This window comes from Ammospiza caudacuta, chromosome 2 (genome assembly GCF_027887145.1).
Source record: "Ammospiza caudacuta isolate bAmmCau1 chromosome 2, bAmmCau1.pri, whole genome shotgun sequence".
NCBI lineage: Eukaryota > Metazoa > Chordata > Aves > Passeriformes > Passerellidae > Ammospiza > Ammospiza caudacuta.
The window spans coordinates 550,928-613,373 of record NC_080594.1 but is presented as its reverse complement, the minus strand read 5'-3'; the positions used below and the strand labels follow the sequence as shown (position 1 = coordinate 613,373).

At 49.5% G+C, this 62,446-nt stretch overlaps 3 protein-coding genes across 4 annotated transcripts; 1 reads left to right on the top strand and 2 right to left on the bottom strand.

The window, feature by feature from the left end:
- Positions 1–3,358: 3,358 nt before the first annotated feature.
- On the bottom strand, positions 3,359–7,390 carry MIS18A (MIS18 kinetochore protein A). Its single transcript, XM_058823907.1, has 5 exons — positions 7,028–7,390; positions 6,874–6,940; positions 6,033–6,155; positions 4,933–5,026; positions 3,359–3,640 (listed from the first exon to the last, which is right to left on the bottom strand). The coding sequence occupies exons 1-5, from the start codon at positions 7,332–7,334 to the stop codon at positions 3,560–3,562; spliced, it is 672 nt and encodes a 223-aa protein (XP_058679890.1). The 5' UTR covers positions 7,335–7,390; the 3' UTR covers positions 3,359–3,559.
- On the top strand, positions 7,346–16,594 carry MRAP (melanocortin 2 receptor accessory protein). Of its 2 annotated transcripts, none has more exons than XM_058823927.1 (4): positions 7,346–7,424; positions 8,154–8,400; positions 11,637–11,736; positions 16,358–16,594. In XM_058823927.1, the coding sequence occupies exons 2-4, from the start codon at positions 8,295–8,297 to the stop codon at positions 16,395–16,397; spliced, it is 246 nt and encodes an 81-aa protein (XP_058679910.1). In that variant the 5' UTR covers positions 7,346–7,424; positions 8,154–8,294; the 3' UTR covers positions 16,398–16,594. The 2 variants fall into 2 exon arrangements, with proteins under 2 accessions (XP_058679910.1, XP_058679902.1); XM_058823919.1 differs by lacking the exon at positions 16,358–16,594 and adding an exon at positions 15,036–15,289.
- On the bottom strand, positions 16,187–54,754 carry URB1 (URB1 ribosome biogenesis homolog). The gene is made up of 39 exons (XM_058823896.1): positions 54,616–54,754; positions 53,354–53,493; positions 52,015–52,166; positions 50,412–50,544; positions 48,410–48,506; positions 47,233–47,318; positions 45,986–46,111; positions 45,188–45,318; positions 44,681–44,876; positions 44,081–44,218; positions 43,517–43,690; positions 42,805–42,952; positions 41,174–41,296; positions 40,797–40,909; positions 39,821–39,940; positions 37,142–37,258; positions 36,357–36,495; positions 35,412–35,582; positions 34,285–34,481; positions 33,551–33,775; positions 32,790–32,969; positions 31,191–32,052; positions 30,105–30,306; positions 29,755–29,932; positions 29,129–29,187; positions 28,793–28,986; positions 27,403–27,513; positions 27,252–27,315; positions 26,347–26,518; positions 25,737–25,839; positions 23,480–23,640; positions 22,510–22,621; positions 22,143–22,249; positions 21,459–21,602; positions 20,748–20,857; positions 19,600–19,776; positions 19,034–19,275; positions 17,858–18,457; positions 16,187–17,273 (listed from the first exon to the last, which is right to left on the bottom strand). Exons 1-39 carry the CDS (start codon positions 54,752–54,754, stop codon positions 17,062–17,064), a joined length of 6,855 nt encoding a protein of 2,284 aa, XP_058679879.1. The 3' UTR covers positions 16,187–17,061.
- Between the last annotated feature and the right edge of the window lie 7,692 nt (positions 54,755–62,446).

Sequence of the window (62,446 nt, the reverse complement as noted above, 5' to 3'; positions counted from 1 at the left end):
CCCCTGAAGCTCCGCCCTGGCCCCGCCTCACGTAGCTCTGGCCCGCCTTCACGTAGCTCTGGCCCCGCCCCCAGCCCCGCCTCACGTAGCCCCTGCCCCGCCTTCACGTAGCTCTGGCCCCGCCCCGGGCCCCGCCCTCACGTAGCTCTGGCCCCGCCCTGGCTCCGCCTCACGCAACTCTGGCCCCGCCCCCAGCCCCGCCTTACGTAGCCCCGGCCCCGCCTTCACGGAGCTCTGGCCCCGCCCCCTAGCCCCGCCCTCACGTAGCTCTGGCCCCGCCCTGGCTCCGCCTCACGCAACTCTGGCCCCGCCCCCAGCCCCGCCTCACGGAGCCCCGGGCCCGCCCCGCCCTACCCGGGATGGGGGCGGGGTCATCGCTCGCGGTCCCGCCCGTGTCCCGCACACCGGCCCCGCCCCTGCCCCTCAGACCGGTCCCGCCCGTGTCCCCCAGACCGGCCCGGCCCGTGTCCCCTACACCGGTCCCGCCGTGTTCCTCACACCGGTCCCGCCCGTGTCCCCCACACCGGCCCCGCCCGTGTCCCTCACACCGGCCCCGCCCGTGTCCCCCAGACCGGCCCGGCCCGTGTCCCCTACACCGGCCCCGGCCCGTGTCCCCTACACCGGCCCCGCCCCTGCCCCTCAGACCGGCCCGGCCCGTGTCCCCCACACCGGCCCCGCCCGTGTCCCTCACACCGGCCCCGCCCGTGTCCCTCACACCGGCCCCGCCCGTGTCCCCCCACACCGGCCCGGCCCGTGTCCCTCACACCGGCCCCGCCCGTCGCACCGGGCCGAACCAGGGCTGCTCCCGGCGCTGCGCGGAGCCCCGAGCGCTGAGGCGGGGCCGGGATGGGCCGGGGTTCTGGCTCGGCTCCTGTCGCTGTCGGCTGCCGGGGGGTCCCGAGCGGTGCCGCCTCTCCCGCGGCGGGCGCGGTGTGGGGCGGGGATCGGAGCCGGGACGGCCGCGGGCGGCGGGAGCTCCAGAACGGAGAGGCTCCACACGGACGGAACCGGGAACCGGCCGGGGCGGGGGGAGTCCCCATGCCGGCCCTAGGACACTCAGACCCCGCCGCTCCCCCGGTGCCACGGAATCATTTCCCAGTGTAGGAACCATTTCCCGAGGAGTCTTTATGAGAAAACTCAAAACTCAAGGATACGGGATCTGAGGGGAGGGGAGACATTCTGGTATAAATTCAAAACACATTGTAAAAACTAAATCTATGGAGCAGCCCGTGTCCTCTCCCAGCCTGGTTTCTGTGTGCTCGTCTGTGATTCCAGCTGCTCCGATGGGATTTTCAGCCTGCGGGGCTGTAATGCCTTGCCCGGTGCTAAGCACGACAGGAAGCAATGGGAAAACCCTCGGGATCAGGCCGTGGAGCCTCTCAGTCACCGTGTCCCAAAAGGCTGCAGTGCCCAGCGCCTCTGGCTGCAGTTTGAGGGGTCCCAGCACAGGCCCCCGGCACAGGGCCCCTTGCTTCCCCAAGTTCCTTTAGCCAGGATGATTTTTGGGCTAGGAGCACCCAAAGCCAGCAGAACTTTTTGTGGGACCTCTCCTCTCTCTTCCTCACCAAATTCCCACTGTCAAAAGCCATTCCCTCAGTCTCTGCAAGGAATTGGGCTTGGATTTCCCAATCCAGCAGGGCAGAAATGCTGCTGCCCTTATTGTATATCCTAATTGCAGTAATCGCTTAAGAAATTATTGAAAGGAATTAAAGGAATGAAGAGAAAAATAAGAGCTGCCAGCTCCAACTAAGGGATGCTCAAACCCCTTATCAATAATTTGCTTTAATTAACCAACTCAAAGTCATTGACACCACATTGATACAGTATGACTCTTTTTACTGGAGTTACAGATAAATATTCCAGAATGTAAAAACCTTTAAAAAGCCAGAAACTCTTTTAAGAGTTTTTTAACAGTGTACAGCTGCAGAGAGTCTTGGGATTCAGGAGAAAAACGCCCAAGTTCTCAGTCTTCAGCATCTTCCACTCTGTGGTCACTGACAGCAAACGTGGCTTCAGCCTCAGGAAGGCACGGGGAGTCAGGGATGTCACGGATCCTGGTGTCACCTCAGCCTTTCAGCAGGCACAGTCTGCAGGGAGAGGGAACAAACGGGTCAGAATGGACAGCCTAGTTCCAGAAAATCATCCCAGTCCATACAGCACTGGGCAGAGCTGTAAGAACTTGCCAAAGGTTCATTTCCCTGAGGACTGAGGGCTCCAAGCTAAAGGCACAGGCTGGACCTGCCATGGACAGACTACGGGAAGCCCAGAAGGAAAAGCTCCTGGGACAATTCCATCAAACATTCCACAATCAGGCTCCTCACCTGGTGGTGGAAGCACATCTTCTCTCCTGTGGCTTTTTGGGATCTGCAGTGAACTGCAGGGGGAAAAACCAAAACCCAAGTATCTCCCACGACTGGAACAGAACAGTGGGGAAAAGGACGGAGGGGCAGCTCCTGGGGTGAATAACTGGGATCCAACCCCTCCACACCAATGGAAGCAGAGGCTGAGGGACAGAGCCCTTGGGCCCAGTTTGGGATTCACAGGAAAACTGCTGGGTTTGACTTTGGCAGCAAAGCCCAGCTGGTTATCACCTCACCACCAGGTACAGCAGCAGCACCCACAGGGGCCTGGCCAGGTGTGTGTGCCTGGCACAGGGCTCCCCAGTGCCTGGCAACCTCTGTGCCACAGGGCACTGGCCATTACAACAGCTCCTACCTGTCCTTTCACAAGGCAAGATGGTTTTTCCATACAGCAAATGTTTTTTGAATTAAGAAGACAACACTACACTCAACTGGAGAAGAAAAGAGTGAGATCTGTTAAATTTTCCTAAGGCAGGCAAAAAACCCCCAAATTTAAAAAAAAAAAAAACAAAACACAAAAAAACCCCACCAACAACAACAATGAAAAATCCCAACATATTAAGCATATTTCAAGAGAGTTTAAATCATAATGAGGCAACTTGGAAAGCTTGAAAAGCTGCAATGCTGCAAAAATTTAATGCTGCAAAAAAAGCCTTTTCTTACATCACATTTTAGCCCCGAACTTGCAAAAAACCCTGCCAAACTCACAATTCAGCACATATAGTTACTGAGCCATTCCTGTCTTTGAGCACGAGTCAAGCTAAAGCTATGGAGATAAGAAAAACTCAGTGCTGCTCCTTTGGAAATCACAGAACCACAGGGAGGTTTTTCTTTAGCTTAGGAAAATGCCCACCCAGTTCGGTAGATAGTGAATAGCAGGGAAGTCAGGAGATCAATGTTTTGCTTCCAGAGACAAAAACTTAAATAAGTATTTACACGAAACCAGCAGTCTGCAGATTGTCTGATCAGAAGTGTTTATTAAGAAAAAAACCCCTGGGGTTTGCTCCTGAGGGGCACAAGAGGAGCTCCTGGGCTGGGACACAGCCTCGGTCGGCCCTGCTCCCCCACGCACGCACAGGGCACCCACGCTCCCAGCTCCTCCACAGCCTGTGCAAAGCTCCCGGGATGCCAGGGGATGGCAGGGCTCCCCTGTGCCCTGCTTCACCTGTGCCCTGCTCCTGCAGCTCAGCAGGCTCCCGTCAGACCTGCCTGTGCAGGGCAGCCACACGCGACTCCACCGTGCCCAGCCTTGTCTCCAGAGCCTTGAGCAGCATGTCCACCTGCAAAAGGACCAGGTGTGGGCCACACACGCACACAGAGCACGTGTGGGTGTCAGATGTTGGAATCCATAAGGTTAGAAGATTTTTAAGAAATGGTTAAAATAAGTATGTAAGCCTCAGACTAAAGTTTTGTTAGCATTGCAAATACAGCAGTAAAGTTTCCCATGCAAGCAGAAAAGTTTTCCAAGCAGTAGACCTGACAAACTACAATAAGTCTCTGTAGAATTGGCTTTAGAATAGCAACAAAGTTATTTAATGTATATCTTTAGAAAGTTAGCATGAATAGAACTCTGTTCTTTGTCTCTTATGAATTAGTCTTTGTTTTAACTATCATTGCGTGTGCTTTGTGAGATTAGATAGAATGCTTATCAATATGTGTTTTCTGTGTCTAATTAACTGAATTCTAGTCTGAGATGATTTTATGTATTGCTGTATGAGCCCTGTTGGGAGAAACATTTTTAGTGTAGATCAGTGAGCTGTCATATCTCCATTTTGTATTTTGAGACTAATGTGCTAAAAATAAAAGCAAAAATCTCTTCACTAGTCTAGTTACAATGTTATCCATATTTAGATATTTTACCGCAGCCTAGTGAGTTCCTTTTTTAAAGCGTGAGTTCCTGACACCCTTAAACTTATACCTGTCCCGTCCCCCACATCAGAAAGGGCTCCAGTCTCATCTCACATCACCAATTCTCTTCATTTGACTCTTTCCCTGCTCATTTCCTCCTGCGAAAGCTCACCCAGCTCTAACACTCACTGTCCACTTTTTCCAGCCCTGGTGTCAGAGCCACACACTCAGCTTCTGCTGGATGCCCTTCAGTTTCCAACTTCCTTACACTATTTGCTCCCAGCTCTTCCTACCTGCAGTCACCAGATTTTAGTACAACAAAACATCAACCTGATTTATGATGTTATGTTTCAATGCAAAGCTACAGCAAAAGCATTCAGTCAATTTGCACAAAAGGCAGAAGAAACACGACTAAAAGTTAAGTGAAGATCTGGAGAAGTGAATCAGAACTAACTAGAAACAACACATCAAATTACTGAGACATAAACAGGAACCTAATGCTGTGCTTGATAGACAGAAAATGCTAATTACCATGAAAATTGAAGGAAAGTTACTGAAAATCTTGCATAACACAAGGTACCAATGACATGAAGCAGACCAGTACAAGCTACAATGCACTCAACTACTCTGGGTGAAATAAGCTGTTCTGCAGAAACTACTGAAGCACATTAAGGTTTCACAGAGGGGAATTAAACAAATTATTAATTATAAGGTTAAATCTCACCCTTTCCAGCACCTCTTCCAAGACAGCTTGACTTTCCAGAGTGAGTGGTTGCTCATGGATGACAGCTTGCTTTCCCGGGGTCCCTAGGATATAGCTGAGATGGCACAGGTCAGATCATGCACAGATTCCCACCCTGAAGCCAAAATCCAAACCCAGCACTCCTCCAGAGCCCTGAGAGACAGCCATGGATTCTGGGGCTGCAGTGAAAACTGCACAGGCACTGAGAGCAGTGCAGGGCTGGCTGGGAGGGAGAAGCAGCATTAGTCTCCAAGGAAAGTGCCATTCTGCAGCCAGGTCAGTGCTTTAGGGAATTTTACTGCCAAAAAATAAGGTATCATAGCTGTGGAATTAAGAAAAAAACCCAGAAGCACCATCCAGAGCATGAGGGTGAACATCCACAGCAAAATGAATGGGAACTTCAGAAAAAAACAGAGACATTGAAACTAGTTCAGGTGAACACTGTCCATCAGAACAATGCTTGCATAAAGGAACTCTGGCACAAAGCCTTGATTCACTCTATGGTTCTTGAACAATACCTTAAGACCACTTTTAAGTGCTATAAACCGACTAAGCCCAAGCACACTTTCATTTTCTAGACAGATTTTAAACGGCTGAGTGAGAGCCTCAGGCTCATCCTCAGCTGTCAGATTTGCCTTGCCCACCCTAGAGACAGAGCAGATGTGGCCAGCACAGGGCAGACCTGCCCCGAGTCCTGCCTGAGCCCCTCTGGCCACGCTGCCTGCTGGCAATGCTGACCCCAAAGGGGCTCCAGACAGGCCTGTCTGGTGCTTGGCTTGTCTACTCCTCAGAGAAAAGGAGAAGGAACCCTCCCGTGCCCTGCACCTGCTGGTATTTCCTTGGCAGGAATGTAATTTCTCATACCAAAGGCAGACCTGGCTGGTTTGGGGTGGTTTTTTCCCTAGAATTTGCCTTACACGGTGATGTTCCTCAGAACTGAGCACTGTGATGCCAACAGCAGCAATACAGAAAACCCCTCTGGGGCAGAGCAGCAGAAAAAGCCTCCTCTGCACTTCCCAGAGGTATAACAGGAGAGCCCTCAGTGCAATCCTGGGGCTGGCACACAAACATTCTGTACTCACCTTTCAATGGAGTCAATAGTGAAACAGAACAAATCTCTCTTGTAGTCCAGGCTCCTTGAGGTGCATCTGTAGATGCTGCCGAGGGTCTTTGAGCAGCCAGAGCAGAATAAGGTTTCTACTAAGCTGTAAGTGAGAAATAACATTGAATCAGAAAAAAATAAAAGGAAGCACCTCACCCCATCCCTTTCCTTAAAAAAAAAAAAAAAACAAAACAAAAAAAAAACAACAAAAAACCCAAACAATCATGCATTATAATTTTTTAAGCATTCATACTTGCTTTACACAGTGTAAATTATGACCACTCATCTTTCATCCTGAATTTGCAGCAGCTCCTCAGACTGACTGACCTCAGCAAGCCCAGATCAGAATCACTAAAGATCAGAATCACTACAGATCAGAATCACTAAATTGTGGAAGGGACCTCAAAGCCCATCCCATCCCACCCCTGCCATGGCAGGGACACTGCCACTGTCCCAGCTGCTCCCAGCCCCAGTGCCCAGCCTGGCCTTGGGCACTGCCAGGGATCCAGGGCAGCCACAGCTGTGCCAGGGCCTGCCCACCCTCACAGGGAAAACTTCTTCTGACACTGAATCTAAACCTGCCTTCCTTCATGCTGAGGCCATTCCCCTCGTCCAGCCCTGCCTGTCCCTGTGAGGAATCCCTGTCCCTCAGGCCACACAGCACACCCCACACAAATGAGAGTTCCAGGCCCACACCGGCACCGCGGGCCCGGCACCGGGGCTGTCCCGGGATCCCCCGACCTCCCCGGGCGTGTCCCCAGCACCTTCCCCGGGATCCCCCTTCCTCCCCGGGGCTGTGCCCAGCCACGGCCGGCCCTCACCATCCGCACTCGCCGGGCAGGTTGGAAATCTTCCGCTCCGGGTCCACGGCGACGCTGGCGGCCGCACCTGCAGCGGGAGGGAAGGAGGGCAGGAGGGAGGGATGGAGGGATGGCGGCCGTGAGGGGAGGCGCGGGGCGCGGGGCCGGCACTCACTGCGCAGCAGGATGCAGCCGCTCGCCTCGTCGTTGGACACCCAGCTGGACGTGTCGCCCACGGGCCGCCGGCAGCCGGCGCACAGGAACACCATGGGCATGGGCACCTCGTCCCGCTCCCGCTCCGCCTGGCTGGCGCCCGACTCCAGCAGCGACAGCGACTGCTCCAGCGCCGGGCACAGCGACAGCGGGTCCTGCTCGCCCGCCGAGGCACCGGTCCCCAGCATCGCCTTCGAATCGCCCGCCGAGGAAGCGGCAGTGACACCGAACATGGCCCCGGAACCGCTCCCGGGGAACCGCCTCAGCATCGAGGCTGCCCCGGAACTGCTCCCGGAGCCGCCTCAGCACCGCCCGGGGGCGTTTGGACCTCGTAAGGTCGTGGAACCAAAGCAAAGGATGTGGGTATTCCAGTACATGAAGCGTTTTATCAAGTCACTCCTAATTCAGAGAACTTCCCGAGCTGGAAGGGCCCCACAAGGATCATACAGTCCTGCCCTTGGCCCTGCACAGACCCCCAACAATCCCACCCTGAGTATCCCTGGAGCGCTCTCCAAACACTCCTGGATCTCTGTGGGGCTGTGCCCATTCCCTGGGGAGCCTGCGCAGCGCCCAGCACCCTGTGGGCGTGAACCGTTCCCTGAAATCCAGCCTAAACCCCTCCAGTGGGTCCGGAGCTCTGTGGGGCTGTGCCCATGCCCAGGGGAGCCTGGGCAGTGCGCAGCCCCTCTGGGGATGAACCTTTCCCTGAATCCAGCCTAAACCCCTCCAGACCCAGCTGCAGCCCTTCCCTGGGTGCTGTCCCTGGCCACGGGGAGCAGAGCCCGGAGCTGCCCTCAGCAGGAGCCGCAGCCCGGTGAGCCCTGACCTCGGCCCCCTCCAGGCTGAACAAGCCCTCGGCCACTGGTGGTGTGGCCCCTGCAGAGCCAGCCCTTCCCACCCGACACATTCGGGAATGTTTTCCAGCCCGGCCGTGCTCCGGAGCTCCCAGAACAGAGCACTGCTCTGAGGGAAGGGCCTGTGATCCAGCTGGCACCTGTCCACCCCGTCCCTCGGTTACAGGCACCCGCCTCAGTTTGAAACATCCCGAGGAATAACAACACGAGTTACTGTCTCACTGATGTTTCCAGTCCCCAGGCAGTCCTTGAGCCGCGGGACCCGAGCGATTGGCACAGGCGCCGGTTGTGCAATTCCCTTCCTGAGGGCAATGCAGCGCCATGAGGCAAAGCTCTGGGTCGGAGCTCTGGGCCGGCTGAAAAGGCGCCGCTGACATGGCCAACAGCACAAACTCCTCCGAGTACTTCTGGTCCTACGAGTATTACTGGGATTACATAGATCCAATTCCAGTAGATGGAAGCAAGCTGAAGGTTAACAAATGTAAGTATTGTGGAGTGGTAGGTGCTAATCTAGCACAGGGGAAGTGTTGCATTGCTTTGTCTCACTGACCTGGTTTTGTTTCCTTGCAGTAGAGTCCGTGCCAGTGCCTGGTTTGTGTAAATGGGTGTTTGCCTTCAGGCTGGATAGTTACTAACAAACACTCTGGGCTTTATTTTACAGTATCTGAAGCTCTAAGACTGCTGACACTAATTCTTGTTTACAAGGACAGATTACTTTATTTTTTAGCCATTTGCTAAGGGGAAATGTGATTACTTGTGAATCTGTAGTGTAGGGTGCTAGTTACCTGTGTGCTACTGCCACCCAAGTTCACTGAAGGAGCAGAGGTTTTCAGAAAAACACTGCGTTTTCATCTTGGGACAAGGCTGACAATGCAACTGGTAAGCATTCAGACTTTTACTAAAGGAAATATATGTTTCCACCAGCCAAGAACAGTAAGCTGCAAACATATTCTTTCACCTTTCCTCCCATCCCTGAGGATGGCTGAAACTGTTCAGATGTGGATTTAGAAACTAAAATTGTTTTTTCCCAAGGTTATTACAGTGCAATTATTATATATCCCAGGAAAATGTAATGGCCTTTCAGAATACCTTCATGTCTCTCTCACTAACAGTGCAAGAAACTGGCCTTCTGGTGGTGAAGGTTGAATTCTCTGCTAGGAGCTGCTTGTCCTTTGCTTGCTTGGACAGCAGTAGGGAAAAGGAGCAGAAACCTACCCTAGAAAAGCTTTTCTGTGCATTCAGGTCAGCCGAGGGTTCATTGCCTCCAAACTTAGAGCACCACACCTTAAAGAAAGTGGTGTGAATATCCCCATCCCTCCATACAGAAAATCTTGCTCTCTAATGCTGCAGAGCAACATTTGGTGCTGCTGGGACCAGGAGCAGCTCATCTAAAATTCCCTTAATTTTAAAGTTAGGGCAGATGATTACCCCCGGATTCCACCAGGGAAACCCCAAACTGCTGAGCTGAACTAGATCTAAGGCCCTGGCATGTGGCTGGTGTAGCAAAACCCAAAAATCAGGAATAAACCTTTCCCGTTTTCTCCTTAGTAACATTTTCCTCCCACTTGGATCACCTGGTGCACAGCAGAGGTGGCATTTGTTGTACAGCACTTCCCTCCCAGGCAATTCACAGGGCATTTTTCCTCAGCTGCCTCTGTCCTTGAAATCTGTAGAAACTGTGCTGCTGAGACAAGATGCTCGCCCTCAGTTAAATTTAATTTAAATTGGTTGACAGTTTTGTGGAGGAACAGAGAGTGCATCCTCTTGGAACTATTATCCTTCCTCCTCCAAATCCCAGTGGGTGAACAGTGGCTCACAAGTTCTAATGAAAACACCAAGGGAAACAATTCCACAAATCCCTGCTTGGGATTTTTCACTGTTTGGAGTAAAAGTACCAGTCAAGCAATGAATATTCTTTGCCTGTCCTTGCACAATATTTACATTCCTATACTGAGAGAAGCTGCTGCTGGGATTATTGGCTTTGTGTGCTCTCAGTTTTGCCTCCCAGGGTTTTTTAATTCTTTTAATGTGAAACAGAGACCTGAATCTCTGCGCTTCCTTCCTTCTGTTACGTGGCTGGTCCCTGAAACTTGTTGAGACTGAATTTGTCTCATAAAAATGAATCTAAACCCAGATAAAAATTCATGGTCTTGCTTTCTGTGTGTAGTGTTGTGCATCTCTCTCAATTTTGTACGAAAATAACGAAAAAATCTAAATTGGCCCGTGATCTAATAGGCTATTTAAAAGCACGCACACAGACATGCACAAAAGGTGATGGTAAAATTTGGCAACAGGAAAGCTTTTTATAGATTGGTAAAATATGAAAATATATTATTCCAGTTAAAAACCAAACCAATCAAACAAAAAAACCCACACCAAACAAACCAAGAAGACCAAACAAAAGCAAGCAAACAAACAAACAAACAAACAAAACCCAACTAACTGCAGAATTTAAACCCAGGAAATTTTGTTTCAAGCTTCACCTGAGCCCTGGAGCCAATTTATTTAGCTTCAGTGAATCCCATGAAATCTGTTAAAACTGTTTTTAAAAGATGAAGCCAGACTAGCTCTGACAGGGAATTCTGTAAATCCAAACTCTTAATTTCTGTCCCAGTGGTGTGGAACACTTCAAAGCTTTGGGCTTCTCAAAATGTCCCCGGGCAAGGGAAGAATAAAATAGGCTGCCTCTCCCCACTGATATCTCTCAGCAGCCCAGCCCAAACTCAGGTTTCTGATCAGGGCAGAGCTGGGCCAGCTCTGGTTTTGGGTTTAAAAGGAGCTGGGCTAATTCCCTTAATCTCTTTGTGCCTTTGATGCCAACACATCCTGAACTTTTTCACAAAGAAACGCTCAATCAAACATACAGGACCTGTTTCAGAGAACACACTGCTTTCTGTGCTTTCAGGGGGAAGATTTATTTTATCTCAGTCAATATTTGTCCCTGGAGCCAGTGACCCTTCTTCTTCCACCTCGTCTGCTGTGAATCCAGGGCAGGGCACCCAGACTTCCCAAGGCCACCGGCACGGTGGCCCCAGGAGGGAGCGTCTGTGGGACAGTGGCCAAAGGTGCCGTGGGGATGGGAGCAGATCCTCAGTGAGCCCAGGGCTCGGGCGATCAAACCGGCCCAGCACTGCAGCCTGCAGGAGGGAGCAGCTCCCTCTGCTCCCCCAGCCACCTCACCCTCCCACTGTGGGCACACCTGGCAATCTGTTCCTCAGATAAACCGTGTGCTCCTGGCACAGCAGGCGGCACCTCGCCCTCCTCCACGGAGGCTGCAGGGCAAGGGGCACCTTCCTTCCCTTCCCTTCCAGTGCCCTGATGTGCTGGGAGGGGCACAGGCCCTGTGCAACAAACCCCCCTTGCTATTTCTCCTGGTATAAAATGCTTCCAGGGCTGGGATTCCATCCCTGAGGGCCTCTCCTTAAAGACCCTGCAGGATTAGGCAGTGACCACTCAGGCTTGCTGCCCTGTGCTTGAGTAACAGGAGCCACGTTCAGTTATCTGCACAGGTCTGGGCACCAGGACACTCCAGAGGCTTTTCCCTCCCTCATGCCCACTGTCAGGAGGCCCCAAGACCTCGAACAAACTGGCACTCAGACCCCTCTCTCTGAAAGGAGAAATGAGACAGGTGACATACCTGCAGCAGGGAGGGCAAATCACCTTGCTGTGTTTAATTTCTGCCGTGCAAAATGACAGAAGCCTCTGCTGTGCCCACAGACGCCATCGTCATCGCCTTCTGGGTCGGCCTCGCCGCCTTTGTGATGTTCCTTTTCCTTGTTCTGCTCTGCATGTCCTGCTCGGGATCAACACCAGCCAAGTGAGTACAACCAGAGATAAAGCAAGTAGATACCAGTGTGAAAAAATAACCCGTGGGAAACACTCAGTGCCTCGAGTGATGCAGCAGTGACACAGAATGTTTGTAACTGCACAGAGGTGAAGCTTTTCCTGTCAGTGTTTGGCTGGAGCGTCTCTTGACCCACTGCTCCTCCTTTTCTGGTCAGGAAAACTCAGCTCAGCAGGCTGGGCAGAGATGCAGGATTAGGTCACAAGCAAGCAGAGGGAAGCAGCAGTCAGAGGGAGCACTAACATTCCCATTTATTGGCACCCAAGGGCCTCTGGCATGCTCACAAAAGGTAACAAAAACAATAAAAAAAAGGCAGTTTACCCAAATAAACCACAAAGCAGGATGTGGATTAACAACACAACAGACATGGAAATGGACATTAAATGGCAGGGTAACACAGGCATGTTACCAGCAATTTACTGTTCCTAAAAAACTGGCAAGAGAACTCTGTGTGCATGAAAATCTCAGAGCGTTTGCAAGACTTAAACAAAGTATTGATTTTTAAAGTTTTTTTTGCTTTTTCATCATGTTACTGAGCAAAATACTTGGCTCAAAAATACACACATTTATCCCTCATGCATTCCATTTTGGAAATCAAAGGAGCCATTGTGAACAAGGCAAGTCTAGAAATGTTTTCTGGAGTGCCCAGAAATCACGAATGAAAACCAGCATTCAATGAGATTTGTTTAGGCTTTGAAACCATCCCATGTTATCATTTTTCTAGGCTTGAAACACTGTGAGAAAACAGTTTTAGGACTGAAGAAACTATTAAACCCAGTCACACACAAAACTTGCCCTTTTGGGTCGAGTTCTGTTTGTTTTCTCAGCCCCACTTCAATTCCACTCCCTGCAATTCCAGCACCAAAACCCAGCGTGCTGCTGGAAAGATGCCACCAGTGTGAACCTGTCACCCCTGCCCTGTCACCCCCTCTGCTGTGTCACCCAGCCCTGCCCTTGGCGTGACAATCACCAGTGTCTGTCAGGAACCTCCTGTCCCTTTCCTGGTGATAATCCTGATATATTCACGCAGCAAACGCCCGCTCACGTCACTGCTCAAGGCTGGAGAGCTTTCACCTTCATCCCTTCTGTGCTCATCCATCTCTGCCAGCCCAGGGACACCAGGGCCCCTGTGCTCTCCCTGATCACCCACGTCCTCCCTCACCACCCTGCCAGGGAACATTCCTCATTCCCAATATCCCATTCATCCCTGCCCTCTGGCAGTGGGAGCCATTCCCTGTGTCCTGTCCCTCCATCCTTGTCCCCAGTCCCTCTGCAGCTCTCCTGGAGCCCCTTCAGGCCCTGCCAGGGCTCTGAGCTCTCCCTGGAGCTTCTCCTCTCCAGGGGAGCACCCCCAGCTCTGCCAGCCTGGCTCCAGCCCTGCAGCAGCTCTGGGGCCTCCTCTGTGTTTGTTCCAACAGCTCCACAGATTTCTTGTGCTGGAGCCCAGGGCTGGGGCAGCTCTGCAGGTGGGGTCTCACCTCAGTGGGGGAGAGGGGCAGAGTCCCCCCACCTCCTTTGATGCAGAGTTGATGCCATTTTGGCCGTGCAGGACACCCCTCTCCTGCCCCAGGGGGTAACACCAAGGGTGAGCTCCCTTGGCAAGGGCTCAGTGCTCTCCAGAGCTGAGTCCCTGGTTCTTACCTGCACATCTGCACAGAAACAATCACTGACAAGTGTCCCCTGAAGGCCTGTGCCACAGCTGAATCCTGAGACACAGAGAGCTCCTGGACTGGAACCCACGATCCAATTGCAGCACACACTTCCGTGCAGTCCCCAGTGACATGGTGCCAGTTTTCGTGGGTGGCTTTGGCAGAGTGGGGAGGGCTGATGCCTGTACAAGCCCTGCAGGGAGGGATCCACATCCCAGTCCCTTTAGTTAGCACTGCACCATCCCACAGAAATAAGACAAAAGGGACCACAGATCCCAAACCCATCTGCTGCCAAGGCAGCTGATGGTCACTCTGCTGGGACACAGAGCATTAACGTTTGCCTCAGTGATGTGTGTTAACATCCAGAATGAAAGGCTTTTTCAGGTGTATCTTATCTCAGCTTTAGTTCTGTGATTCTGCCTGGGCTGAGGTCAGTTCCCCAGCTGATTTTAAGATATGGATAGCTAGCTGGTGCTATTTGGCTGCTGGATAGACAGGAAACAAAACATCCTGTTTTGGTAAGAATTTTTCTGTGGTCTTCCTTCTGTCAAACAAAGAGGAACGATGTCTTGAATACACCTGCAGCATAGCAAAGAGAATTCCAACCCTGCCTCCCTGTGCCGGGCCTGCTGCCGAGACTTTGGGGCTTGTTTCTGCTTTTTGAATTACTCACCTCGGTTCGGCTGAGCTCGGCCAGGTTCGGCTGAACTCGGAGCCGCTCTGTGTGTTCGGCTGAGCTCGGCTCGGTTCGGCCGAACTCGGAGCCGCTCTGTGTGTTCGGCTGAGCTCGGCCAGGTTCGGCTGAACTCGGAGCCGCTCTGCGTGTTCGGCTGAGCTCGGCCAGGTTCGGCTGAACTCGGAGCCGCTCTGCGTGTTCGGCTGAGCTCGGCCAGGTTCGGCTGAACTCGGAGCCGCTCTGTGTGTTCGGCTGAGCTCGGCCAGGTTCGGCTGAGCTCGGCCAGGTTCGGCTGAACTCGGAGCCGCTCTGTGTGTTCGGCTGAGCTCGGCCAGGTTTCGGCCGAACTCGGAACCGTTCGCTCCGTCGGCTCGGCTTAGCTCGGCTCCCTGAGGGCGGGAAAGCGGCGCCCCCTCACGTTAAACACATAAACCTCGGGGCTCTCCTGCTGCCGCGTCTCGCGTGCGGTCCGGCCATCGCACTGTCAGGAAGATTAATCCACAAACACCGTAAGTTTATGTCCAAAAGGAGACATTGGAGTCCTGTAACTTTATTTGAATAAAGGGAGAGGCCATGGGCATTTCCCACGGGTGTCTCAAGTTACCGGAGGACGCAGCCTCCTTTTTATCCTAATTTCTCGGACGCATTTCCCTCTGTCTTCCCCATCCGCTGAGGTACTTGAGAGGTACAAACTTCCCCAAGTCGCCTAATACAGATCGCCTTCTGATGTGCATCTCCCCCTTCCTTTTCTTTGTGTCTGTGTTCTTTTTCTTCAAGTCCAGGAACAGCACGGGCTTGGGTGGGCAGCAGTCTCTGTCAATTAGCGGAATTCCTCTGGATTTTACGGTTCTGTTCATCACTTCTTTTACCTCTCAGTGTCTGGGTTTGCCTACCTGCAGCCCCGCAGTTTGTTTGTAAAGACAACACCTCCTTCTCGTTCCTTCCAGCACGGCCACGAACGGCAGCGCGGGCTCGGGCAGGAGCTCATTAGGCAGTGGCTGCGCTCGCGCTAATTAACGGGCACGAGAGCACCCGGGGCTGATCCTGGTGCAAGGACCGAGCGCTCGCCAGCGAAATGTGTTGGAATCCCTGTGCGATCCCAGTGGTTTGAAGTTTAGGAATGCCGCGGGACGTGCTCAAGGTGTCAGTAATGTTTGTTGTTTTTTTTTTTTAAAGAAAGCCGCCAAGGGGCGGTGGAAGAAAACAATAAATAATATAGCCTATTTACTGTCAGTGTATTTGCCTTTTGTGGTGTTGGCCGGCTCCACGGGGGTAAATTAACCTCAGGGGGAGCTTTTGCTGCTGTTCTTGCTCGTGTGTTGGAATACAGCAGAGTCCTTGTCATTTTACACATCGGGAAACACAAGTTCAGCGGAACTTCAGTTCGGCTGAGTTCGGCTCGGTTCGGCCGAACTCGGAGCCGCTCTGTGTGTTCGGCTGAGTTCGGCTCGGTTCGGCCGAACTCGGAGCCGCTCTGTGTGTTCGGCTGACCTCGGCTCGGTTCGGTCGAATTCGGAGCCGCTCGCTCCGTTCGGCTGAGCTCGGCTCGGTTCGGTCGAACTCGGAGCCGCTCGCTCCGTTCGGCTGAGCTCGGCTCGGTTCGGCTGAACTCGGAGCCGCTCTGTGTGTTCGGCTGAGCTCGGCCAGGTTCGGCTGAGCTCGGCTCGGTTCGGCTGAACTCGGAGCCGCTCAGTGCGCTCGGCTCGGCTCGGCTCCCTGAGGGCGGGCAAGCGGCGCCGCCTCACGTTAAACTCGCCCGCCTCGGGGCTCTCCCGCTGCCGCGTCCCGCGGGCGGCCCGGCCATCGCACGGACACGACCGGGAGCGCGGGGTGGCACCGGAGCTCATTGGGCTGTGACCGCACTCGCGCTAATTAGCGCGCACGAGAGCAGCGGGCTCGGTTCGGCCGAGCCCAGCCAGATTCGGCTCACAGATTTCCTGCTGGCAGCCCCTGGGAATTCTACATGACACAAACTGCAGCCTCCAAAAGGCTCGCGGGTTTGTTAAGAAATGTAATTGTAACTCGGGACAGAGCTGAGGGCTTCTTTAGGATAAGAATATTTACACGTACAAGCAATTCTGTCATTTGCATCTCGATTTTATTTAACCCCGCCAAAATTCCATCCATATCACAAGCAATGTGCAGTTCTGGTTTTTCCCCGTACACTATTTGTACAAAGGACCTGGGCACAGCACACAGCTGTGATTCAGTTGAATAAACCCTGGTTTACAATTCAAAGGTTCTCACTGTGGCACTGCTGTGTTTGCAGGTCTGAACTGGCTGCTCAACCACGCTCACAGCCACACTGAAGAACAAGATTTCCCTGAGAGTTCCCAATAAAACTCACGGATAATCACTGAGCTGAAAATCCTTTGGGGTTCAGTTCCATCTCTCACCTGTTCCAAGCAGAGGGAAGATGGGTTTGTGTCACACATGGCAGCAGCAGCCATGGATCAGGGCTTTATTTTTTAAAATTTGATTTTATTTTTAAAAAGGGTAATAAAAATAAACCACATCTGATATAAATGTCTTGAAGTGCCATTCAAGCTTTTTAAACCCAAGCAGACAGTCCTGATCCCTGAGTCCAGTCTGCCTCTGTCTCCTCATTCTTGGCCCTCACACCCCATTGTGGGAAGCTCTGCAGCCTTTTTTTCCTGCCCTGTTTTAGAGAGAGGATGGATACTAAGGGCACACACGTGCACAAACAGACTTTCTGCTTCTTCAAAAAGATAAAAATGCCTGTAATAAAAATTATATAATCAGTACTGTCTCTCAAACTGTTCAAGGAGAGGGAAACTGGAGCTTTAATGTCCCTCTGAGAGATGGTGAATAAAATCTTGCCCGAGTTTGCACCCAGTCATAAAATTCTGATTTTTGTGCCCAAACAAGGCAGGTCTGCATGAGAACAGCTCAGGAGGCTCGCAGGGCTCACGGTGATGAGGACAGGGCACAGAAGAACGTTACAGATCAGTGTCAGTCCCCTGCATTGTTGCCCTGATGGAGCCAAATCTTTTTGCAAAGAGACACAAGAGTTTCTTCTCCTTGTTTCCGAGTGTCCCGGTCACCCTGTAATTCCCAGTCTGCACTAGAGCAGACCAGTCTGGCGTGGGTGAGGAACAGATCCGGCTGCTGCGCTCCCAGCCACGTGTCCCCGACGTAAATGGAAGTCAGGAACACAGAAACAGCTGTGGGAGAAAGGGGAGAGCAAAATCAGAGCAGACATTCTTCTGTTTCCCCACAGCATCCCCAAGCCCAGCTGTTGGTGCCTCCAGGACCGTGCTGTGAAAGAGTTCCCAACTCTTTCCTGGCTGGAAAATCTGGAGGGGCTCTGCCCATGCCAAGGCACAGACACACTCCCAGCTCTCAGGAAGGAACAAACCAGTTTCCTGTTGAATACAGCAGTTTGAAATCTGCCCTGGCAGATCTCTCTCTGACAGCAGTGGGGATCAGCATGCAGGACCACGTGGAACCGGGGTTTTTTGCAGACTATTTTCCCTCTTGGAACTATATTTATTTATACCTTTTGTTCCATTTTAGTCCTTCAAAGGAAGTTTCTCAGAGTGGGAGAGTTGCAGTGCCAGAAACCCTCCCAGTGTGACCCCGCTCTGTGCTGCCCACCGCTGCCCCATCCCACCAGACACAGCTCCTGCCTGGGGCCGCCACGAGCCTGGCAGGCCGCGGCTGATTCCAAGGATCAAACCAGCCCTGCAATCCCCTCGTTTCTCCCAGCACTGCCCCTAACACGAGTGACAAGAACAGGACGGCTCACCCGTCTCGCGTGCGTCCCGCTGCGGCGCCGCGGGCGGGCACAGCGATGCCAGCAGCCCGCGGCAGGGGCCGGGCGGGCCCTGCTGCTCCATGAGCTGCAGCATGATGGAGCTGAGCGCCCCGAGCTGCCCGCAGAGCCCGCCCGGGGCGCCGCTGGCCTGGCACAGCCGCGCGTGCAGCTGCAGGAGGCCGCGCCTCAGCGCCCCGTCCCCGAGCAGCTCCCGCGCGGCCTCCGGGTGCGGCAGGACGCGGCTCTGCAGCCACCTCAGCACCGGGGACACGTGCTGCTCCCCGAGGGGGCTCTGCCCAGCCAGGGACCGCAGCAGCAGCTTGGCGACCACGAGAACGGAGGCGCGGGTGACAGCCCCTGCCTCGCCCCCGGCCCCGGCGGCCCCGAGGGTGTCCCCTGGCCGTGCGCGGGGCGGCGCCGCCAAACCAGGGTCCCAATGGGCAAGGATGGAATTCAGGTGCTCTCTGCATTTCTCCAGCTCTGACGCTGCCACGTCTGCAGCAGCGTCATCTTCTGCCGCCTCACTCCTTTTCCGAGGGTGACCATACGCAGGACGTGAGGCCGGAGCTTTGTTCTTGTCTTGGATATTTTCTGTAAGAAGAGAACCACCAAAAAACAAACATCAGACGCTCCAAAGGATTTTTCTGGTACAAAATTGTGCAAGTGAGGTGCTCTCGTGTGTGGATTCAGTCGTTACAAGTCCTGGCTTTTTTCCTTTCTTCAGCACTGGTGATTACAAGAGACACCAACTGTTACCTTTCACTTGCTCTATTTATTTGCTGGTTTTACTTACACATCACTTTCAGACCCCCATCCACGCTCAGAATGATGCACACCATTGAGCACAAAGCCTCCAGGCGCTGCTGTTTCTCTTAGGATTCCATTAAAGAATACCCTTTGTCAAAGCCTGATTTGCCACCGAGTTTCATTTTAAAGCTCTTTCCCTTCATAACTGTGTTTCTCCAAAGCTTCCAAATTGTGGTAAGTTTCAAAATCATCCCAAGGAAGATCTGAAAAATGCCTTTCCATGTCCTTTCCTCCTCCCTCAAGGTCCATCAGTCTGACAGAAGGCATTACCACTATTTCAGAGAAGTCTGCCTCACTTGAACTGCTGCTCTGTAACAGCCACAACAAAACAAACCTTCCTTGAGGCATTTCAGCACTTACTGAGCAGTTCCTCGTGTTGGTACTTGTGGGCCAGGGCCTGCAGGTCCTGCTGCAGCTGCAGGTCTGCGCTGACCAGGCTCCAGCGGTGCAGCAGCAGCAGCAGCTCGCGGCTGGAGAGGACGCTGGCGTTGAGCGTGAATCGCCTCATGTCCCCGAACGCCTCCACAACCCCAGCACGGTATTGCAGCACGGAGCTGAGGGTGCCCAACAGCTCAGCCAGCCTGGCCGGCTCCGTGTTAGCCCTGGCAAGAGAAAACACGAGTGCCAGGCCTGCCAATTCATCAGCACAGCTCCCAATCCCTGCTGTCAGAATGGCCAGGAGTTAGGGACAAAGGACTCCACAGCAACCGTGCATCACATTTTACTTTACTTCCCCTGTATTCAAACACCTAAATCCTCCTGTCAAAGAAACCTCATCCAAATTCATACTCAGCACACAAACTGAAGGTGAAAAAAACCATCCCTCTAGCAGAGATACAGAAATCCTCCTGGCCTTAATGAAGTTCAAACTGGGCAGAGGATGAAATGCAAACCAACTAAAACAAAAACCAAAACAAAGCACTTACCGAATATGTTTGATTAACGCCACCAAAACACACAGAAATTCATTTACAAGCTGAATAGGAAGAAGTTTCCTGTTCTCCTGGGACGGATTCTTGTTTTTTCTCTTGTCTCCTAAATTTGTTTGCCACAGCATGTGGACTAAGGAAATTATTTTATTTATCATCTTGTTCTCCAGAAACCTGAAAAACAAAACAAAACCAAAGAAAAAAAGGTAAAGAAAAAAAGAAAACCACGTTTGGAAGGCAGATCCTCACCAGCAGCTGGCCCATCACCTCCAGGGACCATATTCCAGTGCACTTTCGGTGCACTGCCTGAGCCTGTCAGGGCACTCTGTGCATGCAGCAGAGATGTTTGTGTGAGGGAGAGGCAAGGGCAGGAGGAATGTTCTAGACAGAGACAGCTCTAATCCATCCCTGTGCCCCTTCCTGTGCAGCAGCTCCTGTGACAGGAGGTGATCCGAGGCTGCTTGAAAGTTAGAAGGTAAAAACACCAGCACAAGGTGCCATTTTGCTTTTCCAGCTTTTCAGGGAAGTGATTTCCAATACACAAAGCTCCCCCAGCATCCTCCCTCCTACCACAGCCTGAAAGCAGCTTGGTTCTGTTCTCAGAAACACAGGGACACCCCAGAGTGCAGCAAGTTCTGCCAGCACAGCCCTTGGTGCCCCTGTCTGTCCCCCCTGGTGCCCCTGTCTGTCCCCCTTGGTGCCCCTGTCCCCCTGTCTGTCCCCCTTGGTGCTCCTGTCCCCCTGTCTGTCCCCCCTGCTTCCCCTGTCTGTCCCCCCTGGTGCCCCTGTCTGTCCCCCTGTCTGTCCCCCTTGGTGCTCCTGTCCCCCTGTCTGTCCCCCCTGGTGCCCCTGTCTGTCCCCCTTGGTGCTCCTGTCCCCCCTGGTGCCCCTGTCTGTCCCCCTTGGTGCTCCTGTCCCCCTGTCTGTCCCCCCTGGAGCCCTGTCCCGCTGTCTGTCCCCCCTGGAGCCCTGTCCCCCTGTCTGTCCCCCCTGGAGCCCTGTCCCCCTGTCTGTCCCCCCTGGAGCCCTGTCCCGCTGTCTGTCCCCCCTGGAGCCCTGTCCCCCTGTCTGTCCCCGTTTCCCCTCAGCCCCCATTCCTGCCCTGGGGACAGGACAGTGGCTGCCATGTCTCCCGCACTCTGTACCTCCTCTCCAGGCTGTGCAGGAGCCACGTGAGCAGGCTGTGATCCTGCACCAGCTCATAGGCAGCTCTGGTGACACGGGCAGCACTCTGCAAGATCTCCAGGATGCGACGCTGAAACAGAAAACGCAACTTGTGTTTTACAGTCAGGATCTAATAATCCAATTCAAATCAGCAATCTGGCTGCTATCTGATCACTTCAAGGTAAAATGACCAGCTCTTCTCAGCAGCTCCAGGGAAGGACAGACATTCTCCCTTCACAGCTTCACACCACAGGTGCTGCTCTTACAGAAGCATTCAGGCAGCAAGACAAGTTTATCTTTTTGCCCAAGGTTTGATACCTGACACACTCAGGGTGGATGCTCCCAAACCCGAGAGCTCCTCCTGGCACGTGGGTTTCCCTTCTGCTGAAGCCTGCTCAGGCAACAAATGCACTGGCTGGGGAATAGAGACCCCAGAAAAGAAGAGGCCCCGACTGCAGGAGCAAAACCAGGGCACCCACGTGAGGCTCCATGATGGCAGGAGCCCGTTCCAGTTTCAGGCACGAGGGTGGCACTCGTTTAGACACAAGCCATCATTGCCCCCTCCACACATACACAATACACAAAACCAACAAGGCAGAGTCAGCTGCTCCTTTCTGGTTCGTACTCGGGATCTCAAAGCCACGCAAACCTCTGTGGTTTGGGGTTTGGGAACTTTCTGTTTTAATTCTTACCTGGGAGCCCTCGTCACACAAAGGACTGTTGAAGAAGGACAGAATGACCTGGAAAATCCTCTGGTAGTCATAGAGCTCATAGCAGTGTTTGTCACGCAGCCCCTCCCCAAGGAACCTGAGGATCCACTCCCGCTCTGTTTTGTACTGGAGCCACAAAGAGAAACACCACCCTCAGACATGCAGACATTTCCAAAGAAAACTGCTCCCAAGAGCACAAAACCCTGGTTCCCTCTGAGTGCCAGCTCAGGGCTCACTGCAGCTTGTTCTGGACCTCTCCTTTCCCATTCCTATCAAATTTAATCACTAACATCCACTGGGAACAGTCAGTCTGAAACCCAAACATGCAGTGGAAATGGAATTTTAGAAGCTGCTGTTCCTAAAACACTTCAGTTGAACTGAACGTTACTAATCCAAACTCAAAGAGAAATTGCAACTAGCTGGGGCAGAATATTCTGTTTATTGTGCTCACAGAGCACACACAGCACAACTCACTGTGCGTTGGTATTAAGAAAGCAACAAAAACCCCACAGAAGTAACATTTTTCATTCCAATATGAAACATAAGAAAGATAATAAATAAATAATTAACTACCTATGGGAGAATGAGATTTCATTGTATTTTTATGGCTGTTTTTAGTACATTTCTGAAGAATTAATTACTGCATACCTAAAATGGGACTCTTACCTCAAAATCAAAACTGTAGAAAAGCTGGAAAAAGCCTGGTACCTTCCTGAGGTCCAAATACTGGTGTGACAGCAGGAATCTGTTCACCTTTATGTACATGTGGTCCTCTGTGAAGGGCAAAGCTGGTTAATAAAGCTGCGTCGGAGGAGGACAAGGCTCCCAATGCACAACAAGGGACCACAATCCGTGGAAGCTGCAGCGAGCGTGCAGAGCTCCAGGCTGGAGAACAGCCCAGAACTGCACAGGGCCTTTGCTCTGAGCTCCCTCGGCGCTGCCCAGCCTCCCCTTCCCTCCCCAGAAGCACAGCTCAGTCAGGAGGAGATCAGCACTCCCCACGCCCTGCTGCTCCCCCAGCAAGCCCCGGTACCTGGCCTCAGGATCTGCTGTGCCGCACGGGCAATGTAGAGGCTCAGCGAGAAGGTGAGCCTGAGGTTGGGCTGCCTGATTCCGTTCTGCACGGCGTCCAAGAGGTACAGCAACTGCAAGAGCCCAGGGAGAGACGCTGAGGCACAGCCCCAGTGAACACAACAGGAGAACAAGGCACCAACCAGCTTCTGGGACACTGCACGGGCCACACAGTGAAATATCAATTCCATCAGGATTGCCATTCCTGCATACAAAACTCCCAAGAATTTCTACAATGTGTTTTCCCTTTTCTCTGTTCATGGTCATAGCAGGAGGAAACCCAAAGCAGTGGAGGAGAAACAATGGGAGAGAGGATGGAAAGCTTCTTTAGCTGTCTCACACATGCATGTGGGTGCATGAGCAAGGCAGCATCTCTCCCACACACATGTCCATGATGTACCAGGTGTCCTCTGGCACCCTGGCACTGCTCACTTGGCTCTGCTCCCCAAAACCAGCCCAGAGCCCAACCTGGCACTGCTCACTTGGCTCTGCTCCCCAGAGCCAGCCCAGAGCCCAGCCTGGCACTGCTCACTTGGCTCTGCTCCCCAGAGCCAGCCCAGAGCCCAGCCTGGCACTGCTCACTTGGCTCTGCTCCCCAGAGCCAGCCCAGAGCCCAGCCTGGCACTGCTCACCTGGCTCTGCTCCCCAGAGCCAGCCCAGAGCCCAGCCTGGCACTGCTCACCTGGCTCTGCTCCCCAGAGCCAGCCCAGAGCCCAGCCTGGCACTGCTCACCTGGCTCTGCTCCCCAGAGCCAGCCCAGAGCCCAGCCTGGCACTGCTCACCTGGCTCTGCTCCCCAGAGCCAGCCCAGAGCCCAGCCTGGCACGGCTCACCTGGCTCTGCTCCCCAGAGCCAGCCCAGAGCCCAGCCTGGCACGGCTCACCTGGCTCTGCTCCCCAGAGCCAGCCCAGAGCCCAGCCTGGCACTGCTCACCTGGCTCTGCTCCCGACAGCGAGCCCCGTCCAGGTGGCAGCGGAAAGAGGCCAGCACAAAATACGCCGCCGCTCTCATGCTGGGGTCGTAGCTGCTCAGGGCAGCCACGGTGAGACCCAGGGCATTGACTTCCACAAACTTGTGACAGGCCACCACGCACTCTGAGGGGATGGGAGAGAAGCAGAGAGCAGCCTGTGTTAGCACTGACAGTCCAGGGTTGTCACAGCACTCGAACCCCTCACACCCCTGGCCACGAGCACCCATTCCTGGCTCTACCCCACAAACCGTGACCTCAGGCCACGGAGGCTCCTCCAGCTGACAGAGGGCTCCAGCAATTCCCTCTCAGCAGGAATTCTCTACCTGAGCTGAAATGCACAGGGCTGCTCTCATTTATTGAGACAGGGATGATCCTGCCCACCAGGCCATGCAAAGCTGTGGTAAATTCTGTACACACATCTTAGTGTCTCACTGTGTCAGGGAAGCTGAGTACAAAGAACAACCAGAGGGAAAATTCATCTCTCCAGAGCATTACAGGGTGCCTGAGAGACCCTGTGCAGGCACAAGTGACTCTGGTGGTCAGGCCTGCCCCGAGCCCTTCCAGGTAAAACAAAATCCAGCAATGAGCAGAGATCAGCCCCAGAGCAAGCAGGAAGCACACCCTTCAATGCAGCATTCAGCCTTCACAGCATTTTGCCATCAGGATCGGGGGTTTCTCCTCTAAGGGCTCCTGCTCTGTGCGCTTTGGATGTGTTTGCTGCCATCTGCACTCACTGATGGCTGGAAATGACTGGGTGTGAACCTCCCACCTCACCTCCAGGAACGGAGCTCCATGGCACCTCAGGGGTGCTTTACAGCTACAAATGTACAAGTTTAGCAATTATATTAATGGATTTTCTTGTCATTCACACTGAAGGTCAGGAGGAAGTTTCTAAAACAAATATTCCTATTTAAGAAGGAAAGGGCTGCAATCTTACTGCCAAGTACCCACATTTGGCCAACTGATTTCCTCCCCTATCACTGCCCACAGGCTAGTGTGTGTGCAAATATGTGTGTGTATATATATGTACACGTGTGTATGTGTGCATGTATGTATTTATATATATAAAACCACGTTTAAATAATCACAGATTATTTCTGTCCCTGTACCAGCACCTGGGCTATTTCTCTCATCTTTTCCTCTACTACTAGAACTACTAAAACCCCATTTCATGCCTGGCAGTTCCTTACTGCCAGCTCAAGCAGGGTGTCCAGTTCCCCCCAGCCCTGCCATTTGTCCCAGGGCCAGCACTGTGCTCTCTCTCCTTCAGGCTGCAGCCCTGGGGAGCTGCTGCTGTGCACCCACCATTCCCACTGGGGCAGAGGGCCACAGGATGAAACCCAAGGTTCTCACTTCAGCAGGCCACAGGAAGATTTATTTGGAAAACTTGCCTTCACTGAAAACATGCAGTGGTAATATTTTCCATCCTGCTGCCCTTGGACAATATGTTCAAAAACTGACATAAAATAACAAGCTCTTATTAGAAAAGTATCCCAATTGAATTCTATGTCTGTCATACAGCTTATTTAAAGGACCTTGAGAACCAGGATGGAAAAGCTTTCCATAAGATGCTTATCAGAGCTAAAGATAGACAGAACTTGCTATCTGCCCAGCCCCAGATTTGCTTTTTCCTCAGCAAGCACTGAGCACTGTGCAACAAGTCCATGTTTATGCATTCTGATGGCACTGTGCAGCCAGCACAAAGAGCAAACAAATAAAGAACTGGAGTTCCAAGAGCAGCTGACGTGGTTTACAGGCACCACGGGACTGGGACTCATCAATCACTTGGGCCCTTTCAAAATGCCCCTCTCAGGACACAGACTCTCACTCCTCCGTGTGGAGAAGCTCAGAGGGCTATTTTCTCCTCTCCATATGCAGAGCTGAGTCATGTCAGACAGAACCCTGCTGACAGTCCAGAGCACCAGCCCACTTGTGAAACACACTGGCCCCATGCCCATCTGTCTGGTGGAAAAGGAGCTGGCTGAAGTTTCCCTGTTCTGTACATGCCAGATCTCCAGCCAGTCCAGCCACAGCCCTCACAGCAGTTTGTTTCCTCCCTCCAAAGTCAGGCACAACTTCCTGGCAGTGTTAGCTCTTGGATCAGGGATAACAGCGCTCCAGGTGCAGCTCTGCAGCAGAGCAACCTGACACTAAACACCAAACAGAAACACTAAACACCAAAGAGAAACATTAAATACCAAAGAGAAACACACACTGTACCTGGCCTGGTCAGTTCACTGAAGAGCTGAAGCAGAAAACAAGGATCATAGAAGTCTTCAAGGCTCTTCACTGTTTCATCTTTATATAGTGACTCTTGTATCCCCTGAAACCAAACCCGAACCAGCGTTTGTAAGGAACAACATCAATTTCAAGCTTGGTTTTAAACTTCCACAACCACCTCATCCCACTATAAAGCCCTTGATACTGCACCTTGTAAAATACAATGCACCACAGGGTGAGACACGCTCGTGTTCAAAGCTGGATTTCACTGTGAGAGCACAGCCACAACTATTTCCCTTGAGCAGCACCAACAGCAATCCAGCAAACCGTAAGGAAGGCTGGAGAGCCAGTGGGTCCTTGGGCTGTGCAATCCTGGTCTCACATACATGACAACCTCTGCAATGCACTGTCACCCTGCTGACAGGATGGGGCCTGTATCCTGCAATTACTCTGAAAAGTGCTCCTGAAGAACTAATCCCTCCTAGGAACTGAAATTACTGTCCTGAAGGGAACAAACTGCCATGGATTACAGAGGTGCCAGCCATGAACGGCTCAGGAGTGTTCCTGCCTCTCCAAGAAGGGAACCATGGACAGGCTGATCCCAGAGCACCTGTGATGGCAGCAGCCGGCGGTGCTGAGGGAACGACAGGATCGTCCTCATCATCTTCTCCCGATCCAGCAGACACAGAATCTCCTCCATGCTGGGCTGTTGCCACAGGGACTTCCCCAGACTCTTGCACGTCTTGTGATGCTCCACAGCGGCTGGACCCCACAGCAGGATCCTTAAACATTGTTAAAGTTAACACATTAGGCAGGAGAACCGAAATTTTGTATTCACTTGTGGTTAGTACCCTGTGGCACTTGAAACTCTAACTTGTTTCCCTGGCAACACCTTGTCCAGCCATCCCTAAGCTTGCAAATTAAGTCTGAGTCTCACCCTGCCCTCCCCTGTCCATCCAAGTCAGATGTACCCACTCAGAGGCACCTGTGGATTCAGGCTGTAAGTGCAGGTAAGAGTGACAGCAGCTGCATGAAGGGGCAGCAATCCAGAGCTGCCTGAGCCAATGCTCTGCACTGCTGGAGCCATTTCTGCTCCTGCCTCAAGACAGCAAAGTGCATGTGAGGGAGGCAGGCCAAACCACAATTGTTAGGAACAGGCTTTCCTGTGGACTGCCTGGGCACAGGAAAGGGAAAAGTCCACTAGAGACTTATGGTGCAGACTTATGTTTCTCCCACCTGTGAGAAGACCCCTATAGTGAGCCCCAGTTATGGAAAGACTGACTCCAGAATTGAGACATTCCCTCATCTAACCCACAGACACACAGAGTCTGGGCAACAGAAGAGAATTACATTAAAAATAGGAAATGTGTAGTAAAAGCGTTTCCAAAAGCACCATTCACCTTTAGGTTGCACCTTGTTCATTGTCTCCTTCATTTAAAAATGAGACCCTGGAAAATGCCAGTTGTGAGACTCCCTGTGCGCAGTTTGCCCAGCAAAGCAAGGTGTTCAGCTCACCTGGAGTTGATAAGGCTTTGATTATTCTTCTCATACAGCTGGAGCAGCAGCAGTATCTTCTGATCTGAAAGCCAAGATGGAACCCAGAGTCAGTGGCCTGTGGACACAAGGACCAGCTGCACAAGTGGGTGCCCCTGGCAGTGACACTCACCTGTGGTGCTCAGCGTGGCCCCGTAGGCTCCCAGCAGCACGGGGAGGTGGCTGCTGTCACACAGAGAGGGGCTGAGCTGCACAGCTGTCAGCAGGATGTCCACCAGAGCCTCTGCAATGAGACAGCCTGAGCCTGCAGCTCCCAGTCCCAGAGAGCACAAATATCACCCCAACACCCCTCCAGATGGGTGCACACAGAGCACAAATATCACCCCAACACCCCTCCAGATGGGTGCACACACACCACTGGGCATTCCACATCAACATCTCTCTCTGGGATACCACAGCCCATTCCCCAACACACTCAAGGGGGATTTTGATGCATTTAACTCAAGGGAACACCTTTTAACGGTACTCCCAGAATGAACACAGAAGTCACTGGGCCAGGTGAGGTCCCCAGTGTGAGCCACAGGAACTCTGTCCCCTGGGGTACACAAATGCTCCACCTTTGCTCTGTAACTAACTGAGAAGCACAAAGTGCCAGTGACTGGGTTCCTCAAGAACAAACAGGCTGTCTGCAGCACACTCCAGACTCAGCAGCTGGCCTCACAGAACCCATCCTGATTCTACAGAAATACACTCCACAGGTAACACACTTACACACAGTAAGCAGCAAAATCTATTCCTTATTTTCACTAATTGGTGATCTCACAAGAGCTTTTCTCTCTTTTCAGGTGCTTTAAAACTTAAATGCTTATTTACATGTTGCTCATCAATAAACAAAAATTGTTATCAATACACTGCCCTGAGAATTTCCCCCCCTTTTCTTACACAATCACTGAATCTCAAACCTCTGCACAGTGGGGAAAAGCTGAGGTCTGTGTGGATTAAAGGTGGCTCAAGGCCAGGCAGGATTTTAGTGAAGAAGAAACAAAGCCAATCCTACACATGAACTACATCCAATTTGTATTCCTCTGGAGGGATATTCCTCATGAAAGGTTGCAATATGAAATACACATAATTTAAATTGCCATTTTTGATAAAACTTGCAAAATCAACTTTAAATCTCCTGTGTCACCCTATTTTAGAACAGGTTTAAACATCACAGGACCTATGTGCACTTCAGTCATCTTACACTAATGGCCTCACAGAAACCAAAAGAATCAATCTGAGACTTTGACTGGGTTAAAAATACCAGAAAAACAAACAGACAAACAAAGAAACACCCAAACCCACCTTTCCAGCAGTTTTAAAAACTGAAGTGCTTAAAACCAGCATAAAATGAATGCAACATTTGGATGCAAGCAGAGGCACAATTTAAATGCCAATATTCTGGAACTGTTAATAACTGCAGTATTTACATGAGTGGGTGTGTTACTGGATGGAGAGAATATACTGCAAGAAATACAAGAGTAACTGTGTTCAGTGTGGGAAGGAGATGATTAAAATACCTCTGGTCTGGGTGTTGGTGCCATCCTCCTCTCTGTGCCTCAGGATGGCAGACAGAAACAGAGAGTGCTGTGTGACCATCATGTGCAGCTTGGAGAGCCTGAGCAAGCTCTGGCTGAGCGGGGATTCCTCCTTGTACAGCAGCTGGACGGCAGCGTTCAGGACCCTCAGGAATGTCCCATCCCTGTACCGGTACCTTGGGAGAGGGAGCACAGCGGGGTCAGGCCACAACCAACCCAAGGAAACCTGCTCGAAATTCAGAGTTGTTTAAGCAATGAGAACTGGGCAAAGAAAATGGAGTTAGTAACACCAAACCAAATTAAAATGGAAACACTCACTTGAGTCCCGCCTTCACAAGGCTGCGCCAGTCATCTGGGTCCACTTCTCCAACCACACCCTGTGTGCAGCAGCAAAGAGAGAGGCTGGTTTACATTGCTGGTTTACATTTGGCACAGGGAGCCTCTGCAGCAGTTTCAGTTCAAGGGACACACTGAGAACATGCAGGCCAAACACTCATGGGGCAATCAGAACTCAAACCCAGGGACAGCACACAGGGAGTGACCAAGCACTGTTCTTCAGGATCCAAGTCCGGATTTCTATTTACGATCAACCAGATTTCTGCCCCAGACTTCAGATGGCATGGCAGGTGGGTCTTGGCAGAAGTATCTCTATCATCTTTTTTAATTAAAAAAATAAAATTCCACTGATAACCTTTGATTTCTTACTCCTAAATACCTCAAACTCCTGTCTTCAAAGAGGATTCTTACCTTAAAGCCATCATCAAGAACATAAAACTCCTTCATATAAAGGGTTATCAGGACTCCGCAAAAGCTATTAAAAGCCCATGGAAACCAGGATCCGTAAAAGAGGAAATCAAGCCCAATCTGTATTTACAAAACCTACAACTGCCCAATCACACACATGCCTACAGTCCCCCTGTGGCAAAGCAGGTAAGGAGTCTCACCAGTAATTCCTCCAGTCTCAGCAGCATGGACCTCTCCACTTCTGGCTTGCTCTCATCTTTACTGCTGCTGTAGATGGCCACCAATCCCTTCATGCAGGCCGACAAGAGCTGTCTCCTCCAGGAACGCAGCTCCTCCGAGTCTTTAAGCACTGTGGAAATGGCATCTGCCACGGCCCAGCTGCACAGAGACAGTTGGGGATTTTTTAATTAATATTTTAACTTGGTTTTGTATCTGTTAAAGATGTTTGGCTGGATTCTCTGAGGAGAGGATGCTGTTACAGCTCCCATTCCTATCCCAGTGCTTCCCAGCAGACTGAGCCCTGAGGGAGGCACACACACTCTCTGCTCACCTCTCCTCACTCCCTGCTCTCTCCAGAGCAGCAGGAAGGCACTCCATCAGGCTGTGCAGCCCTTTGCTTTCCACAGGTGGCAACAGCTTTGCAAGGATCTGCAGTTTCAGAGAGGCCTCGTGTGACGCTCCGCTGTCCTGGATCCCGGCACAGAGCTCCTTCCACAGGGCTTTCCTCAGGACAGGGGTGACAGCTGAGACAACTGTTGGGAGAGCAGAGGGCACAGGTTGAACACCTGCAGGTGTTCAACTACAACACACTCACCCCAGATCAGTTTCTAATCCAGGCCCAGACCGCTCTGTTTCTAGGGAATGCTGCTACAGCAGCTGCTGATCTGTAACAGAGGTGTGCTACAGCAGAGCCTCACTTCTTTACCCATCCTCTGCTTCCCAGGCTGCTGACAAGCTCTTAGCACTGCCTGACCTTGTAGGTAGAGCTACAGCCCCATTTAGCCTGTTTCCTTTGCTATTGACATTTCTGGGCAATAAGAGAAATGAAATTAAAGTGATCCTGTTCTACCCAGCTGAATCCTGACTCATTGTTTTGCTGGTAGGGATTTAACACTGTTGTCCATGGATGTAATGCTGCTGTGGGTTTGGAAAGTTCTGGACTGCCAGCTTGGGAAGGCATGACTGTAGCCAGCCCACAGCTGGAGATTTGTTTCAGAAGAAATTTTTGGACTCTGTCAAAGTGAAAGCTCAGGTTCTGCAAAAACCATCTGGCTGTGGCATTGCACACTGCAGACACTCTTCTATCCGAACAAAAGGTTTTACCTCCTGTACCAAGCCAGGAGAAGCACAATGACAGATTTGCACATGCACTGAGCATTAAATAAGGGCTTCAAAAGAGAAATCTGGGCAGCAGTGACTGTAAGAGCCCTTGGCTGCAGTCTAAGAGCCAGCCCTCAGAACACCTCTTCACCTTCAGTGCTGCAGAGGTACTTCCAAGATAGCCCTGGGAGGTCACACATCCAAGTTTTATCACCTTTATCTGCTGTGTAAAGATTCCAAGACCTTATAAGGCCAGCAGGAGCTAAGCAAGGAGTTTGGCCCCTGAATCCCCAGCAGGGCTCAGCAGTGCCCTTACCTGCGCAAGGTCGGCTGAAGCCGTGCTGGTCTCTGCACTGCAGATACACATTAATGAGGGGCAGGAAGCTCTCCATGTGCTTCCTGAGGAACTTCCCAGCGCCACTGCCCAGACACCAGAGCTCAAACTGCAGCAGGTGAGTCCTGCAGTGCTGGATCAGCACGGCCACGATGGCCAGGGAGGTGTGTGAGCACCGGGCCAGGCAGTGAGCCTGGACCTCGACACCAACAGCCAGGGCAAGGACTGGCTCACTCTGGAGAGCCTGGAGGAAAACCTCCTCCAAATCTCTGCTGGCTGATGCTGACATCAATATCCCCAAAGCCTTAATGTGCCCTGTGGAGAGCAGAAACTCTCCTTGCTGGGGCTGCCTTTGGTAGCTGTCTGTAAGGAGCTTCACCAAAACCTGTCCATAGAAGTTTAACTGCTTCCCCTTCTTAGGGGATTTGTCAGATTTCTGCTCAGTCAAGCTCATCTCAGGAAGCTGCAGCATGGTTAGTGTGATCTCCTTCAGCTGGGCTGCAGCCATGTACGTGTGCAGCTCCTCCAGAGCCTGCAGCTGCTGAGACCTCCTGGCACAGGCCTGGCTTCTGCCCTTGCCCAGGGCCTGCAGCTCTGCCAGGACGCTTTTTGTGACGGCCTCGAAATACTTGGACAAGACGTGTCTGTGATCTGTTGCGAGGCCCTGCACGATGGGGGCAGCTGTTTTCAGCAGCTGGAGCACCCCAGAACTGAGGTGAGCTGACAGGAGCTTCACAGTGACGGGGTTCAAGCCAGGCTGAGGAACAGAGCGCAGCTCCACGGCCAGGAACCAGCTCTCCAGGGTAGGGTGTCTGAAAATCAGCGTGAGCAAATCCTCCAGGGTCTGTAACAAACACAGGTAACTGTATCAATGAGTGGATAGTGCAGGGGAAAAAAAACCTCATTCATCTGCCTGTTTTCCACAACTTGGAAATCTTACAATATTACAATTACCGAACATGAAATTGTCTACTAGCTGGCCAGAGGATAAAAAATATTACTGAATTGCAAGCACATACATACCATTCTCCAAACATTTATGCTGTTATACTGAGCATTCTAAACATGCCTAAGCTCATCTCCAGAGGAAAACTGAATATTCTAGGGTTCATCAATGCATTCTAATCTCCACAAAATAATCGTCTACTAGCTGGCCATATTCAGGAAATACTGGATAAATATTTATCCAATATTTATCCAATATTCAGGAAAACTGAATATTCTAGGTTCATCAATGCATTCTAATCTCCACAAATTCCCAGAACAGATGAAAGAAGGGCAAAACTCACTCCTCAAGTACGTAATTTTCACACTGGGCTGGGGGAATACATTTTTTTCTGCACATGTGATCTCTTTCAGGACCTCTCCTGACTGTGCTCCAGCTCAGGGGTCACATTGTGGGTGATGCAGCTGGGTCACATCTCCAGACAGCAGTTTTGCAGCTGCTGGACCACATGCTCTATGTTCCTAAATTCTCTTCCAAGACCTTAACATCACCTCTCTGTGCAGCAAAACTGCTCCCTAGAGAATCAATCAAATCAAAGTTTACTAGCAAGTGCCTCTGCATCAAGGATTTGGTACCTGGTCATTTGAAGACCCTTCTGCCATCAGAGACTCCTCATCCATGAAGAGATCTGACTCAGCCTGGTGCTCCTCCTGCTTCTGCTGCTGCTCCAGCTTTACCTGACTGCCCCGGCACAACAAGAGGCTCAGAATGTCCACAAAGAGGTCAATGAGCTGAGGACCCAAGGTTTTACCAACCTATGGAGATAAAGGCATCTTGGGAGCGAAGAAAAGAGGAGCATGGGAGCAGGAGGGTCATCATCCAACAGGAACAGGAGTTAACTAAGGACTACTTAGATTATAACCTCTTCTCGAGGAAGGAACCACTTCCCTATGTAGAAACCTGATTCTTAGCGAAGTCAGGGGTTGCCAAATAAATATTGATAGATTTTCATTTATACTGTGGCATTTGGAGTTACACAGGCCAGTGAATTTTACTGTCTGCAAAGGCTTCTCAGGGAGATCCAAGAGCTGAATTAAAATCTTGAGTTTATTTGCACTCACACCCATCAGTAAGGTAACCCATGCAAAGTAAATCCAACAGTCTTCAATAATCAGAAATACTGACATTTGTTTACAAATCAAATGCAGTTTTGTATGTGTAGTTGCAGTTTAGGTGCTGCAGGTGCAGTTCTGCACGGTGCTGTGTAGCCCCAGAGCCAAGCAGAGGAAAAAGAGCTACAGACCTGGAACCTAAATTTTAACAGCCAAGCCATTTGTACCTTCTACCTTAAAATCACCCAACCATAACCACAGTATTATGACAGCATTGCTCTTACACTGCTGAAGCTCTCCACGGTGGATTTCAGGTACAGCAGCAGGTGCTTTACTCCCAACAAGAGCTGCTCAGGGGGCAGCCTGGAAGCCAAGTCTCTCAGTTTGGTCTGCACACCATCTTCCAGTAAGGCATTGCTTCCTCTCTCATAGGCACTCTTCAGCAAAGTGGGAAATACACAATCCAGTGCCACAGCGGGTTCTTCACTTACCCCCTTGTGGTTTTTAAACTGTTCAAAGTGAAAAACAGCATAAGAGAACAGCACTGATGAGTATGAAACAAGAATCTCTTCTCTTTGAGATGAGCTCTGAGCTGAACTGGGGCTGAAGCTCCAGGATCACAAGTGTGCAGTGCTGCTAGAGCAGAGCTGTCCAGCAGTGTCCCCAGGGGAATCTGATGTACTGACAAACACTCCCCAAACCCAGCCCAGGGGGCTGTGATCCTCCACCCACCCAGGGGAGCTGCAAACAGAGGGCAGAGCACGCACCAGGCTCTGCTGTGCCTGTGAGGAGTCTGGGCATGAGCCCTCAGCCCTGGGATCACCTCCCAAACACCACAAAGACTCTTGGGTCACCAGAGAAAAGCCCTGGAGCAAATCTGTGTCCCAACGTGATCAACAAGAAATGCAGAATTAGCTCCATAAAAATGCTGTTTCTGATGGAAGTGTAACCTCTAGAAACTGAGAGGTTTTTATAGGAATAGTGGCTCAATAATTCAGGGACTTCAGGTATTCCATACCACAGGTTCCTGGGATTGCTTGGGTATCCAGAGTTTGTAGTACTGGTTAAATTGGTAGAGCTGAGGGTACTTAGACATTTTCAGGGACTTGAGATCTTTGTCATAGAGCTGGAACATCAAGCAGAGAGCAAGGGGTTCTCTCTGAGAGTGCAGGAGGTCAGTGAACACAGCAACAAGGTACTTCACGATGTGAGCTCCTAGAAAAGCAAAAATAAATTAAACTATTGACATGAGCATGGACACTGGGGCCACAACCCTCCTTAGTGTGGGCCTTGGCTCAAAGCATCACACAGAAAAGCACTGAGCAAGATTAAAAAGCGTTTGCAGTGACCCAGACAAGTGTTCCTGACCACTGGGGTACCTGAGAAATCCTCTACACATTAGTTCTTGCAGAAGCAAATACTCCACCTTCACTGTGCTGTGCTAAACATGCCTGTCTTTTAACAGGAACAGACCCCAGCAAGCACCAGCTCAGAGAAAAACTGATTTGTACTGGGGTACACACCCCAGTTAACACGTACAAGTTAAATAGAATCTTCTTTCAGAATTGGGACTTTCAGTACACCCCAGGTGCTGCCAAATACACAGAGAGGACTCAGTGAGGTGCTGTGGTGCTGGCAAATCCTGCTCCAAGCCCACCTGACGCCCTGGTGATTTTAAGGCTTTCCTCAAGGAGGTGGCAGAACTTTGCAATATTTGCCACCAGAGCTTCATTTCTGAAGTTTTCTTTGGACAATACATCCATTTCCTACTGAACACTGCAGTCCTCTCTCCCTGATCTCAGCAAGAGCTGCCCACAGGCATGGAAACCATGTTCCTCTCCTGACCTCCACACTCTGCCCTTAAAACACTGGTACTGAGGCCAACTACTGCCAGACCAAGGCTGTCCCTGCCACAGGGACGGTCTCTTCTCTCCAGGGTCAGGGAAAAGGGGCAGAACCACCTACAGAGCTTCAATGCCTCTCTTGAGCATCAAACACCAGGAATCTGCACCTCCTTCTGCTTGCAGGGAAGAAAATAAATGTCATAAAAATGAAAAATGGTATAAAATTATTAAAAATGGGTAAAAATGATGCCACTTTCACTCCACTGGTAGAAATGACACATAAAACAAAAAAAATCTGTACCTGTTCCATCTCCAGACTGAAGCAACAGCACATTCCTGGCCTCTAATGCAGCAGGGACAACAGCACTGAAGGGAAATGTCTGGATAATCATGTCTTCATTTAAAGAGAACCCAATTTCTTCATCGAAGTCATCACTGCCCTCGATCAGAACATCCACCATATCCAGGACATCTAGGAAGGGAAGGAAAAAATGTAAGCAGAAGATACAGACTACTGGAAAAAACAACAGAAAAACATTCCAGGAACACAAAGCAGCTTTGTGTTCCTCAAAAAAACCAGACAAACAAAAAAAACCAAAAAAACCCCAAAACAAAACAAAACAACCCCCCAAAAAACTGAAACAAACAAACAAACAAACACCCACAAAAAACAAAAACAAAAAAAACCCCAAACAATCCACATTTGTCAGGCAATACAATGTTAAGTGCAACACAAAAATGACAGCTTTCAATGCTGCTGTCCAGCACAGGGTGCCCAGAGCAGCTGTGGCTGCCCCTGGATCCCTGAAGCGTCCAAAGCCAGGCTGGATGGGGTTTGGAGCAGCCTGGGCTACAGAAGAGTGTCCCTGCCCTTGGCAGAGGTTGGAATTGGATGAGCTTTAAAAGGTGCCTTCCCATCCAAACCACTCTGGGATTCCATGATTCTGTGAACAGCCCCAGGCAGAAGGACTGAATTTCCATTTTAGTTTGAAAATGCTGCTGCAAGAGCATGAAGAGAGATTTCAAATACTGTGAAAGTGGCATAACCACATTAAAAATTAATTGTGGAGGTAAAGTGGTAACTTTGCAATTCTGACTTCTGATACCAAGTACAACACATGAGCTGAATGAATCCTGGAGGATTCTGTAACAGGATTTCTACAGTTATCCATCCCCAGCTTGCTGATGAGGGCTAGAAAATGCAGCCCCAAGTGGTGACATTGTACTGTTGAGGCTTCCCACGTACCATCAATGTGAGAGACAGGGATGCTGACGTTGTCAGAGTCCTGTTTAAACATGGTGGCCTGGAGCGTGCTGGCTTCCTGAACCACGTCTGCTGCCTTGTCTGTGTAGGGATAGGGCTTGGTCACCAGCTTCAGCAGGATCTGCCAGCAAAGGGGGACAAAGGTAAGTGAGTGCACTGGCTGTCCAGGGCAGGGGAACCATGTGCTGCTAAGAAACAACATGTGCTAAAAGGGGTTGGAAGCTGGGCACGTTTTAGGAGGACTAAAACTAATCCATATTACTTCTGCAGGATTCTGTCCCCTGTCCTGCTCTACAGGGGACACTGATGGAAAAAATGAAGTCCACTGCAATTTGGCATCTACAATGCTACCCAGCCTGAGTCCCTGGGGAGACTGCCCTGGAAATGGAGCCCTGGGCATCCAACATCCTGCCAAGTAAATGGGAAGTGTCAGCTTTCCTTGTACAAGATCACAATTTACTGAGCTCTGATCATGTTGGCACCTAAGGAGGAGATAAAAGCTACCCACACATACAACACCCTACCCTCACACCAACAATGCTGTTAGAACAACTGATCTTTTTGGATTTAATCTTCCCACAAATCATTTCGCTGTCCCTCCCACTGAAGACAAGGATGCCACGTCTGTATAAAGAATCCCAGACAATGCTTTTCTCAGAATTTACTCTCTGTTCTTTGACAGGTTTCTCAACAATAGCAATAAAATCTCTAGTTTCCACTAGCACTGTTCTTTGCATTGTTTATCCAGCTAATTTGAACACTGTTACCCTTTCCAAAAACTGAATCACTGCTTCCTTCTGGTCTCCTTTTGTATTATCCAAGTGTTCCAGCCAAACTGAAAGTTCCTTCCATGTGTACTCAAACACTCCACTGTCACGTAAAACCTGTCCAGGAAACAAAGGGGAGGTGTGTAAATTAACCTCAAAACACCTAAAACACAAAACCCCAAGAGATACAGATCTTTCTGCAGAGTAACTTCATGATTCCCTCTTTTGGGAAAGAAAAGGAGAAGAGCAGGTTAATGGAAAGAACTATCTGTCAATCTCCTCATCCCCTCAGCTCAAGAGGCCTTATTCCCACTCACCAGGGGGACTCTGACTGCATAGTGCACAATAAAAATCTTACTTCTATGATTTTTGGAAAGCAGGTAATACTGCTTTCAGAGGGTTGTACATCTTTATATCATCACAGGCAGAAAAAAAAGCACCTTAAAAATACCCTGTAGGGAAGATTTACTGATCTAACATAAAGGAAAATAGTTGCTAAATAAAGCCTAAATCAGGTTACTTGTACAGGAAACAATTAGGCAGAAGGATAAATAGCCACGTAAAGGAGCAGAGAGAAGTGCAGGTTGTGGGAGTGGTGAGGTAGACCCATATCACAACCAAGAGACAGGCTTTGACACATCTAGAAATTTCCCCCACTTCCCTGCTCTCTACATTCAGGCCCTGACCTCAGGCACCCAAACCTGGTGATGCTGTGCTGCAGCTGTACAAGCAAGACAGGAGGAGAGGAGAGGGAGAGGGAGAGGGAGAGGGAGAGGGAGAGGGAGAGGAGAGGGAGAGGGAGAGGGAGAGGGAGAGGAGAGGAGAGGAGAGGAGAGGAGAGGAGAGGAGAGGAGAGGAGAGGAGAGGAGAGGAGAGGAGAGGAGAGGAGAGGAGAGGAGAGGAGAGGAGAGGAGAGGAGAGGAGAGGAGAGGAGAGGAGAGGAGAGGAGAGGAGAGGAGAGGAGAGGAGAGGAGAGGAGAGGAGAGGAGAGGAGAGGAGAGGAGAGGAGAGGAGAGGAGAGGAGAGGAGAGGAGAGGAGAGGAGAGGAGAGGAGAGGAGAGGAGAGGAGAGGAGAGGAGAGGAGAGGAGAGGAGAGGAGAGGAGAGGAAGGAACTCAAGTGACACCATGGCCAAACTCCCTGTCCCTAGCTATCAACAAGAGAGGTAACCTTGCCCAGCTCCTGACTCTGGCACCCACACTGCACAGGATCAATTTGTGTCTTTGCTCCTCTCCACATACAGAATAAAAGGAAGCCATCATAACTCATTTGTTCCACGTTTACTCTGTGCACAACACCAGCAACTCTAAAAATAACTGCTGCTTACATCAGTCTGACAGGGCAATTCATTTAAATAAAGAAAAATGAAGGGAAAAGGATTCATTTTAATATAATTGACTATTTTTGGCAGAGTCTGGAAATAGAAACACAGTTGCAGCTCTCACAGAACCAGGCAGGAACAGAATGTGAAATCCCAAAAGAAGCCTTCAGTTACATGGCCCTGCACAGAAAAATCAGTCCTTAGCATCTATTCTTAGCAGCCTTTCTGCTGCCATAACTGCCCTGACTCCCCTGCTCCTACACTCCCTTCAGAGAAAGTGCAATGGACTGCAGGGGAAAGTGGACACAAGGACAAGTGAGGCAGTCCATGCTCCCACCTGGCCAAATAGACCCCAAACCACCAGGAAAACAGCACATTTTGAGCAGGTTTTGGTTCAGACATTCATTACTGGGAGACCAAGAGAACCTGCCTTTAAACCCTTGCAAGGGCCAAGGGCAACTAAACCCCAAATCGATCACTGGAACTGGGTCTGGAGGACTGAATGGCACTCTCTGATTAGAGCTAAATGCAGAGATTCAATGCACAGAGCTGGGCACAGATCCATGAGCCATGAACACTGCAGGACACTGCATGAAGAGCCCTGTACAGGGCCAGCACAGCCTCCTGGATTTCCTCTGGGCAGGACATTTGGGTGTATTTATTCCAATGTTAATCTCTACCCCATCTCAGATAACTAAAGATGTCCTCTTCTAATAGGTGCTGAAAACAACAGCCTCTGCTGTCCTGTGGACTTGTAGTTGACCAGTTTTCCTGAAAAGTCAAATAGCTAATTTAAATGTACGGAAGGGGATTTAAATTAATTTTTAGGACAAAGTACTCCTGGCACCAAAGCTTGTATCAGACAGTAGCAGAGAGGATTATTCTGCAGGGCCAGAGCAAACCATCCAAGGCTTATGCAAGGCTGGAGTGCTAGAGTACAGACTAGATAAACAAGGATAAAGTACAGAATAAATAAATAGTGATAAAAAATAAAACTCAAAAGTAATCTCCTCTAGATTAATGTCAAGACCTTTGCAGGCACAAACCACATTAATTTATTACAGCGCCAGAATTAATTCAGCCTGGGGAGGGTGGGCAAACATTAAAGACATTTTCCTTACTCTTTCATCAACTGCTGCAGGGAAGGCAGTTCAGAGCATTTATTTCCAGAAAATATTTTGTTAATAGCCAGTTATCTGACAGCAAATTCCAACAACAGTCACAAGAAACAGGAAAGGAGACTCTGCTGACCACACAACCATGCAGTAAAGGCATCTGCTTTAAGAAAAAACTACAATCCTGAAATTTCAGACCAATGGGATATGGTGAATATCCTGATATTTCAATTCAAATGCTTACCTTGATGATTAACTGTTTGGTGGAAATTTTCAGATGAGAATGGGTACTCGAAACAAACATTTTCATCAGTAAATAGAAGACTGATTTTTCACCAGATATCTTCTCTGTCTCAGAGATGTCCTGCAAGAAAAATATATTAAAATTCCTCTGCTACAGCAGCACTGTACAGGGCTATGTTGCACTGACACCGATGTGTAAGGTAAGTGTGTTATTTTATAGACCTGCCCAAACGTGCCAAGGCCAGAAATATTTGGGATCACTACTTTGCATTTAATGAGCCAGGATCCTTGCACTCACTTGTAAAATGCTTTCCTGGAAAGGGGAAGCAGACAGTAATAACAGAAACCCCAACTACTGCAAGGACCCAAGGCAATGCCACCTCCCCATCAGTCATATTTATTCCCCAATCATATTTTACTCCCCAGTCATTCCATGTCAATCCCTGCTACAACACTCCAACAGTGTCTCTGCTTCTCCCCAAAGTCAGGCCCACTCCTTTCTCCTGACATGACAAGCAAACTCTTGACAGAGCTCTTATTTTAGAAGCCTGCAGTGAAAAAGAGAGCTGGGGCCCTGAGGATTTCCTCTAATTATGGGGAGCATTAAAAATGTTGCAATTTCCTTGGGAAGGGGTGGGATGGCTGCCATCAGTGCTCATTTCCCTGGTCTGCAGCCTGAGGCTTTCCAGACAAGGGCAATCCAGCCCATTGTCACCTGTGCTCCTCTCCAGAGACACACAGAGCTCCTGGAACCTTCGCCTGCGCTCACCAGCGAGGTGACAACAAAAATGCTGTCCCTGTAAAAAGCCTTTCAGATCAGCAGGGATCTTCCACCACTGCTGAGAATGTCATTCCTGCTGGCTTTACACGAGGGTCACCTCCTAAAATGACTGGACTGATGCAAAACTAGGCAATGCCAGATGGGAAGATTTGAGGACAACATACCAAGGAAACATAAATTTGCATCGGCCTCTCACCTGTACTTTGAACCAGGCAAATTTATTGGCAGGAAGCTCCAAAGCCACCCTCAAGATGTGGTTCTGCAGGAGAGGAGGGACCTCCTCCCTCAGGCCCTTTTCAGTGACTATACCTGAGGGGTGAAACAAGAAACCAGCTTGGTTTGGTCCATCTTCCTGAAACCTCAGAACATTTATGTGGCAGGGTTTAACACATGAGACAAGCGTGAGACAAGCTGGCAGTTCAAAGATCTTCACGTCATGGGATCCCCAGACAAACTGCAGCTAGGGCTGGCCAGCCCAAGGTGACAATCCAGCCTCAGAGGCAGAAAAGCAAACGTTCCCTTCTGCTGTATAAACAGCCAGAGAAAACAAAAACACAAATACCCATCACATACCTTTTATCAGCTTGCTGAAATCAAAGTTGCTCTGTGCTACCATGTGGGGCACAACCTTCTGGTACAGACATATGACCTGAAGCAGGGCAGCTTTCAGAAGCAGCGTCTCAGCATCATCTGAACCTAAACAAAATGCTTCCATCATTAGTTCATTCTTCTTTCACAGCAAGAGTGCACAGTGCCACACCTCCATTAGCCAGCAGCAGAATTAATAACTGTATTTCCAGCAGGTTTGCCTAGGAAATTACCTGCTATCTTCCCAACAAGAAGAATGAGAAAAACACCCGTGGAATCTCCAGTTCCATTCCCCCAGCATTCCTGTATGAATACTTCCAAAACTAAATCTGCTTATTCCAGTTCCATTCCCCAGCATTCCTGTATGAATACTTCCAAAACTAAATCTGCTTATTCCAGTTCCATTCCCCAGCATTCCTGCATGAATACTTCCAAAACTAAATCTGCTCATTCAGTGCTTAGATTGAGAGCTGCCATTTCTCATTTGACTCGGAAGTGCTCATACATATAAAACACACCCTGAGCATCTGAATGCTCACTGTAAGAATCCCACCTGTCCTGTCCACTCCTGTGTTACATCCATACAAACATTTGTGCAGCCACAGTAACCAACTGCTAAAAAAACAAGACCTCCTGGGGAAATAACTGGGACAAACAAAATTCTCTCCAAAAATTATTTTTCAGGCATATTATCTCCTCGCCAGTTTCATTTTGTTGCTGTGAAACAGCTCCTAGCACGGAAAGGCCAAGGGCAGGAGGGCTGAGTTCAACAAGAGGAACAGCAGAGCCCTGCACCTGAGGAGGAACAGGTACACCAGTACATTCTGGGGCCACCCAAGCACACAGCAGCTGGCCAGGGAAGGATCTGGTGTCCTGGTGTCCTGGCATCAGGGAGCTGCTCCTTGCCCTCCTCTCAGCACCGGGGAGCCCAAACCAGGAGCTTTGTGTTCAGGTCTGGAGTCCCCAGAAAATGGAGACACTGGGGAGAGTCCAGCAGAGGCTCACAAAAATGGTGAAGGGACTGGAACACCTCTCCTGTGAGGAATGGCTGGGGCAGCTGGGACTGTTCAGCCTGAAGAGAAGGCTCAGGGGCATCTCATCAATGTGTATGAGCACCTGAGAGTGCAAAGATGATGGTGCCAAGCTCCTGCCAGGAGCACCCAGGGGCAGGAGCAGAGGCACAGGGCACAAAGGGAACCACAGGAACACCCTGAGCATCAGGAAACGCTTCCTGACTTGAGCACCCATCGGGTTGCAGAAAGGGGTTCTGGAGTCCCCATCCTTGAGATGTTCAGGAGCTGTGTGATGGGGACCTGGGTACCCAGGTTAAGCAGAGGAATCAGCCAAGATGATTTACAGAGATCCCTTCCAACCCCAACCACTCTGTGATCCAGGGACAGCCAAGTCAAACTGCTTCCCTTTCTAGCAGCAGGGGCAGCCTCTATGCTGAGCTGTGCTCTCAGGCAATCCTAACAGCCTGAAGAACCGAACAGAGAAAAGGTGAGCAGTAAATACAAGTGAGATCTGGATTCCGCTGAAGTTAAGGGTGGGATGAGGGTTTCACATCACTCATTCCCACAGAGATAAGAAGTTGTAACTCCACCTGCTTTGCCTACCATGCTGCTCAGCAGCTTCTGTCTCGGTCGTTGCCTTCACAGTGGAGACATCACCTTCCTTCTTCTCTGCTGGGCCATTGCTGTGTTCTCTCTCTTGCTTCAGGAGGGACTGCCAGACAGCCACTATGCTGGTCATGTCTGGCAAAACCTAAAAGCAAAAAGGGGAAATTGCAACAGCTCTCCTTTGTAAGACAAAGCTCCTGTGATAAATACATCCCCCAACATCCAACAGGAAGATTTGCAGCTCTTCACAAAGGTTGGAACTGACCTTGTGTGCAATCAGAGAATGACCTCAAATCAAGCACTGCACTTCCACTTCTGCCTAACCTAAGTACTGGAAAGAACATTTTATTGCAAAGGCTTCCTGTGAAAAATTTGTTTGGTTCTTCTTCCTCATGGCATATTTTCAACTCAAGTACCCTCTTGTCCAGTAACTTGTCAGTAACCTCTGCTGGCTGCATTGACTTAACCAGGAAGATAAATGCTTCCTGCTCCTGGAAATCGTGTGCAGCCCCACAGCCATGAATGCTGCAGCTCTGTCTCCCCACAAGATTGTATCTGCATTCCCATCAGACAGACACGGCAGGAGTGCAGGCTCCTCCCTCACACCATGTAACCCACAGCCTCCCCAGGGCACCCTCCCTCGGCTGCACCACTGCAGGACAAGGCACAGGGAGAGCAGCTGTCTGCTGCCATTGTCTCTGGCTCCCACCTTGCTGACAGCTTCCCTGTAGAGCTGCACAAACTCCTGCAGTGCAGGCAGAGTGTAGGTCTGTGACCTCTGCCAGGTTTCCTCAGACAAGCAGTGCTGAATGTTCCTCAGGGCTCTTCTCAGCACCGTGGACACCAGAGACAGGATGCTCTGCTTCACCTCTGTGCTGGGCAGCTAAAAGAGGGAAGTGCATTAATGCCATTTCGGTGATTCCTGTTATGCTAGGCACAGAATGCATACTCTGAATGTGGGTTAAAATTGGTCAATGAATCACTTATTTTCTGGATCTTAGCTAGCAGTAAGGAATCCATGGGTTTTCAGATTCCCAGCCTAAAACACTAGGGGACAGTGGCAGAACTGGTGCTTGTGAAAGGCACCTGCAACCAATATCAGTGATTCTAATTCATTTTCCAGTGCTTCACCAAGCCAGATCAATGCTGAGGCAGACAACATAAACCACAGGTAATAAACCAACTTCAGAAATTCCTTGAATGATCCCACACTAAGATGAAACAGTACAAACTAGGACAGAAAAGTCACTGAAATGCTACAGACTGCTCTTACATTTAACCCTTGGGTGAACATTGTTCTGTTGCACACTGCAGGGACTGTTGTCACCATCACCATCGACAGCAATCTGGGAAGAGGAATAAATTCTGAACTCTTAAAAGCATTGGAGATCTCTGGTTGAGCCTCATAGATCTGAAAGAAAAGAAACATAAATTTAAGCCCACTGATACAGTTCTGGAGATGACAGCTTCTTCTGGGGAGCATTTTACAGAAGGATTTTGACTTGTCAGAAGTAACGGCAACATTAAATGTCAATTTTTATGCAAAAATGCTACAGAGCATGCTCCAGACTCAACTAAATGGACCCTCTGTATGGAACCAGCATCCCTGCTAAAGGCCATCCCTTTTCAAGAGATTCCAGATCCTACTTGCCCATTTTAGGCTAAAAAAGAGGCAGCAGAACACTCACAAAGGACAAAAGGTTCAAAAGGTTTTTCCAGTTGAGCTTTGATGTTGCTGCATCTCAAAAAATATGTCCCTAATGTGATGTTTCCCACTGTTTCTTACACCAATTCCTTTTTTACCAGTTTAGTTTCCATGTTTACAAAGCTCCCTGCTCTGAGCATGGCTTTTTACCATCACCCACAGTCTCACCTTCTTGAGCAACTTCATGTTGTCCATCCAAGCAGACTTCACTCTAGGAACAAAGGAATACTGGCTCTCCTTGAAGTATCTGTTCAGTAAATCTGGGCACACTTTGAGAATATTCACCACGAGATCAGCAACCATTTCATCCTCTGTTGCAGTTTTTAAACCAAGCAGGAAGTGCAGAAGTACCACATTTCCTCCCCTGGTGAAGACAAAAAAATTACTTTGAATAAGAAATCCTTATTTTGATACTTTATATGGGATGTGAACTCTGCAGCTTCTCTAACTATTAATTGAAGGCAAAACTATTATTTGAAGGCAAGATCTCTCATCCTCCTGGCATAATTTCTGAGTTTACACTCAAAGAAGTAAGAAATTAATTCACCTGCACATTTTCTGCATGACAAACGTGAATTAACACCACACATTTCAGGGCAGACATGATAAATGCCGAGGTCTCTTTTGCTTCTAGCAAAGAATCCATGTACAAATCCCAGCTGCCCAGTGACTCACTTGCCAGAAGTTCCCAGACTTGGGTCATAGAAGGTTATGCCATGTTTCAGAGAGCAGCACAGGTCCATCAAGAAACTATGCACAAGTTCTCTCACCATTGCTTTGCCCATCTCCTCAGAACCTTGAGCCACCTGTAAGAACCAAAAAGGAGTAAAAAAGGCATGTGAGATTTGGCATCACAGGTATCAGCCTCACTCTATATGGCTCCTCTCAGAGAAATACTAAAACAAAGTTTGGCTTGTGTTCAGATCAAAAAGAGAAACTACAGGACTTGAAGGTCCCCTCCAACCCAAACCATTCTGCGATTCTACAATTCCATTAACTTTCTAAATCCAGAACAACTCAAGATGCCTAGGGATGAGAAGACTCTTGCCAACTCTGGCTGGGAAATCATGCATCATATGACTTACAGGGACTGCCAGGAACTGCAAGAACTCACAGTGATTCAGAACTGAAATGTATGCTTATGAATGGGGTCAGGGCTGCACAGCTCCCAGCAGATCCCTCCTAGACACAGATCTCCCCCAAAGGGTGTTCACGGTACATCAGCATGGGAGCGGCAGGGTCATAAGCATGTGGTAGAGAGGGCACACACAAAGGTGAAAAATCTGTAGCCAAAACCCAGCGAGAAGCAGCAGAAATCTGGGGGTTCTTTTTAAACACACTCAGTGGATTCCTCTCTTTGAGCTCATCAGGCTCAGAGCAACTGGGAGCTGTTTCAAAAGCTGGGGGCTGCAAGAGCAAGGGAAATAAAGGCAGCACAAGGACTAAGAGTAACCAAGAGAGACATGGCCAGACCTTTAAATCCTCTGGGCTGACATCAGTAATGCCATTCCAGCGGTACAGTGACGAGATGTGCAGCAACACTTCTGCAGTGAAAAAACGAACCTTCTGTGTCTTGCTGATGTTTTTGTTATGAACCACCTGAAAATGAGAAAAACGCAAACTCCATTTATTGCAGGTTGTCACAAAATCATGGCAAAACAGCATCACACCTCATTCTTCTAGTACACACCTAAGGGAGAGTTGGCTCTCCTCACCCAGCAGCAGAAAGGCTCTGCCTGTCCTGTCACACTTCTCTCACTGCTCCTGCTGCACCCTGACCCTACAGCACCCTCTGCACACCGTGCATGTGCTGGACAGACAGATGTTCATGTTAAAGAGCACAGATCATGTTTAGAGCATCGCAGCCACAGAGCAGAACCAGGGGAACCTGGGTGTAGACATAGCAAAGCCTACTACAAATGAAGTTTCAATGAAAGGGAAGGAAGTTTCTCAAAAGTTCTTCTGCTGTGCTTTACTGCTGGCATTGTTTCAATTCTCATTTTTCTTGCTGAGCTGAAAGAGTCATACAGTGTGCTGGGATCCACCAATAACACAACAGCTCATGATGTATGATTCCCACACAGGAAAAGCTTCATTTGAAAAACAAAGTTCCAAAGAGCTTTATTTTACATTTAAATGATAGCTTTTTATTATCCTTCTTTTTCGTGTCATTGCAACAGCAAAATGAAAGAACATTTTTGGCTTTAATTGGTCAGTTGAGAAAAGCCCAAGTCTGAGGCAGGCTCCTATGGCTACACTCTAAATTTGAAACTATGTTTTTCTTCATTGTCTCAACTGTTCATGCAACAGCTTATGCAACATTGCTACAGCAGCTTCGAACAGAGATTTAAAAGTCAGATTCTGGAGCTGAAAACATTTTCAAATAAATAAAATATATCACAGGTGCAGCTGCTCTACAAGCAATAAGAGCGCCCACGAAAGAGGCAGGGCCATGCTCAGAAGGTGACAGAGCACAGGAAAAGCCACCACTAAGCCAACTCTCACACCTTTCAGCAATTGCTGCTTCCCTGTTTGCATCCCTGACACAGTAATACAGCCAAGCTACCAACCTCCAACGCACATCAGCAGTCCCACACTGCAGCAGCACTCTGCCAGCAGCCCCAAGAACTGAACACTGGGGGAGAAATCCCTGCAGAACTGCTTTCAGCAGCGAGGAAAATAGAACACACGAGACAACGCAGTTCCAGGGTGTATCATACCTTAGCTGTCAGTGTGGAAAGCAGGAGATTGACAGTAGAAACTCTGTCTTCCTTTATTTCAGAGCGAAGAATAGCTGGAATGAAATCTAACAGACATTTCAAATGTTAAGTCAAAATGTGAAAGCTCTTTTCATACTAAAATCCTCCAGGGAATTCATCCCCATTCCCCTTCCATGTCACATCATTTATCCTGCTGTTACATTCCAGGATGAACCAAAGGCAGCAATCAGAGTTCAGAAGGATGATGTGTCTATGACCATGGTTATGAGCAAGTGATGCTGCCCAGCCTACTCTCATCTTGACTGATTAACACTGCTACAGCATCTGCCAACTTTAAATACATTTTGGGCCCTGAAATGCCACACTAAAATTCAAGTAATTTCATATTCCTCCCCTTGAAGCACTTGTAATTGTTTCACTGAGCGATTCTCAAATGTTGGGAGGTTCCATCTCCAGCTACATCCATCACCTTTTGCCTCACAGTGCATCCCAAAGTGAGACAGCCTCAGTTTACAGAGAACTTGGGGCTCCTACAGGGCAATGAAAGCCATCTGCCCTGACTGGGCCGAGGTGTGCCATCCCCAGCCTGACAGAACCGAACAGCTGCCAGCACCTCGAGGAAATCAGCAGCCCTGGGCTGGCAGGACAAGAGCAGTCAATGATCACAGCCAGTTCTCAGCCCCCTGCCATTACTTGCTGCCAGCTAGCATTGAGCATTTTTTTTAAACCATAATTCTAGATCCCTTCTGATTGTCTCATAACTTTTCCAAGGGTCTCAATTCACAGGGCAGAAAGGCAACTGAAGAACACCCTTTTCAAAGGAAAAGGAATGCAACATATCCACTGTTACTGTCTTACAAGCAAGGATGGAGGCCGTGAATTTTTTTTGTTTATTGACTCCATGGCCTCAAAGTTTTCTATTAGATTTACAGGTTTTTTATCTGTGTCACCTAAGACTTTATTTTTGCAAAGTTTTAGCAGATAGCATATTGTTCTCAAGCAGGAGAGGTTTATTTACTGCACTACCAATGAAGTTTAAAGCTTTTCAGATAATAAGGTTAAAACTATATATTTAGCTTCTTATTAGTGCTCTCTACCTGGTTCACATTTTTAATTAGGTCATACTTATTATTACCTATAAATGACTGTGCCTTAAAACCAAAAAGTTATGAAGTACCTTTTAGTTCCAGCACCTGTGCCAAGATTGCATTGTCACCAGCAATGAGAAAGGAGAGAGCAAACTGAATGTAGGCCATGCGGACATCTGGTCTGCCCTGGACACACACAGATGGAAATGTAAAATTAAAAAATGTTGTTAGCACACAGATTGTACCCAATTGCAGAATTGATACCGCAACTGCTGATTATCCCTAGAAGCACCATAAATAGGTGAACGAAACAATTTCTATAAACATGTTGCATGCAGCCACAGACATACATTTACACGCAATACAGCTAAAAAACTTCCTGCATTACAGATCACTTTTACATAAAAAGGAAAATGCACTGTTTTATGTGCTTGTCAATTCTCAATGTATGAGACCAGGCCAGAAATTTAAATAAAGAGGAAACACTAACAGCCATTCCATGCCAAACCCTGCATCACTGCACCTCCTCAGTTGTGCCCTGCTGGGTCAGTGCATAGCAATGCCCGTGAAAAGGGTGAATATAAAACTGCCAGCTCAGGCACAATGGGAGCAGTGAAAGCTTGACCTGTAACAGCACCACAGGATATGAACATTGAATCACAAAATGGTTTCAGTCGGAAGGGACCTTTAGGATCCCCTCATTGCATGCCCTGCCATGGGCAGAGACACCTCCCACTGCTCCCAGCCCTGTCCAGCCTGGCCTTGGACACTTGCAGAGTCGGGGCAGTTCCTTTCTCTGGGCAGCCTGGGCAGGACAACGTCCCATCACCCTCACGGCCCAGGATCCCCTCCCAAAATCCACTGTAAATAAATGCACCTCTTCCAAAGAGCCACCCCCCATCCTACCACTGCATCCCCTGACACAGTCCTGTCATCATTTACCATTGCTTTTAAACCTGCTGTGCAAAATTAAGCTGCATGTAAAGGAGCCTGAAAGAAGACTCTAAGTAAGCAAAAGAAAAGGCAGCAGGGACTCACCAAAGGGTTGAAAGAAGAAATAAAGAGAAATTAACAAGATTTTGCTGTAAGCTTTGGGCCTGGTATTTCTGTATTAAAATCTCACTTCTGATAGCCAGCTGTGACAGAATTTCGCTGAAAGCTGTACAGGACTAAGACTTTTTGGATGCTAGACTCTTTGTACCTTATTTAAGCAGTTTGTGGCCAAAAGACTACACCCAAGCATTTAAAATCAAGGGTGGAGCTACTCCTGCAGACAGCTCCTGCACTGAGGCCAAAATGCATGGAACCTGACAATTTGGAGCTATAAAAGGTGGTTCCAGGGGAAAAGGGATGTGTTGTTTTTTGCCTTCCACTTGATTGCTTTATAAAGAAAAAGTGTGAATTTTCATCTCAGATGGCACAAACCCAACACAAACGTACACATTCACCCTGCAAGTAATCTTTAAAATCAAGAAACAGTATATCAACACTGCAAACAATTCTGGACTTATTATACACTTGCATTTGGAATGACACAAATATTCTTGTTCTAAAGCACTGGTTTGGGTCAATCTTGACTATTTTTAGCAAACAGGGAGGGAACAAGAGATAGTTTCTTCTCGAAAAAGAGGAGTGACTTTTTCTCTTCACTCGCGTATTCCTCTTAAGGATTTCCGGATAAAGACTATTTAGAACTCTTGTTTATGTTTTCAAATGCAATTACTCTGTATAATTACTCTCAATATCCTCTCTCCAATCCCCATTTATTTCAGTGGGACCAAACCACAAAAGAAAAGACTAGTCTTCAGGAGTTTACTATCACTTTCACTCTGCTTCAGGCATTAGAAGGGCAGTTCACAGAAACTGTACATTTCTATTTCTCCACAGCCGGTTGGAAACACACGAGGCACGTTCATGTGTCCAGTTGGGCACAATCAAGGACTTCAGCCTGACACAGGACAGGAAGGGAGAGTTAAGCTCTTGCAGATGAAAATTCAGCAAACACTGGCAACAGCTTTGTTCTGAACAGGCAGCTAAAAAAGCTGGTGGAGCCCTGGCACAGCATGCCGTGGCATGCAGCACCCAATTTACCTGCTTACACCTTCTTTTCAGCAATCCAGGCAGGTACTTGTTGTTGAAGTCAAAGTGACTGTAGACATCCCTGGCTGAGTCCGGGCCCTGAGCCACCATGGCCGACAGCAGGGTAAGGCACCCCCGGCTCACCCTGAAAACAAAACCAAACCCAACAGAGGAAAACCTGCAGGCCGTTCCCAGGGTGATGGTATACAAACTGCCAAACCAGGAGATTAAAGGAGAAAACAGAAGGGAAGTTAAACTATCAAACTAATTATTTTAGGCAGTAATAACAGCAGCTGGGAAAGAGGGGCGAGGGGAGAAAGGAGAAGGAAATGCCTTTTTATGTTCTTCCCCAAAATTAGGCTGTAATGTGAGGCTGGATATTCCCTTTATAGAGTAGTTTAAAAGGGAGATAGTGACAAAATTAACAACTTGAAGATAACCTGTTCACGGCAGTGGAGTTGGACTAGACAACCCTTAATTTTTCCATGGTTCTATGAACCCCTGAATTCCTAGAGGTTTGCCATTTATTTCAACAGGAACATGTCAGTGCCACTATGCACAAGACTGCAGACCTGCATCACCCGAACAGCCACCACCATGAAGAGATCTGTAATCTGTCCATCATGTTTTTGTCATGGGCAAACTGCAAAAAGCCACCTGACTCAAGCAGAGATCCCATCCAGACACACAGCAAAGAAAACACCTCTGCACATCAAAGAGGTTGCACAGGAAATGCAGAGCATCTCCCTTCAGAGATCTGCAGCCTCCTCTGTGCAGGTTCCAGAAGGATTTCTCCAGAACCTGCAACCTTTAAACACTTCATCACAAGTGCAGATCTTGCACAGCCTCAACATTTGTTTCCAGTGCACCTATTTGAGATTCTTTGTCCCACTTAAATGCCTGCTGCAATAAGATCAACTGCACAGTGCAGGAGGCACAGAGCAGTCTATGAACTGGGAAAGCACAGAAAGCTTTTCCAATTCTGCTCCAAGACTGAAAGACGAGTCCTTGCCTTGGACAAGCCAATTTCAGTCTGGTTTTTCCTCTGCTTTCCTCCTCCTGCCAGGTTTGTACTGAAATGCCTGACATTTGCAATTTCTTTCCCCTATCCACACGAGCATGAGAACATGGATAGCTAACAACCCAAAATGACCTCAGAGTTAAGAGACTGAAAAAATTGCATAAGAAAAGCCAGTCTGAAAGAGAAAAATCCATGATAAACATGGAAAGCTGACTCTAAAAAATACAGGGAAATAAAGCACTCGAGAACAGCTCTTTTTGTCATCACAGAAGACTGCCCAGCCCTGTTCCACACCATACATTTCACCCCTCAAGTCAAGCAGCATTAAAATAACAGGACTCAAGGTACCACCCATGCTAGCTCTCACCCTGACAGCCCAGCTGATGAAAACTAGAGCTTCAGGAAAGTATCCTACTGCACTGGATTGTTTGATGTACCAGAGTTCCACAGGCAATTATTTCATGGCAAATGGAAAAGGATTAATAAATGAAGGGGCATTATTAGCAATAAGTCAAGATGAATTTTGCAACATCTAGTACAGTCCCTCCAGATCACTTGACTGAGATTCTCCACCAGAGCACCAAGCAGACTTACCTGTGATTCTCAGAATACAAAGCAGCATAGACCAGTTTCATATAGGAATGAATCAACTTTTTGACAATGTTCATTCCCACAACAGAAAAATGTGAGAGGTCACTGGCTGTCCTCAGTAAAATGGCCTCTAGAGCTTGAAAGATTAACAGCATCTGCAGGATAAAAAAGTATGTTAATATCAGACAATGACAGGTAAGGCTTGAAATTATTAGCTGAGCAAACAGTAATAACCAGCATTAATAAAAAGAGCAACCCCACTCCAAGAGGAAAGCTTCCACATCTGAAAGTGACATTAACTTTTAAATTCTCTCCCAAATTAATGCTTCCTCTTTGCAAAGATCACTTCTGAGAGCATGAAGTTTCAAGGAATCAACACTTCAAGAGACAACTACTCCTAAGTGGATGACGAAAAATGAAATGTCCTGGAGAAAAAATATCATGTTCCAATCTTGCAATTAATTCCTGCCAGAAGAATTCAGAATCCACACAGCACTGGGACTGTGCCCATTACAAACATCAGCCTCTCCTAGCAACGGGATATTGAGGGAAGGCTGTCACTGAACATTACAGAGACAAAAATGATGCTGAAAGGCAAAGAACAGCAAGTGATGGTTAAAAAGCCACACAATACAATACTACATTGTAAGCAATGCTGCACCAGCATGCACAGTGAAAAGTTATTGAACTCTTTGTCCATTCATCATATTCTAAGGAGGATAAAATTGTGTCCAGTTGAAATAAGAAAAATGAAGTCACCTTTACTAGTGGCTTCCTAGAAATGCTGATGTATCAGGCACATATCTAAAAACACTTACTTTCACTAGGCTACTTTGGTTTTGCTTTCTTAAATGCTTCTGTTGATCCCCTTATTTCCTAAAAGGCTGTTTGATAACATTTAAATAACCTTAACAGTTTGATTTGGACAGGACTATTGGTTGTGTGTGTCATTAAATAGATGTCCAGGAACATCTATGAACAGAAAGGAGCATCTCCCACTTGGTAGGTGCTTCTGCCACTGCTACTTCCAGAAAAAAACCAAACCCAAACCAAAAATTTACAGAGTTATTTACACCACAAAGCATTATTTACCCATAAAACCATAGAACATCCTGAGCTGGAAGGGACCTACATGGATCATCCAGTCCAACTCCCAGCCCTGCACAAACACCTGAACAATCCCACCCTGTGCCTGAGAGCCTTGTCCAAACGCTCCAGGAGCTCTGGCAGTCTTGGCAGCTGTGACCATTCCCTGGCAACCTTTTGTTGGTTCTTCTCTAGGGTGGGATTGTTGGGACTGTAGCCGCCAGCCCCTGAATGACAGCTCCCATATCCAACTTACTTCACTTTCAGGCTTCCTTTCTCCATCGAGAAGCCTGAATATCTCAGCACACTCCATGGAAATTTTCACGTATCCCTCCACGACATCGTACACTTGGGGCGACGGCAGCGTCTTGGCGATGGACACGAAGGTCTCCAGCCCTGGAAAGCCACCGCGTCACCCGGGCCACCAGCGCCACGTGTGGGACCCGCTCTGGGCCACACAGAGGGGCCGGGCCGTGCCCGTGTGCGGCATCAGTCCCCAGCAGCAGCAGCGGCATCCGTGACATCCCCGCGACGTCCCCCGGGCCGCCCGCCCAGCCCGGGTGAGCCCCCTCAGCCTCGACCGGCCCCCTCAGCGCGGGGCAGTCCCCTCAGCCCCGGTGAGCCCCCTCAGCGCGGGGCAGTCCCCTCAGCCCCGGTGAGCCCCCTCAGCCTCGACCGGCCCCCTCAGCGCGGGGCAGTCCCCTCAGCCCCGGTGAGCCCCCTCAGCCTCGACCGGCCCCCTCAGCGCGGGGCAGTCCCCTCAGCCTCGACCGGCCCCCTCAGCGCGGGGCAGTCCCCTCAGCCCGGGTGAGCCCCCTCAGCCTCGACCGGCCGCCTCAGCCCCGGTGAGCCCCTCAGCCCGTACCGGCCCCCTTAGCCCGGGTGAGCCCCCTCAGCCTCGACCGGCCGCCTCAGCCCAGGTGAGTCCCCTCAGCCCGGATCGGCCGCCTCAGCCCGTGTGAGCCCCCTCAGCCCGGGGCAGTCCCCTCAGCCCGGGGCAGTCCCCTCAGCCCGGATCGGCCGCCTCAGCCCGGGTCAGCCCCCTCAGCCCGTGTGAGCCCCCTCAGCCCGGGGCAGCCCCCTCAGCCCGGGGCAGCCCCCTCAGCCCGGACCGGCCCCCTCAGCCCGGGGCAGCCCCCTCAGCCCGGGGCAGCCCCCTCAGCCCGGGGCAGCCCCCTCAGCCCGTGTGAGCCCCCTGAGCCCGGGTGAGCCCCCTGAGCCCGGGTGAGCCCCCTCAGCCCGGGGCAGCCCCCTCAGCCCGGACCGGCCCCCTCAGCCCGGGGCAGCCCCCTCAGCCCGGGGCAGCCCCCTCAGCCCAGACCGGCCCCCTCAGCCCAGACCGGCCCCCTCAGCCCGGGGCAGCCCCCTCAGCCCAGACCGGCCGCCTCAGCCCAGGTGAGTCCCCTCAGCCCGGACCGGCCCCCTCAGCCCGGGGCAGCCCCCTCAGCCCGGGGCAGCCCCCTCAGCCCGGACCGGCCGCCTCAGGGCGCGCCTCTCCCGCCTTGCAGAGCCCCTCACCCTTGGCGGCGGCCGCCGGATCCCGCAGCAGCGCCTTGAAGCGGGCGCCATTGAACTCCTCGTCCCGCGGGCCACAGGCGCGCTTGGCCGCGGGCTCCCCGCTGCGCTCCCCGGCCTCGCCGTTCCGCTTCCCGGCCATGCTCGATCCGAACCGGCCCGGGCCCGCCCCGGAACCGCCCCCGCTCCCGCAGGAAGGGGCGGGAGCAGCCCGGGGCCGTGGAGGAGCCGGACCGCCCTAGCGGGAAGGCTTCCCCAGCTACCAGTGCCGAAGTGGGCAAAAAGAGTTAAAAGTAGCTATTGGAATGGTTTCACGGGACCGTAACCTTGCCACCCCCTGCCATGGGCAGGGACGCCTTTCATTAGGCCAGGTTGCTTCATGCCCTGTCCAGCCTGGCCTTGGGCACTGCAGGGAGCAGGGGCAGCCACGGCTGCTCTGTGCCTGTGCCGCGGCCTGCCCACCCTTACAGGGAACAATTCCTGCCCCATGTCCCGTCTGCAGCAGTCTCTCACCCATCGCTGTCTGCAAGGCCAAGCGGCTTTTTGTCATCCCAGTTTCCCCAGACCGCAGCCCCCTGCGATCCTGAACCAACACGGCTTAAAGTTCGGAGTGGAAGGGGAAAGCACGGAGTGCAGGGAATCGGGGCGGGGAGAGAACTTCCTCAGATACTCCTCTCTCTCCAGGGGAGGGAAAGGCTGCGGGGTGACCTAACCGTGGCTTTACAGTACCTGAAGGGCCCACGGGAGAGACAGAGAGGTACTATTTATAAGGGAGGAGTGACAGAAAAGGGCGATGGCTTCCCACTGCCAGAGTGCAGGCTTAGATGAATTAAAACCTAAACCCTTCCCTTGCTTTCAGCAAGAGTTATTCCAGGACAAGCACAGTGATAAGGAGGAATGGAAAAAGCATTGTTCCAATAAATGGTTTCATATGGAATGACAACAGTGGAAACAGTAGTGGAAGATAGAGTAGATTAGTTCAATAAGAAAAAAATTAAAATAGAAATCTATCGAAATCCAAACCAGATTTTCTTTTTCATATGTGCAAGTAATAAAGGTAACATTAGTATCTTCCTGGGCCTTTTCAAACTGTTTTTCTTTTTGGTTTTTATTTAGCAAAATACTGTAAAAAGAGTGACCCAGAAGAGGGCAACATTCACAGCCGTTCTGAGACCTAGGATGAACAAATGCTTTCACACTGACAGAAGATGCTGCGATGTTTTGAGAGCAGAGGATAGAACAAAATAAAAGAAGCTGAAGTTAGAAGACAGAAAAGGGTAAAATAAAAAGACTACATAAGACTGGGGGGCGTGGAAAGGAAAATGGGAAAATATTAATTACTAGACACTGGGTACAAGGGCTTTTTTAAAGTAATTTATGAGAACAAAGCTAAAAACATATTACTGCTGCTAGTGACATCATGCTCCAAGCTCTGCTAATAATTCCTATTTCTAGGAATACTTAAATTTAACTCACTACATTCCAGCTATTTTTCTGCCTCTTTAGAAGGCAGTGCCATTTAGAATTCACCTCAGTGTAGCAAATTCTGTGCAAAGGTACAGACTTCTCAGCTCTTCCATAAAATATTTTTGGTGGTTCTTCTGGATGATAAGAATCCTTTGTTTCAGTCTTACAGTTTTCTTGAAATCTAAATTTATGGAGGTATCCAAATACATTTGCAGTTCCAGAAATTGATAGGCACATAATGTAGAAGGTTAAGTAACATTCTCAAGAAGGAGTTGCATTGTTATTGAGGGGATGAAAAGGAAGGCCAGAGCTAATAGAACCAGGAAAAAAAGATTTGATTTAACACAGCTTTTAAAAGGCTCAATACTGAGACTGAGATTCTGAGATCTTCCAGCTAGAAGTCCTATTTTCCAGACTTACAAGCCTGATAGTTACCATCACACCATATTTCATAGTTCTAATATTTTAAAAAGTACTGCAGAATGGTACTGAAAGTTATTTTTATTTCATTTTGTTTCAAGTTCAATTATTCTGTCCCCTCGCTGCCTGTGAGGCTGTCAGAGGCTTCCAGGAGGCTGGGGAAGGACACTGCTGCTCTCACTTCCAGCCAGGCCACTTCCATGTTGTGCTGGAGTGCACTTTGAAGCCCGTGTCCTTTCCTTTCTCTGTTCTATCTGACAGCTTTCCTCCCTAAGTCTGCTTTTTGGCAAGCAGCTATTCTGGAGGGCCAGTCAGAGGCCTCAGGCCCAGACAGAATGCATCTGCTCTGCTGTGCCTGTGTGTGCAGCAGATGGGAGCAGAGAATGAGTCAAGCAGCAACCTCTGAGCTGCCCAGCTCCCAGTAAATCAAAATACTCCTCTGTGGTTCTTGCCAGATGAACAGATCATCATATCCAAGTTACACACTGCCCCTCTGGCATTCTCAAGCCTGAAAAACAATTCCTGGTCCCTTGCATGAACCTCAGCCCTCTGCCTTGTTCAAGGAACAGCTCTGGATAGCGGGCTAAGTGAGCCAAGGCACCCTTTCCTGCCTCAGTGAGGACCTCTGAAGCCTTTACTGCCCTGGCAGTGTGTGACCAGCCAAGCCCCAGCCCTGCAGTCCTGCTGGCTTGCCTTTGCCTCCCACTCCTGAACCTTTTCCTGCACTGTGGGATCCTCACCCGTGCGGTCCTGAAGACAAAAATCTGATGTGGCAGAAAGCACAAAGCTTCACCAAGGTTTCCCTTCTGATTCCAGCCTTAAGCACTGCTGTCCTTCTCAGCCAGCCCCTCTCTCTCTATCCAGCCTTTAGCCACGGATGCTTGCTGTTCTGTAGCTAATAGTTGCCACCCTCAGGACTGAGTCTCCTGAGATGCATTTACATCACTCCCCAACCACGTCCTCGTGACCCTTCCCCAACTCAGCCTGATCTCCAGGCCCACAGCCTCTCCCTGCAGATGTGGGGCTGTCTCTGAGTGGGGCAGCTGACACAGCAGTGCATGAGCCCAGCTGTATAGCCTGTGCTAATCCCGGCCCAAACCTGTCCCTTAACCCACTGGTGCTGGGCTGCTGGAGCCCAGTTAAACCTTGAGCCAGCTATCCCAGCACAGCCTGTGCTAATCCCAGCCCAAACCTGTCCCTTAACCCACTGGTGCTGGGCTGCTGGAGCCCAGTTAAACCTTGAGCCAGCTATCCCAGCACAGCCTGTGCTAATCCCAGCCCAAACCTGTCCCTTAACCCACTGGTGCTGGGCTGCTGGAGCCCAGTTAAAGTAACCCCTGTGGTGGCTTCACTTCAAGGCCATCTATCAGTTGTGATCCCCTACCCTACACTGCTAAGAAATGCATTCATTTCTTAAATAATTATTTCATTTTATGTATAAATTAACTATAGAAAGCATTCAGAGGGAATGGATTTAATCCAAAATCCCATCTCTAAAGCTGTAGTTCTCAATGTTTGCTCTTAATTCACACAATTACTCCACAGAAAAGTTTCCTTTGGTTTTTCCCAATATTTCAAGTGTGATACAGAGCTTCTTGTCACATGTTCCTGCTTCCCAGCCTTTGACACCCTGAGGGATCACAGAAGGAGCGAGGGTGGATGCTGCAAGAGATGGGATATCAGGACCCCCTCCTCAGCACAGCCTCCCGGAGGGAATATTCCCAGCACTATCCCTTCTTTGCCATCACGTGTGCGAATGCCCTGTGCCCCACGCTCCCATGATCCTGGACAGCCCGGTGCCAGGCCATACACATGTGTGTGACAGGTCATACACAGTCAGACACAGTCATTGCAGTGCTCCAGTTCCACAAGTTCGGCATGGAGGAGTCCAGGGCATGTGCAAGGTCAGTGTGTGGACCCAGGAGATGAGAGGCTGGCCAGGCTCAAGTAAAACCACAGCTTTTTTTACTCTAGATGCTGCAAAACAAAACCACCTCTCCTCCTCTTCTCCCTCCTCCTCCAATCCCAGAATTATTTCAGCTGCACTGCAAGGAGTGCATTTGAGGCCTGACTAATGGAAATTTGTGTTCCTCCCACAAGGAATATCAGAGCCTGTCGATATGGACAGGGCATTATGAGGGTTTGAGTCAGAGCATGGTGTGAGTCTGGAGCTGGGCTGAGTGCCCAGGTGCTGAAAATGTGTGGAAAGATCAGAAAAGAAGGGAAGAGGACAGGAGAGTGGGGAGGTCAGTGAGCAGGCTGTGAAGAGCTGGAGGAGCTGGAACCACCTCTGAGCATCTACTGCAGCACTCAGGGTATCTTCTGTGTACTGAAATCCTTCCCAGCTTCTGCACATGGAATAATCCCCAAGCATCATCCACTCTGAGTTAGTTTGGCATGGCCACTGAGTCACAGAATTTACCTGAAAGCCCTTACAAACACTGCAAAAATTATTTTCAAATTTTGTTATTTGCCTTTAACTTCACAGTGCTCAGGTCGAATTAGCCTGAGGTCTGGATCTCAAACCTATCAGCTCTCACTGGTTAGATATTGATATGGGCTACTCTTTTCTGAAACACTACCAGTTTTCCATGCCTTTACATATCTAACTTGAGAGGCCCTGAAGCCTGATTTTTTCAAGGCTCTTGGAAAAGCCACAGTTTTTTTTTCAGTGTTTTGACATTGATTCTGTGGCTTTAAAAAGCTTCAGTCTTGAATTTCAAGTACATAATCATTAGTCATTTTGGAAAATCTTAGCTGAAATACTTATTTCTTAAAGGGGAACAGTGACAACAACCATCAAAGGCAGGCTTATAAAACCATAATAAAGCACTTCCACAAAGAGCTTGTTTTCCAAGAGCATGGTCCAGCCAGCAAGTCTGTCCTAATGTCCTTCCTAAGCTGAGAGGCAGGACACACATCTTTGCCAGTGTGTCTTTGAAGCATCATGTCAGGAAGTGACCAGGGACAACTTGGGTGCTTTAAGAGGGCAAGAACACAAACCCAGGACCTTTTCCTTGGTGCAGTTGCTCTGCCTCCACCTTAGGTCGTGTTTTCTCTTGTTTCCAGCACAAGCTCTGTGAGATGGGCCGTGCCTCTTGCTTCATGTCTATACAAGTGCCAGGTGCACTGCTAGAAGAAGCAATCTGTGTACAGGAGAAGTGCCAGCACGACTGGCAGCGCTCGGGGGTGAGCAGTGGGGCCTTTCTGCTGTGCCTGGTGAGGTTTCATTCCAGTGAATCGTGAGGAGGCTGGCTGTACAAACCTCATGGGCCACATCCTCTGTCCTGTGAGGTGCTCAGGGTCTCTCTGGTGTTATGGCCAGTTTGGCCAAGGAGCAGCTCGGGAGCACAAAACTCAAAGCTGGTTTAGCTGAGCTTGCTCTCTCTGAAGCGAGTCAAAAAATAGCAAAACCAGCAAATATTTCCCCTCCTTCTAAACCTGCTGCGTGGAGTGCTTACTCAGGATTCATTCAAATTTCTCTTTACACACACGAGAGTGTTTCCTAACTCTGGCTCACCGAATGGTGCCCTCACATTCAAATTACAGTACACTTGAAGATCTTGTTAGATCTTTATTATTATCCATAGCACCTTGTGAGAACTTACAGCATCCAAAACACATTTAGAATTAGAAAAAAATGGTGAACAAGCTTCCCTACAACCATCTTCAGCTTGTATCCATAGAAATAGAGGCTGGATTGGGAAAAACGCAGTCTATTATTTTAAATAATCACCATAGAGTGATTACTGTAAAGTATGTGCTTTGTTTTAAGTGCTCTGACACTCATTTCCATAGAAACAGACGGAGGATAGCAACCCACTTGTTTGAACTGTCCTGTACATTCTGTCTGGGGCAGAATGCAGGAATATAAAATGTTTAAAAATGTGGGAAAAGCCTGGGGTTTTGTTCTTAATTTTTTGCTTTGTTTTGTTTTAATCCTGAAAAGCCAAAAAGAACATTAGGAAAATTCCTGGAAACTTTATTCTGGGAAAATAAAATTAAAATGACAAATGTCAGCTCTTAAAAATTTACAGGGGAGAAAGCAGGAAGAAAAAGCAGTAAGGGGTGTAGTGGTGAGAAGTGTACACACAGACATGTGTGTGTGTGTTTGTGAGAAACTCTTGAGATTTTTTTCTGACAGTTTTTGTTATTGTACAATCAATCTAGTGATTTTTTTCACTAATAGAAAAATTTAGGCCATCTAACTCAACTGTCTCTTCTTTTTTCACATTATTTTTTTAACATTCACTTTCTTTTATTTCACATTGTTTACTTCTTAACTGACACACTAATTTTATTGGAATTCCCATACACTAAGTCATGATATGAGCTTTGAATTGGCAGTTGGAGTGAAGTTCAGGGGAAAATTATTAATGTGGAGAAAAATAAGTTAAGTGCTCAGATTTTGGCTTTGCTTTTGCCAAGCTTGCATGTAACAACACAAATCCTGCATTTCTGGCACTGTGAAATGATTTCTTTTCTCCCCAAGTCCAAAAGAGAGAAACTCTCTGAAGCAGATGTGATATCTCTCCTGGGTTCTAACTCCTGGAGTTTTGTGTGATTTTTTTTCCTTTGGGGGAATAAAAAGGAATCTAATTCCTATCGCTTGTGAGGAAAGGATAAGATTCTGTAATTCAACATGCTGAACATGTCTGGATTAGTTATATTGTCTTGCAGCAGCTGAGTATTGCCAGCTTCTGGGAGCTGCATTCTGCACATCATGATGAACACTGTCTCCCTTCCTGCCTTTGTGTTCTACACTCCTGTCTCCAAGTTTACTATTTAAGCACTACCCATCACAGGGTAAAGGGAAAAGCAGAGATTTGCAAGACTACTTTTCATATTTTAGGTTACTTGGTTTTAGGTTTGTTTTGAATAGCAAAGTAGCCCCCATTCAGAGGGAAAAGAAAAAAACCCACTATATACATACATACACACACACACATACACACATACATACATACATACATGTATGTGTGTAAAAAAATATAGATGCCATTCAGTTCCTGTCAGCCACAGTGTCCATAAGTTTTCCTCCTCCACAGGAAGGCTTCCCTCGAAGGCAGATGTCTGCAAGCAGGAGCAGCCAGCTGCCTCGTGTGCAGTCACTCAGCCCTCAGTGCTTCACCTCCCTGGAGGCTGGCTGTGTTTCGAACCTCTCCCAGTTCAGTCATTCCTCTTGGAAACTGCCTCTGCCTTTGGGTTGCACCTGCAGAGTGCCAAAAGCATCCCAGGCTCATTCCTGCACTTGGGGATCATGGTCTTTTGCTTACAGCACCACCAGGCTAGGAAAAGCTGTGTTGTCTCACTGGGAACAGAAAGTTCACGAGTGCTCATTAGACCTTCTGATTCAAAGCCTTTCAAGCACAGGCATGGGATACTTCCCAGTTATTTTTGATGCTGTGTATATTCTTCTGCAGTGATTGTGTACTTGTCACAGATCTGTAGTCTGCTCAGTCACTCACAGCACACTGAGTGGTCATTGTTGACATCTGTTCCAGGGAGCAATGAGCAGATGTGAGAGAAGGAGGTGAAACACCTCCTGCTAGAGCTGGAACAGGTGGTCTGAACATGAGATATCTCTCTGTTGGCTGTACAGGGAGTGGAGCTTTGGCATCCTGAAGTCACAGATGGGCTGACTGCACCCACCTGAGGTTATGGCAGATACGAGGTCACAGCAGCTAGGAAGTTGGGATGGACAGGTAAGTTCACCCTAATTACCTGAACACCTTTCTAGAGGATCCAAGTGTGGCCTCCAAATGCTTCTCTGTGAAAATCTGTGCTGCTTGCTCCCCAGCATTCATTTCTGCCTTTCGTGGGACCGACCTGAGACAGCAAGTGCAGGGAGGGTCAGATTGAATGATCAGGTACAAGGTCAGGGGGACAAAGGAGGGGAGTAGGGGAGACTCCCACAAGTCTCCTTCCAGTTCCCTGCTGGAAGGCA

Bases quoted from the DNA above. Each gene is read 5' to 3' on its own strand.
- MIS18A (XM_058823907.1), bottom strand. From the start codon at position 7,334: ATGCTGAGGCGGTTCCCCGGGAGCGGTTCCGGGGCCATGTTCGGTGTC. The intron at 6,941-7,027 runs GTGAGTGCCGGC...CTCCCGCTGCAG, and splicing joins CGGCTGCATCCTGCTGCGCA to GTGCGGCCGCCAGCGTCGCC. The intron at 5,027-6,032 runs GTGAGTACAGAA...GTGCCATCTCAG, and splicing joins ACTATTGACTCCATTGAAAG to CTATATCCTAGGGACCCCGG.
- MRAP (XM_058823919.1), top strand. From the start codon at position 8,295: ATGGCCAACAGCACAAACTCCTCCGAGTACTTCTGGTCCTACGAGTAT. The intron at 8,401-11,636 runs GTAAGTATTGTG...CTGTGCCCACAG, and splicing joins CAAGCTGAAGGTTAACAAAT to ACGCCATCGTCATCGCCTTC. The intron at 11,737-15,035 runs GTGAGTACAACC...CGTTCCTTCCAG, and splicing joins TCGGGATCAACACCAGCCAA to CACGGCCACGAACGGCAGCG.
- URB1 (XM_058823896.1), bottom strand. From the start codon at position 54,754: ATGGCCGGGAAGCGGAACGGCGAGGCCGGGGAGCGCAGCGGGGAGCCC. The intron at 43,691-44,080 runs GTAAGAGCAGTC...TCCCTCTTTTAG, and splicing joins TGTTCACCCAAGGGTTAAAT to CTGCCCAGCACAGAGGTGAA. The intron at 34,482-35,411 runs GTACAGATTTTT...TTGCTTTTCTAG, and splicing joins TCAGTCTGGAGATGGAACAG to GAGCTCACATCGTGAAGTAC.